General features: G+C 37.3%; 3 protein-coding genes and 1 long non-coding RNA gene across 5 annotated transcripts; 1 reads left to right on the top strand and 3 right to left on the bottom strand.

Annotated features, from left to right (window-relative positions):
• Nucleotides 1-3,266: 3,266 nt before the first annotated feature.
• LOC126597472 (homogentisate phytyltransferase 1, chloroplastic-like) lies at nt 3,267-9,760 on the bottom strand. 2 transcript variants are annotated; one of them, XM_050264265.1, is made up of 13 exons: nt 9,582-9,758; nt 9,056-9,103; nt 8,371-8,657; nt 8,090-8,173; nt 7,924-7,998; nt 7,685-7,768; nt 6,764-6,853; nt 5,857-5,958; nt 5,393-5,488; nt 5,163-5,234; nt 4,955-5,050; nt 4,219-4,323; nt 3,267-3,589 (listed from the first exon to the last, which is right to left on the bottom strand). In XM_050264265.1, the coding sequence occupies exons 1-13, from the start codon at nt 9,622-9,624 to the stop codon at nt 3,548-3,550; spliced, it is 1,224 nt and encodes a 407-aa protein (XP_050120222.1). In that variant the 5' UTR covers nt 9,625-9,758; the 3' UTR covers nt 3,267-3,547. The 2 variants fall into 2 exon arrangements, with proteins under 2 accessions (XP_050120222.1, XP_050120223.1); XM_050264266.1 differs by lacking the exon at nt 3,267-3,589 and having other exon boundaries at nt 4,241-4,388; nt 9,582-9,760.
• A 2,910-nt stretch (nt 9,761-12,670) lies between these two features.
• LOC126597646 (uncharacterized) lies at nt 12,671-15,218 on the bottom strand. The gene is made up of 4 exons (XM_050264457.1): nt 15,128-15,218; nt 14,790-14,926; nt 13,519-13,578; nt 12,671-13,068 (listed from the first exon to the last, which is right to left on the bottom strand). The coding sequence occupies exons 1-4, from the start codon at nt 15,156-15,158 to the stop codon at nt 12,865-12,867; spliced, it is 432 nt and encodes a 143-aa protein (XP_050120414.1). The 5' UTR covers nt 15,159-15,218; the 3' UTR covers nt 12,671-12,864.
• A 15,920-nt stretch (nt 15,219-31,138) lies between these two features.
• Nucleotides 31,139-38,739, top strand: LOC126595778 (uncharacterized). Its single transcript, XR_007613679.1, has 6 exons — nt 31,139-31,421; nt 31,737-31,876; nt 32,022-32,581; nt 32,679-32,763; nt 33,041-33,158; nt 38,320-38,739. It is a non-coding gene; the product is annotated as an uncharacterized LOC126595778 (long non-coding RNA).
• On the bottom strand, nt 36,613-38,030 carry LOC126595777 (60S ribosomal protein L28-1-like). Its single transcript, XM_050262085.1, has one exon. It carries the CDS (start codon nt 37,357-37,359, stop codon nt 36,958-36,960), a length of 402 nt encoding a protein of 133 aa, XP_050118042.1. The 5' UTR covers nt 37,360-38,030; the 3' UTR covers nt 36,613-36,957.
• Nucleotides 38,740-60,948: the final 22,209 nt, after the last annotated feature.

Below are 60,948 nucleotides of genomic sequence, written 5' to 3' on the forward strand. Positions count from 1 at the left end.
ACCTCTTGTAAGGCCATCTCCAACCGATGGCTGGCCAGATGGCTCGTTTTAGCCCTTTGGCCCTCCAAGATATTAATATTTTAATGAACAGTACAATGCCATATTTGCCTCTGTCTCCAACCGAGGGCTAGAGGGCCAGATGGCTCGTTTTAGCCCTGTCACAAAAAACCGCGAGGGCCAAACATAATTTATTATTTAAAAATGACAACTTAAATTCAAATCCAACGGCTAAGGCCATCTCCAACCGATGGCTGGCCAGAGGGCTCATTTTAGCCCTCTGGCCCTCCAAGATTCTCAAGATATTAATATTTTAATGAACAGTACAAGGCCATATTTGCCTCTGTCTCCAACCGAGGGCCAGAGGGCTCATTTTAGCCTTGTCACAAAAAACCGTCTCCAACCGAGGGCCAAAGGGCCATAGGGCCAAACATAATTTATTGAAAAAATATTGAAGGAAATTATTGAAAAATTGAAAGAAATATTACAGATGAAGGAAATATTGAAAAATATATTGAAGGAAATATTGCAGATGAAGTGAAGAATTGAAAGAGCTTCACCATATTTATAGAACTAAAAAAAGGTTTAAATTAAAAAAAAAATTTTGAATACAACGGCTAGCAATCAGCTAGCCGTTGTATTCAAATTTTTTCAAACTATATGTGTCAGTTATAACCGACACTAATACTAATTAATAAATATCCCAGTTGCTGTCAGCCTTAATCAGTGTTCTAAAAATTGGTCTAGGCGGCGCCTAGGCGCTAGGCGGTGGCCAGCCGCCGAGATTAACTCCTAATCGGGAGAAAAATAGGGGAAGGAATTAGGCGGGCGCCGAGGCGGCTTGGGCAGACCTTGTACTGTTCTTGCGACGAAAGGAGGAAGAAGATGAGTTTCTCTCTCATCCTTTCATTCTCGCGTGACCATCTCAAACTTTCCCATTTAATTTATTTTATAATTTTGTCCAATCACATTTGGATAGCTAGCATTAAGTTGACGTTTTCAAAAAGGAAAAATGGGCTGTCAATACCCAGGTTTAAATTTTTATATTCAAGATGGGGAAAAGCAAAGAATAAAAAAGAATAAAAATTGGTCTCTGTTTGTGAGTCTCTTGCTGATGTGAGTGATGGGAGGTGTTTGCAATGCTTTTCTGACCGTTGCAGGTGTTTGCATTGCTATCATTAAAGCAATGCCAGACATTTCCAAATGTAAGCCACCCATATAACTTGACAGCGCGTTAAGCCACGTGTGTTTGGTTAGGGGATTTCTTTGATGATAGCAATGTACGTAGTTTGCGGATGTCTGACATTGCTTTCTAGTAGTTTTATTATGAAACCATCCAATCCATTACGTAAGATTTTTATTTTTATTTTTGAAAAATTAGATATAATCATTCAAAATATCTTAAGTTATATGGCATATATGCTTAATGTGTTTCTAAATTTTAGACTTGTTAGATATTCTTTTTGTATTTTATTATTCTTTTATTATCTTATCTATGGATTTTGTACAAGTATAATTTTTTATGTGTCTATACGCACTTATTTACAAAATATACAAGAAATTTACCTAAATCCGCCTAGGCCGCCTAGATCCCGCCTAGGCGCTAGGCGCCAGCCCGCCGCCCGACTAGCGCCTAGCGTTTTTTAGAACCTTGGCCTTAATTCATTATATTCTATACTATTCCTGTCGGTTTTAACCGACAGGAAATCCAACACTTCAAAAAAAAAATTGGCCCTCCATGATTCTATGGGGCCCTCCTTGATTCTAGAGCCCTCTGGCCTAGCCTTCGGTTGGAGACGGTTTTTGGGCTATTTTCGGCCCTCTAGACCCTTCAGTTGGAGATGGCCTAAGTGACGTCAGCTAGCCGTTGGATTTGAATTTTTTTTTTTGCTATAAATAGGGTGGATATTGGGATATAATTCACACAACTTTGAATTCAATCTATTTCAATTCAATCTATTTCACTCTTTCAATTCAGTCTCTTTCATATTGTTTAATGTTGTTTCATTTTACTTAATTTAATTTAATGTTGTATAATGGCTTAGGAAGTTATAGGAAAAAAAATAGAATTTAAAAAAAAAATATGAAACTTTTGTGAAATAGAAGTTATAGGAAAAAAATGGAATTTAAAAAAAGTATGAAACAAATTTTGTGAAATAGAAGTTATAGGAAATAAATGGAATTTAAAAAAAATATGAAACAAAAAAATATGAACCAAATTTTGTAAAATATAAGTTATAGGAAGTTATAGAAAAAAAAAAGGTTTAAATTCATAAAAACAAAAAAAAAAATTTTGAATACAACAGCTAGTGACTGGCTAGCCGTTGGAATTCAAATTAGTGTCGGTTTTAACCGACATTGTTCAAACTGCTATTATATTAACATTGCTATTAGTGTCGGCTAGTATATATTATTTCTGTCGGCTATAACCGACAGAAATAACAAAACATTAAAAAAAAAAAATAGCCAGACCCTGGCTAGCTGGCTGGACCAGCCCTTCAGCCCTCTCCGATTCCGTGAGGTCCTCCCAGATTCCAGAGTCCTCTGGCCTAGCCCTCGGTTGGAGACGGTTTTCGGACTATTTTTGGCCCTCTAACCCTCTGGACCATTCGGTTGGAGATGGCCTAAGGTGATCAGACGACTAAAAAGATAGAGAATTCACGTATTTAGTCTTAAATCAAATATAATCCAAGCAACACAATGAGTGTAGCCCACTTTTGAGGGGTGAACAACTTAAATCTTTGAGTCCATTTCCACCAAAGGTTTAGTGTTTTAATTTGTCAACTTGCAAATTTTGAGCGTTAACACAACTCACAAAAGTTTTTAATCGAAAGGTTCACACAAACACATTCATACGTTTGTCTGCAGCCTGGAGTGTCTAAACCTACCCACACCCCAAGTTTTTTACATGAACCACAAATGAAAAAATGGTGTACTTTCCGACATGATGCTGATTTCCATTGGTGTATGTAACTACTAATATGATGGTTATGACTATGAGACCCATGGACAACATTTGTGAATCGGTGCAACGAAACGTGTCTTCGAAAGTAGCTGCTTCAGCTTCAACCACTCAAATTTTTTATATTCCTTATTATTTCTCAACAAACGAATGACATCTTCTGGAAATCCTAGCTATTCTTAGCATGATATTGGGGAATCTCATTGCTATTACTCAACAAGCATGAAACGTGTGTCGCGTACAATCCCAGGAAAGATCAAGTGTGTTGATGCATGTGAAGCAAATCATTCCGACATTTCAATCGATATGCAAAAAAGGTTCCAGACGAGTCGAGTGCATTATCTTGTGTATGCAATATGCTAGATCAATGTTCTCTCTTGTTCCTAAAAAATTTCCCGGAATCCAGTCCAGGAGGGTGAAATAATGTAACAAGGAAATAACAGAGTACGAAATGCCGATAACGAATGCAGTCACTGGATGCACTCATAAGTTTCCTAAATGTATTCTCAAATTCCACCTACAATGGCAGTTGATTTTTACCCTTTAAGTTTATGAAGGCAACCTTTACTCCGAAAAAAGTTGCAATCGTCATCTAACAAGCGGTATAAGTAGATACTCTGCATAGAACAGCTGCAAGAAGAACAAACAAATGAATTACAAGTAATACCATATTGGAATTTAGACAAAATGAAAGAAATCACCTACAAATTACGTACAATCCGTACAATCCATGAAATCGACAACTACAATAGCAACGGTATTTAGAAACAATTAAAGCCGGAAATCGGTCTAAGTTTGGGAGCCTCCAGACGGAGTCCAATTTCAAGACCACACAAACCAATGGTTTTACTATTTTTTGAGGAATTTCTCATCTCCAGGAATATAGGCATTTGTTATGCTTGAACAAATGTTAGCCCACGAGAAAGATAAAGCAACCAATGACAATATTATGAACAGTAATCTGCGGACTTGAATTAGCGTGTGGAACATATGTAAGATGTTGACAGCAAAACTGATGAGCAAATTGTCTTCCAAATCATGTGATACATTCTTTAGCTATTGGAATGCAAACTGTTCGATGCATTCAAAAGCTGCGTATTCTAAAGAATTTTGGATGGTGACATGAAAGGCTCTTCCTCCCATAAATGCAGGATACATTCTCAACAATACATGCATTTTTTTTTGGATGGTTCAACTTTTGGTTTTTGATATACTTTTTTCTACTGCAATTGCATTCAATAGCGGTGGTAAGCATTTACCTTCCATATAAACATGTAAAAGCTTGTGATTGCAGCTTTGCTGTTGAGATCGACAGATTTGGCTCTGTTCCACAGTACCGAAGCCAAAATTGCATGTCCCAAAACCTAAACCAACGCAAATATAGAAGAAATCAATCTCCCTTCTTGGCACATTGTTCGGATGCTAGTATCTGAACAAAAATTCAATAGTAAGAAGGGATTATCAAAACCTACTCAAGGTTCCCCAAACTATTATTAACTTCTCTTCAGAATTTAAGACCAACGCTCGTTCTCATGTAAAACCAAACACATGAAGAACGAATTCACAAGCCATACTGCCCTTATGTACACTACAAACTGAAGTGGCCTCGTTTAAAAGTTCAACTCTTACAATGTTTGCATTTGTGAAGGAAGCCAACAGGTAAGAATCAGAGATTCGAGTTAATGAGCGATCGGTAGAATTTTAAGAATCATTAAAGAGGGACTCCTAAACTTCACAACATAACCAACTATTTCAATGTTAGCAAGCTTATCACTGCTTTTGTATTTCCTTCAGAATTAGACATGTCGTAGGTCGTACCCAGTGCACAAGGCTCCCGCTTTACGCAGGGTCTGGGAGAGGTGAATGTCGGCTAGAATTAGACATGTATAATTCAAAAATTATAGAGAAAGGAGAAACTGAACCATTCAATAACCTGGAAGTAGTGAAGATTGGGTAACAATTGCTACTGTTTAGATTTAGAAACTGGAACATTACCGTGATGCATTTGCTCAACATGAAGCCAGATGATGCTCCCACTAAAACGGCAACACCATAAGCCATTTCAAGTAGCGAAATACAAATCCAAAAGACCTGCCCAAAGATAATTAGAATCAAACAATATATGTTTGCTAATCAACTTAAAAGTCTGACATAGATTACATATCTATGAATATATGTATATATGCGTGTGTTAAAAGGTTACCCGCTTTTGCCCCATGCGTACTGTAAAAGATCGGATGCCGAATATTTTATCTCCATCAATATCAGGTATGTCCTACATGATTTCACGGTATGAATAAAATTGATCATCATCCATTATTATCATAAGAACTTCATGAATTAAAATAATAGCAAACGCATATCGACAAAACAAAGTTTTAAAGTAGATCTATTACAGTTCTAATTGAAATGAACAAAAAGAAAAGGTTTTACCTTAAATAATGCTATAACAACTGAGAAGAAGCTCATAAATGCAGTTGCGAAGATTAGGGGCCTAGAGAAGGCAGCTGGTCTTTTGTACACATGCACCTGGGAATCGTTAGATAAATTAGAACCCAACCACTGAGAGCGCGCCCAACTACATGACAAAGATGATCAATCAATTACAATACTAAGTAGTTTATCCAAGTATTTCCCGTTCATAACAATTGCCCTCACAGCCGTCTGATGTGTGTGAACATGCAGACATGTTTGTGCTACAGGCACTGAATTGGACACTGACAACTATTGCTCCATCAGACATGAGACAGTGATATCTTTCATTGATGTTAAAGAATCAATTTATGATGGCAAAATACCCATCAATGTGGAAAACATATTGCGTAACTCAAGTATTTTCTGAGAGAATGAAATAATTGGAAGCTATAAATTGATTTCTTCATAGAAAACTAACAAACCTGCATGTGCAGGAAAAAAGCAAGTTGGACTATCACCGCCCGAACAGCTAGGATGCACATTGCAGCAACTAAAGCAGATTTCTTCCATCTCAAAAGTGGTAACTGAGCGTATAAAAGATTGAAAAACCATATTAGAGACAATTGTATTTAATATATTCATATATTAAATAAGCATCTATAAGCTCTGAAAGGAAATTCTCAACAACAGAATAACCAAGATCCATGTTGTTGCGCCGGGTTTGCTTCAAACCCATGCAGTATTACGATGTGGTGGTAAGTGCATTTTATATGAAAATGAATAGGATGAATGTTTGGTCAACATGTCACTAGGAAAAATCATCCATACCATTGTCAAGGAAACCCTATTTGCCAACTATCTTATCAGAAATCTCAAACCCTTAGTACTTAAACAATTGTAATTAATATATTTCACAATTAACAATAGTCTGGTCATTCACCCAATTTACTCTTGTCCAACATACCCTACTTTCTTCTAATCACATCTGCACACTCATCATGTGTGTAATGCATATAGTTCCAGATAAATACATCCTGACAAAGGACTATGCACATGCTTCTTGTGCAAGGATGATCATGGATATGTTAAAAACTCAATTTTCTCTGCCGTTTTTTTTTTTTTTTTCCTTTTTTTGTTCGGGAGAGAGGAGCACTTGTCCTCTAAAAGACCACCTGCATCCACTCACTTGACAGTTCTGGCTTACAATTTAGTACAATTGCTAGATTTACATGGAAAAATTTTAAATACTTAAGTTCAGCCTTCCGTATTCCATGAACTGATAACTCTTAAACTTTCATCAGTTTGGCTGTCATGAGTGACATATGCTTTCCCAATACAGCTATTTAAGGAACGTCAAGAAGATGATTATACACGAGCAAGCCAACTCACATTGATTGAATAAGCAGTTCCAAGTACAAAGCTGATGAAAAGGGCCCAAAACAATGGCCATGAACCAACAACCCATCCTAGCCAAAAGCTCTGTAGAAAATAACGGTTATAATCAGAATGTGTTGAAATGAGACATGTATCTTCTTCAATTTAAATTATAACAAAAGCACATAATATGTTTGAGATATGATTACACTTGATGAGAAATCCAGAAACCAAGTAAATATTGAACTTCTAATCCCATTTTGCTTAGTTTTATTTACCTTTAAATTTTACCCTTTCAATTGAAATAACAAGGCCAGGTTTATTAGTACCGAAGTTTCAAGTCGTGAAGACGTGAAGATAGTTGGCAGCACAAGAAGAAAATTGAACAAAAAAAAAGGTATCAAATAAAAGAAACAACATATCTAGTACATGAAGAATGTACATGGTGGAAATGAATTCATAGTAAATTTTAATTCCATACAGATGGTTGTAATAGAAGTGTACAGGAAGACTGAGAATAGCAGCTCTTCTTAGTTCTGATTTTCCACATAAATTAAGGTACTCCCGTACTAGTAATTTGGTAGCATTCAGATGTAGAGACAGTTTGCATGCAAAAGTTAGGGATTCGCATTATGGGTTCATTTGGTAACCTTGTTTTCGTAGTGATTAAAGAGCGAGTGAAGAAGAAGATGAAAGATAAGAGATGCAAAGCAGAAAGGAAGAAGAAGATAAAATCTACTAACAGTTTTAAATGGTCTTTAGCTTTTAGGTTTGATTTATTTTATATTCTCAATCTTTTCTTTCTCACCTCCTTATGTTGCTCACATCTCTCTTCTATAATTGAAAAGGAATGAAAAACAAAAGGCAAGGAATTATCAAAGGCATAAAATAAATGCGAAAGTTACGTATATATGTATTCCACACTGCTTTTGATACCATAATTAGGAAAGATGTCACAATCATGATGCCAATTCCAATTGAATATTCCCCCGATGCCAATGGAAGATAAGGCTTGTTAACCTGCAACATAACATGCAATACAACTATACAATTAGACAATTCACAAATCTTCCATGTAAATAAAAGAGCCTATCCTGGAATTCTACCAGTCGAATCATCGTAATGGAATTCTTATTCCCCATCATTCAATGCTACCAGAAAATTGACAAACCTACCTTGTCTATATCAATGTCAGACAACTGATTCAAACCAACAATATAAATATTCATAAACAGAGCAGCAACTACAGCCTGAAAAACAAAAGACGAAGTGTGTGAGAATAGCAATGACGACTGTACCCATGTAATCTTTAAGGTTATCAAGAGTTTTCAGAGGCATCACCTCCAGCACCCCTGTGAAAAACAATGGAGAGAAATCAGACAGATTCTCGACTGCAAGGAGAGAAACTGACATTATGCTCAATGCCTGCTTAGAGAAAAACTTTGGTGAGCTCTCTAAATCAATTTTGAACATCAAAGTAAAGGACAAAAATATAACAGTAACGATCCTAAGTGATTTCCACTCACTACTAATCACAAGCATATATTAGTGGGAGTTCTATATCAAAAAGCTAAATGGGACAATGTCAAGATTGGTGATGATGATTCTGTTAAAAACTTAACTGTGCCTATGACTGTGTGCGGCCTTGAAAACCTGTAAAAAGCATCTACACCATTTTTGATAGAGTTCCATATGCTTTTTGGATTATAAGCATCAGGTTCGGATTCAAGAGGGTGGCCAGCAGTAGCATTCACCAAGAACTTTTTATCATGCCTCCTGTAGAATGTAGTCTTTTCTTTAGTGCCTATGGTATGACGCTTCAAAAGATGTTGCTGAGATCCAGCACCACAGTATCTTTCTAGGAGGTCCCATGCTTTGCATCTTGAAACCCTGACTGCTACATATGAACCTATAAGCACAAAGATCGAGGTGACAAAAAGTTGTCAACATGGAGGAGTGAGAAAGGCAAATCATACATCACTTTTTATATCAAATTAGAGTTTGAAGCTTACTGTCTTACTGTTTCTTACATTTGGATAAGCTAAGTATAAGAAGAGTAGATTGCACAATACATTGCTAAGTGATGCACCATATCAATCGAAATGGGCATCTATAAGTGAATACGACAGTGAAAGCTCTCTCAATTGAATATTACAGATCTCAACACAGCAATGCTGCACGGTTACCTACAAACATTGATGACTAAGATGTCTTCAAACAGTACTACAAGTATTTAAACTAAGACCACATTTCAATCACACGAACCATGCTAGCGAGCATTTAGATGTTACGTGGGACCAGTAATACCTGAAAAGCAGTTCTTGTTGAGATTGTCCCTTCTCCAAACGCAACTACCTATGAATTTGGATAATGCATCAGAAAACACACTAAGCAGTTCAATTAGCAGAAACTCACAACCAAACAGTCAGGGCCCGTTTCATAACCATTTCGTTTTCAATTTTTGTGCCACAGATGGTATGTGGGAGAAACTCACAACCACATACTGAGGGCCTTAGTGTAGATAATATCGTTTGTTCAAAAAATAAAAATAAAAGACACAGATGAGTAATATAAATCATTTCAGTCTGCTGACTCCATACACTAAAAAAGAAAGAACCTTTCAACAAGATGATTTTCCCAGATGGTAAATACCTCCAACAGCACAAAATTAAATACATAAATTAACAAATAACCCAGCATTTGAAGCATCTGAAACCATTACTAATTACAAAGAAAATAAGAAAATAAATTAATAATCAGAGCCCTTAACGCAAGAACCAGAGAAAGCAGAGAACTAATTCTAATTATTTTCTGTAAACTGAAATCGCAATACCTAAAGATGCTTTGGGGAAGGACCCAACAAGCGCATAATCCATTTGCTTGCTTCGGCCAACGAAGAAAAAATGATGCTTCAGTTCAACTATCAACTGAGAGACCACGGTGAAAATGCAAAACAAAAACTCAACAAGACAAGCAGTGGAGAGAGAGAGAGAGAATCTAATCAAATATTAATTAGTAATTAGCTAAGACCATAAAAAGAAAATGAATTTTAACGAAAATCTTTTGGTAATATTTATTTTAAAGAAAAATCATATTTTTATACCAAAAATCAATCGTGATACTATTAACTTTACCCTTTATTTTATTATTATCGTTAAACTCAAAGTTTTCAAAGCATTTTGATTAGTTTTCTAAAAAGGAAAGAATGCGACTTGCAAGTCAACTGTTCACACGAGCACAATGCCCTTCTAATTGACAATGTGGCAGAAGAGTCAGTGACACGCTTGGGAACCTTTGTCTCGTTACCTTACAAAAATATCTAGACCAACAAAACGAACCAGTATCCGTGTTCTTTCTACCTACTTTCCATTTATTTTCCCTCTCTATTTTTACATAGCATCAGAGCTCGAGAAAATGAAAAATTTGTTGTCTTCGTTGTTCTTGAACATGATACCAATTTTAGTATGGGTGGACCTTGGAAACAGATCTTAGGCCATCTCCAACCGAACCAAAGGGTCCAGAAGATCAGAGGGTCAAAAATAGCCTGAAAATCGTCTCTAACCGAGGGCTAGGCCAGAGGGTTGTGGAATCTGAGAGGGTCCCACGGAATCGGAGAGGGCTGGAGGGCTGGCCAGAAAACCGCTTAATCTTGTCGGTTTTAACCGACAAGAATTCTTAAAAAGAATTTTGAATCCAATGGCTAGTTGGCGTCAGTTACCGTTGGATTCAATTTTTTTTTTTTTTTTTTAGGTTTTTGAGGCCTTTTTTTTTTAATTCTCAAAAATTCTATTTTTTTCCCTATAAATACCTAAACCATTCATTCACCATTCCTCACAAAATTTTCACCATTTCAATTCTCATATTTTCCTTCCTCTTTCAAAAATCTATCCTTCAATTTTTTCAATAATTTTGAAATGGCCTCGTCTGCAATGAAAGGTAGGGCTTGAACTCGAAAAGAAGATGAAGCTCTTTGCAAGGCTTATAGATGGGTGTCAGAAGATAGTGTGAGGGGGAATTGTCAAACAAATGATGGTGTTTGGACTTGTGTGTCCAAAAAATACTTAGAGTTCTAGGAAGACACCACTCCAATGAATATTCAAAACCACGAGAGTTGTTCTTCAAGATGGAAGAAACATCTTCAGCCAAGTTTGAACAAATGGCATCAAGCATTGTTAGCAGCCGCAAGTAGACATGAAAGCGGCGCTAATTACTACAACGAAGTAAGTGTTTTCACAATTTATTTTAAATATTTAATTATATTACATTTAATTTCATAAATTAATTTCCTTTAATTTTTTTCTAGGTACGCCAAGCGGAGGAATTGTATATGGAGAGCAGCTCGAAACCCTTTCAGTTTCACAATTGTTAGGAAATTTGTAAAGGGTGGGTGTTATTTGAAGATCCACCACAGAGAGTTCATACGCTGGTGTTCGGAACTACATCCTCAACTGCAGATATGAATGAAGATGGATCTCCAACCATTCAACAAACAAGGGTAGAAAATCTGTCTTCGGGTGAAGGTTCCATACTTAGGGCTACGGGACGAAACAAGGCGCAAAGGTTGAAGGAAAGGGGGAAGGCAAATGATGATTACGCCACTCAACATGAATTGGTGGCCTCATTGCGATTATTGGCGGAGCAAAATGCCTTTGAGGCGGAAGAAAGGAAATGTAGGCATGAAGAACGAGCCAAACAAATACAAGAAGAGATGGATGATAAGAATATAGAAATGAACACTTCGAATTACACTCAAATGACTAAGACCTATTTTGATAGGAAAAAGAAAAAGAAATTATGAGCCAACGACAGTTGTTTACCTCTGACTATACTCCTACGATGGTGGATGATGAAGATGATGTTGATTATAGATATTAAATTTCAGTTATTGTAGTTTTTAAATTTAAGTTAATGTTGTTTTCAAATTTAATTTGTAGTTTTTAAATTTAATTTGTTGTTTTTAAATTGTAGTTGTAGTTTTGTAAATTTAAGTTGTTGTAGTTTTTAAATTTTAATAATAAATTATGTTTGGCCCTATGGCCCTTAGTTGGAGACGGTTTTTTATGACAGGGCTAAAACGAGCCCTTTGGCCCTTGGTTGGAGACGGAGGCAAATATAGTCATGTACTGTTCATTAAAATATTAATATCTTTGAGGATCTTGGAGGGCCAGAGGGCTACGAGCCCTCTGACCAGCCACCGATTGGAGATGGCCTTACGTGCTCATTACCTTACAAAAATATCTGAACCAAAAAATCTGTCCTTTCTACCTACCTCCATATATTTTCCATCTATTTACATGGGGATGTGATATTCACATACCCTATTTTACTTCTCACACACCTTTTTAATTTCCGCCCGTCAGATTGGATGAATTGAAGAAGATAAATGGACAGAAATTATCAAAGGGTGTGTGAGAAGTAAAATGAGGTGTGTGGATAACACACCCCATTTACATGGTATCAGACCTCATGTGAAGTGAAACTGAAAAATATGTTGTCTTCCTTCTTGAACATGATGCCAATCCTAGTATGGGTGTTTTTAAGGTGCGGACCTCAAAAACAGACCTTGTGGATGGAAATCGGACTGGTGTGATTTGCTGAGCTCACTGTAGAACCGGGTTGTTGTTGTGGCCTGATGCAATTAAAAAAAAATTATTCACTGGATATTTTTGGTCGGATAGAAAGGAGGAAGCGGGTAGCTGAGGGATTTTAGCGCGTTGAAGAGGGAAAAAGAGGTGGAGAGTGGAAGCTGTGGTGAGGAATCAATTGCAGCTATATTGAAGGTGCGTTGCGACCGTGACCCGGTAATCTTATGCCTTTTTTTTTTTGTTCATTGGGTGTGTTTTTGTCACCAAGAGAGAGGTTAAGGTTGTCTTTGCCGAGAAAAAAGAAGCAGAGAAAGGGACCTGGTCAAGAGTAGGAGGGTTTGATTTCAAGTAGATTGATTGGGACCCTATAAATCTTATACCTTTAGGTGCGTTTGTCACACCGGACTATCTCAAACTGGACTAGCTTGAGGGACTAAGCTGGACTGGCTTAGAGTAGACTAAGTTAGACTAACTTAGTGAAGAGTTTGGTGTAGTGTCGGACTAAGAAGTAGGATAATGAAAATAGTACTGTCACCAATTTGAATTGCATGGGAATGCCCAAAGTACAGAGGAGAGCTCTAGCAATGTAAATAATTCTTCCAATTTGGGGGTTATAAACATTCCAGATTTGCATTTGCAAAAGGAGGATGATTTAAAACTCCAATGATCCAACTTCTCTTGCTTTTGTTGAAGCTCTTCTTTGGTTCTATCTGCTCCATGTGGTTTCATCATCAACTACAGGGAGTAATATTAGAAGGTCAGGCATGGTTCCAACATTCTTGCCTCTTTTGAAATCAACTTTGTAAATTGTAATAGTGATGTATTTAGGATGACACTAAGCCAGCTAAGGTAAAATGGGTGAGATTGTAATCACCATTAACAATATACAAAAGAAAGAGAGGAGCAATTACTTCATCATTTCATTTCATTGCACAAGTCAGTCTTTGCCATCAACTGACTTTGTAAAACATCATTCACTAACTTTTCTCCAAGATATTTTACAAAATACTAGTTAACTATAATATAGCATTCCAAAGTAGATCCCCATAATTTACAAAATGCTAGTTAAAATTAGCCAAAATATTTCACAGTGCAAGGCTAAGTTAGAAGCCATAACCTAAGGTTGTAGGATTAACAAAATACATCCATGTCAAAAGGCACCACATAATATAATCCTCCGCTTACTTTGTCGCTTAAAAGCTTTTTGACGAACACTTTCTTGAGTTCTATTTTCTGAATATGTAACTGCAACAACAATAGAGAACCAATCAGAATACAAGAGGCATTGGCTAAAACCTCCATGTAAAGTAGACAATCAGTATAATAACAATATGCACACTTCAGTTGCATTTCTTTTGTAATCAAAATAAAACACCGTAAAATAAACATCAATTGCATATGTTTAGCTCAACTTTGAGGGAGACAATAGAGATTGCAGTCTACTGTAGTGACTTGAGGCCCCATTCAACATGTGCTACTTGAAGCTAACATTTGGACACCTAAGCCTTACTTAAGCAGCGAAGATCTTCCCATAAAAAATCAACACTCTTAGTCATCGAGAATTAAAAACTACCTAGTGAAGGGGGAATTCAACATCTGAACAAGGTACGAGGGTCTTTGTATAAACTCTATTAACCTACTGATTTTCAAAGAAACTTAAAACCATAATTGAAACAAATACCCCTATTTTCAAACGCTAGAGAGCTTGATAATAATGAGCAATCTGGATGATAACGAGAAAGATGAAAAATGTGATTTGAGAACAGATCGTAGCAGAAAATGACCCATAGAAGGAAATGTTACTGACTATGGTGATCATGAGACTGAAAAGTACGCTATAACTGGGGATGAGTACATTGAAGTATCTATGGAGAAAATTGTTGCTGAGAACCCTATTACTAGTTTGGAAAATGCTAGTTGTCTCTCCGAACTCCAAGTTAATCCAACAGATATACATAATTTCGATGACTCTGGTGATCACGATAAGGGTGAAACTGAAAAGAGCGATATATCTGGAAATGAAAGCAGGGGAGGATCTATTGAGGAAAATCTTTTGGCGAAGCCAAAACTGAACTTGGACAGCAGTTCAAATTCTAGCAGAGCTGCTATCAACTTAATACAATACACATAGGACTGTAAGAGATATCGAATTGACTAGAAATTCGACATACATGGTGAAAATAACTACATAATTACAGCCAATGTGTATAAAAATATCAATTGAGCATTATAATTTGACACCAAAATCAAAGGCACGAACTGCAATTTAATGAAGGGTCAAATTGAACACAACCTGCAAAAACTCAACTTAAATTTTGAAATTCAACACCCTTCAATAAACCCAAATTCCATAAATAAATAATAAACAGATGGAAAAAATTTAGAAACATAAAAAAGGCATCTTAAAAACATTAGTCGCAAATTTAAAAGAACCAGAGAGAGAGAGGGAGGGTTACCTTGACTAGGATGGAATGGGGAAGGAGGAGGGGTGGTTTGGGTGGAGGGTTCCTGAGAGGTCGCCTGAGAAGAAGGTGGAGGAGCTTCTTCTCCTTGTCGCTGCTGCAGTTGTTGCTGCTTTTCATGTTTATATTTTCTATTAAGATGATCAAATGCAAAAAAAGTTGAAATGTGAAAACCCCAAATTCTAATCTCAATTTGACCCTAAAAATCAAAACCCTAATTTGTTCAAGTGCAGAGATCTATTATTGAAAATTTCTCAAACCCAAGACAACTAAATTAAATAAAGCTTAGTAATATCACGATCTGCAAAACAAATCGAAGATTCGAAGTTTACCAAACAACTCGAAACAGATGAGAGTGAGCATGATGCAGATGAGGGCGAGCAAGACGCAGAGATGAGGGTGAGGAGGACGAGGATATCTTAGCGAAGTGTATAATCTGAGCGAGTCCTATCTTAAGCCCATTAAACCTAATCCTTGTGCAGACCAAACGACTACACTAGCAATTAGTCTAGTCTAGTCCATTTCAGTCTCACCTAAAAAGGTCAAACAAACACAACTTTAATTTCTTTTTTGTTCACTAGGTGTGTTTTTTGTCGAAGAGAGAGGAATAGCTAGGAGAGGGAGTTGGGGTAAGGAATCGATTTCAACTAGAGTGAAGGTGCGTTGTAGTTGTGATCCAGTAATCTTGTACATTTAATTTATTTTATTTTTTGGTTTATTAGGTGTGTTTTTGTTGTCAAGAGAGGGAGAGATTCGGGTAGTCTTTGCAGGGAAAGAGAGGCATAGAGAGGGAGCTGGTGAAGGGTGTGAATGCTCGAATTGGTATGGATTGAAGTTGTGTGTGGGTTGGCGGACAATGGTGGTTCATCCAGAAGCTCTGAAGGAACTGAGATTGTGATGGTCAATCCCTCAAGTAATTTAGAACCTCTGTTATAATCCATTTCCATTCCAATTTGGTATTTATAATTCTAGGATTTGAATCCATAATGGTGGGTGGTTACCACTGGACTTGGTTGAAATCGTGAAATTGGGTTTTAGATATATAGATGCAAAACTTGTGCTAGGTTGCGTTAAACTGTGTTGTAGTTATGTAGATTTGTAGCAAGTAGACATAGGAGTGTAATTTGATGGGGGATGAGTTAGAAATAGACGAAATTGTGGTGGAAAAAAGAGGATGTAGATGCAGGGATCAATCTGGTGCAGGGATGGTTGAATTAATTTTTCCAACGGTAAACGATGATTGAAATCAAAATTGAAAATGGAATTTGAGTCGTTGGATGAAGGCTATACTTTTACAACAATTATGCACTTGCAATGGTTTGGGATTTGGGAGCATAGTAATAAACAGTCCAGTGATGGTGGATGTTGGTTAAGGAAAGAATTTGTTTGTTGCAAATAAGGCAAGAAGATGGTAGATGCTAATCCCAAACCTAATAAGAAAGGTAGGAAGGGAGATGCTAGAACTAACTGCAAGACGAAACTTGCGCTGAATAAGGGAATTGGTTGTGAAAATATTTCTATAACAATTTTCAATGAATGACACAACCACCTAATGTCAAGTGCGTCACACTTATTTAGATCACATCGGTTTCGGGACAAAGAAGGCAATGATTGAACAATATCTACAGGCCAACATTTCCATAAGTAAACAAGTGGATTTAATGGATGTGCAAACTGGAGGAATTGAAAATATTGGTTGCACCCCCTCGGATATGTATAGCACCAAACAACAGTTGCAAGATCATCTAATAAGCATGATGCGTAAATGTTGAAAGAGCATTTTGAGGATGAAAAATAGAAAAACGATTCATTATATTTCAAGATGGAGATTGATGAAGGCGAAACACTTGGCAATTTCTTTTGGGCGGATGCTAAGTCCCTACGTGCTTTCAGCCATTTTGGTGATGTAACTGTGTTTGCAACCACTTTCAACACCAATACATGCAAGATGATGTTTGCTCCTTTATTAGGAGTTAATAACCATTGTTTTGGGTTGTGCATTCTTGACAAATAAAGAAACCAAGAACTTTGAGTGGTTGTTTGAAAAAATGCTTTGTCAGTTGAGCTACCGAAAGTCTTAATTATGGATGAAAATGCAGTTATAGCAAAGGCTATTGGTAGTAAACTACCAACCACCTTTCATCAATCCTATATATGACATATTATTAACAAGTTCAATGACAATGGTTAGGTTGAAGACGTTTTCAAGGATTTACATAAGTGCATATGGGATATCGAAAGCAAAGAAGAATTTGAGGCAAGGTGGAAGGGGGTTGGTAGAAGAACATAAGTTGGTTGGTAAAGAGTGGCTTAAGGACATTTATGAGTTGCGTGCAAATTGGGTTATGGCATTTTGTAAGCATGTTTTCTCCATCAGAATGTCAAGCAGTCAACGTGCGGAGAGTTCTCATTCCTTTTTTTTTTTTTGGTAGCAATATGTGCATAGAAAACACTCTTTGATTGAATTCATTATTCAGTTTAATTAGGTACTTGGACGGCAACGTCAAAAATAGGTGATTGGTAAACATTGTGATGAAAATCGTACCCTTTCATTGCAGCTTCGCACCCCAATTAAGCTCAAATGGCCAAATTGTTCACATGGTTTATGTTCGAAAAGTTCAAGTGGAGGAATTGAAGAGTTTGACTTGTTTATTGAGGGAAAAGTCAGGTGATGGGAATAAGGCACTATACAAAGTACATGAGAGAGCTACGGGGGTGACAAAGATGAAGAGGTTAGTGGTTGATATGATGTCGGGTTATGCTAAATACAACTGTAAATAGATGAATTTTCGAGGAGTCTTTTGTTGGCACATATTGGCCTATTTGAGAATGAAACAAGGGTTAATCTCAGTTTACTACCCTAAAGTTTCTTGGTTTTTAACATTTGGTACATGAAGTTTTTTTTCATCCTAGAGTGGTACATAAAGTTATAATTTTGGGACACTTTCATACATCCGTTAATGTTGTTAAATTTGTCGTTAATTGATGACATGGCATCCACATGAACAATGACTGGGTGCCACATGGATATTAAAAAATAAAATAATAAAATAAATAAAAAGTAAAAAAAAATTATAAAAAAAATTAAAAAAATCTTTTGGGCGTCTTCTCTTTCACCTTTTCCGACCCCCTCCCTTCTCTTCTCTGCACCCACCCTTCCCCCTCCCTCTTTGACTCCACCCATTCCATTTCTTTCTCTCTTTCTCCCTCCCACATCATCCAAGCACAAATTGACGGCAAGTTACTGGATTGAAAGGGTCCCTTATGAAAAAGTACTAGCTTTGGCCGAACAACGATGGCTGCTGCGGTGGTTGAAGTCGAATGTGGATTCCATGAGGAAAGCTCGTCTATGGCGGCCTTGGCCTTCTTGATTAGCCAATCGACGACCTTGCTAGGTCGGTCGTAGTCGAGCTGGTCCTGGACGTCATAGAATTGTATGGCGGTGTGAGCGGCGAGCCAGACGCAGCGGTCCCTTGGGCCTTTCGCCTTGCAAACCTTGCTATGCCTGTCTTTCCAGCCTGTTGCCCAGACAATGTGGCTACCTTGTACCACCTCCACGATGTCGGTGTTGACTACTCCTCCGCTCGACGATGGCGACCTTATCCCTATGCGAGACGACGTCGTTGCTTGGTGGTGGACTGGTGATGGTGAGAATCCCTCATTTTTTTATCTTGCATATTCGATGCTCTTTTCCCCCAAAGTTGAAGAAGAAGAAGAAGTGAAACTGCGTTTCTTTGGAGCTTGCTGCTGGGTTTGCTGATGTTCTTGCAGCTGCAACTGTTGGGTTTCTCCAAAGAAATGATGGTGCTGGGTTTGTGGGTCTTGCTGGAAACACGGAAAGTTAAAAGCTTGATGGTGATTCTGTTAGGTTTGTTGCTGGGTTTCTTCTTCTTCTTCTTGGACAAGATGGGTAAAATTGAGAATTGGGTTTTGGTGGAGATAATGGTGGTGGTGATTCCTTTGAGGATCCAAAGTCAGAAAGATATGTGGGAGGGAGAGAGAGAGAGAAATGGAGTGGGTGGAGTCGAAGAGGGAGGGGGAAGGGTGGGTGCAGAGGAGAAAAGGGAGGGGGTCGAAAGGGGTGAGGGAGAAGATGTCCAAAAGATTTTTTTTTTTTTTAGTTTTTATTATTTTATTATTTTATTAATTTATTATTTAATTTTTTAATATCCACGTGGTGCCCAGTCATTGTCTACGTGGATGCCACGTCATCAGTTAACGGTAAATTTAATAGCAACCTTAACGGATGTATGAAAGTGTCCCAAAATTATAACTTTATGTACCACTCTGGGATGAAAAAAACTTCATGTACCAAATGTTGAAAACCAAGAAACTTTAGGGTAGTAAACTGAGATTAACCCATGAAACAAATAGGGTTACTGCTAAAACGTTACATTCTCAAAAGGTGACCTCAAACCACCAAATCCAGCATTGTGTTGGACACGAAAAGGAAAGAAGTGGGCAAAGACAGCGACAACTCTACCGTGTAAAAAAAGCTCAGTTTTTAAGAAAAACTTCGGAGTTGATTGACAAGATGGTGATGTTGAAGGAAAATAGTGAACTTTTGTCCCAGACTTTGAAATCCTTGGATACGAAGCTCAACTCTTTGGTTGGTGGTAACCGTGGTTGGAAAAGAAAAGAAAATGAAGAGAGAGGCATGAGTTCTTAAATCGAAGTGCTTCAAGATCCCTTCAAGTTAAAAGCAAAGGGGCGTCGAAAACAAGTACTAAAGCGAAGCGAAGTCAATATTAGAGACACAGCGTTGGCAAAAAAAATTGTCCACATCCAAACACAAAGTACGCAACGAAATTAATTATTGCTTACTGTTTGCCTCACTATATATTTTTTGTTGTAATATTTAAAGTATGATTTGATTGAGTTGTAATTGTCCAGTTATTGCCTGACTGAACTCGAAGAACACACACAAGCCATACCAAGCACTCTTCCCAGTGATTGTGTTACCAAGGCAAATGAAACTATTAACCTTGAGCCTAATTCAATGTCAACCCAACACAATAAAAATCATGTGACCACTGAAAATTCAGGAGTGCCAAACAATTTTTACGAATATATATTGAATACCCATTATTCGTTCAATATTGTGGGACCATGAATTTTGCTTAGTAACACAGTGCTTGAGTTCTATACTTCATTACGTACTTGATCGTTAGAGAATCTTTAGTCAATACCACACTGATGCCAAGCCTTCATGATTGTTTGCACTTTGTCGCACATTTTTTTACAACTGTTACTTCAAAAGTCATTGTGCACTCCAAATTTTCCATATTTAAAAAAGGGAATTGTTATTAGTACTCCAAAAATCTCATTCTACACTCCAAACTTTCTATATTAGGAAAGAAAAATACACTTGTGAGGAGTGTAGAATGAGATTTTTGGAGTGCCAATAACACTTCCCTTAAAAAAATGCAATTACTTTTTTAGTTCCAATAATATCTCTATTTTTTAGTTATAAAAAATTGTTTTATTTTTTATTAAATTTTATTTACAAAGATAAAAGGATTGGACTAGGTCACACAATGGATCAACGATTAACAAGACATTGAACTCAACATAAATATAATACTTCTTGTCTTCTATATAAGTTGAACCTAATATCTCTCAATTATAAGTAAAATAAAATATCAATAGATCATAATACCCGCTAATATTTTTTTTTTAATTTTACTTGTTGGGCAACTGAAACAAACTATATTTTGAAACTCAATCTTTCCCAATATCATCTTCAATTGAGACCAATCATCTCTCACCATCCCATTCCTCTCCATCTATTTTACAAGATCAATCTTCCAATCCAATCACCCTCTCCCACAAAAACCAATGAGAAATTTTATTTGAACCCATATAATCACTTTGTACACCAACTTCCAACATACTCTATACACACATATTTTTTTTTAATTAAACTATCAATATCTCGTTAAACTCAAATTTACTACCTAACTACTCTTACAAACCCAATTCAATATGTAAATTTATCATTACACTCGTTTAAAAATAAAAATTCAAAATAAATGTTTTGCAATTCATTCAAGGCGTCTCTTGTATGGGGACTCTAATGACATTACACCCATGAATGTTCTGTAACTCATTCAATCTTAAATTTGTTGGTTGGAACAAGAGAGCAATCAAATGAATGATGTTAATTCTTTTACGCAGAAGTTCAATATTCATTAAGTTATTATACTTTATGGCAAAACCATCTTCAAAATAATCAAGTGCTGCTTATGAAACCTTAAGGATTACTAGTGCTACGAACCCTTGAAATCAAAGTTATTATCTTTTTTTGCAGGCAACACACTACTAAACCCTAAACAAAAATAATTGAAATCAAACAAAAAAAAAAACTTGCATAAATCTATTCATACCTTAGTTGGAGGATTAAAAACTTCAAAATCACCACTCATCTCTAAAAAAAAGAGCTAACTTTCCTTTGTGAGAGCTTTGTTTTAGCCAAATAAAACGTTAGAGAAAGATTGCGTGTAAGGGTTTCATTATTGGGTGTGAATTTATTAATAAAGTTTAGTTTCATGAGAAATGTTGGCTACCTTCCCCATTTGTCTTCCCTCACTAGCCTTTGCCACTCAATGCAAGCCATGTGGACTAATCTTACACCTAAGTCTATGTCTTAATTGTGTTTAAAACTTCTTTCTTCTCTTTCCACTAATGCCCTTAATTAAATGTCATATGTCAACCAAATCATTAAATTATTCACCAAATTTTGATAAATCTATTTATTTTAATTATTAATCTCATTTTTTTGGACTCTCTTTTGTATTTTTTTTTCCCTTGTGACATATGAAATGGGTACTAGGCAGAATATCCTGCAAATACAAATTAACTTTGAATAGTAAACTAGTTTAATGAACTAGTTGACTAGTTACAAGTTAGTCAGTGATATAAAATGTAGTTGTATGAATAAAACCTAACTGATCAATACGTTTAACTAATCAAAGTCTGCCCAGATAAGCTTGAACACATTTACATATCGGTTCATATGCATACATCAATAACAAAGCAATTATAAATTAAAGTATGCTGGATTGACTTGTCAAGCTCACTAGTCAACTAAGTACAAATTCATTAATTAATCAAACACAAATATATGAATCAAACTTAGTTCACTACAAGCTATCTTAGTCAACAACAAATCAGTTCATTACTCATAATATGCAGTGTAAACTTAGTCTCTAACACATATCAAATAACAATTCATGGAATTCATGAAACATATGCAAGTAAATAAGATACGTGGACAAGCTTAAGAGACAAAGAACGCAATAAGTTTTTGGCCAGAAAAACCCACATCTGGGCTTAAAAACCAGAGACTCCACTGAGTCTAATCCACTAGTGAAATCAAGATTCTTACAAAGTAACAACACAAACTCAGTTCCTCCTAATCTACAAAACATCTTGTACCTTTGTGCAACCTTGCCTTTCACGAGATGGATTCCTTCGATCTTCACCAAGTGGCAGCTTTTCTGAGCTCTTCACTTTCTGGCACTGAAATCAAATCAACTTTTGCAAATGATGTTATAATGAAGTTGATGCAAATCTGGATTCGATGTCTAGTCAGTTTCACCAACCAAACACTTGGAAGATGAAATTGACGTGAAACAAAAAAGATTTTAAACTTGAAAAACTTGACCACAAACTTAAAACAAAATCACAATGACAATGCTACCATAATATGCAACTATTTAGGTGTTTAATGCATGAGTGTGATTTTGTGGCAAGAGTTTTTGATGAGGAACTCAAAGCTAAAACAATTCTTTTTTAAAAATTTCAAACTCCTAGCAAAACAAATAAGCATATAAAACGAATTTAAGCAAGCAATTTCAAAGATAGCTTTAGAAATGTTCAATGAAGAAAACTACCCATAAAATATGCTTGATGCTCCTAGGAGACCTGAGATGAAGATGAAAAATGAAGCTTTAAAAAAAAATTCCAATCCTAACCCCAAAAGCACAAATGAACCCTAGGTTTAGCTTTTAAAGAAGGCTTGATGTTCAGATAGAAATGGGACCATAAAAGCCACATATCATGTGCAAAATCAATATGGAAAGATCTAGGGCTGAAAAACACTCTCGGGGAAAAAGCTGCCAAAACGCCCATATGGGTTATCTTAAAGTGTGTGCCCAACTCGTGTGAAAGTAGCGAGAAGTTTTGACTAGACAAAACCTTTAGACAGAATAAACTGGAAATAATGGCATGAAATGAATATGTATGAACAAGCCTTTGATGACAGAAGTTAAGCTCTTAAAATGATATTTCCAGCAACATGATCCCAAAAGTAGCATTTTAAGTGTGGTACAATTTACAACATTTGCCAAGGGAAGCCAAACAATAAATCTAGACTTCACAACATATATTTAACATAAAACATTGTATTCAAACTGGCAACATAACAGGAAACATTTTTATTCTTCCATCAAACTCTACCACCATATCTACTTTCTTTTTCAAAATCTTAAACTTTGTAAATCATGACCGTTCATTCCTCCTTTTCTTTTTTTACAATGACACTAGAAAATATGCCCGCGCTTTGCTGCGCGAATTGAATGTATTAGCCTCAACTGCATCAATAAGACATATTTAACATGAATAAATTCAACACAATTATGAAGGAAAATGATTATCTTCCCTCATAATCTCTCTCCCCTTTCCTCCCCTCCTACTTGAATGGTTACGGATTAACCCCATCAACATCTTATATTGATTTTTTTTTTATAAAGATAGTATGACAAAAAGCAATGTGTGAGATGAGGGGAGGGAAGAGAATGAGAATAGGAGGAGAGAGAATCCTACTCCAATTATGAATGAACAAAGGGGTAAATGAGTGAATAGGGTTGGTAAGGTAAGCAGATTGGCTTTTATATACATTCAATTCAGTTGATATGAAAAGACATTGTACAATTAACAGGATGAAATTAAACGTTCCTGATTACAAAAGATGTGGTCGCAAAAAATACTCTTTCCATAAGAAACAGAAGCAAAATGCATTTCACTTATATTTTATCCATGCAGTTAAGATGGCAAAATATATGTCCTGCAAGCTGGGTATTTGTTTTAGTAATTAATAAAAAATATAAAAACTTGTGTTCTTGTTCCAGCAACTAAGAATTTAAGTACAAATTTTCAAAGCAAAAAACATGCAGAATTTCTTGCATCAGATGATCATGAAGACTTTGGTAGTTTACTTCTTTTGATAGCGGACATCTTCTGCACTACAATAATAAACAAAAATCATAGTTTAATAAATGTCGTCATCATGGATGCTATTTAGGCGTGTGGGCGAAAAACAAATTGTAATTTACCTATCTTTCATTTATTTTTTTTGGTCTAAAATCTATTTCTGAGTGTGGCTATCAGTGTTTTAATCGTGTGTTCAATTTTGGGGATAACCAAATTGGTAAATTCTCTAGCAATTCTGGCAAAATTGGTTATATCTGCTTGTTGGCCACCACGCTTTTTGCTGCGAATCAAGGTACAATTTATAAGGTTAAAGAGAAACGTGATAAACAAGAAAAAGAGTGAAAAAGGGATGTGAAAAGATTGGTCAACTATTTTTCATGAGTAGCTATACCCAAGAGAGGCAAGTATATTTATTAAGATTTACACATGAGAACATTAATTGAGAGGAAAACTTGACCTGTCAGATTTGTCTAGATGATCAGTTAATAACACTCTTTGAAGTCTTGCTAGAGGTAGCTGATCTAGTCGTTGCAAGGGCATCAATGAGGCAGGGGTTGCTTCACTCATAATCTGTTTCCCGGTGGTGGCAGCATGTTTGTGGTTTGATTAAGGCAATTGTTGGGTTCGAGAATGCTTGGTCTTCAAGCAGTCCATGAACAATGAAGTCCGTCTTCCCAAACTTTTCAAAATATAATTGAAACTTTTTTGTTTCGCCAACCAAACTTTTCAGATTTGGCGGCACCACGAAAAGATCGCAATACCCGTCATCTATCACCAAACTATGGCAAGAAACATGAAGTAGCTTTTTGGCGTGCTTTCCAATCATCAAAAAGTTGTGTTGATTCGTGCTATCTTCGACAATAAGATCGATTTTGAACCTATGCAAGAGAATAGGATATTCTTGTGTTAGGCAACCATCACTATCAATATCAATTATGCCAGCAATTTAGAAAATGAAGTATAACTACAATAAGTACCTGGACCATACATCCAGATACCAGAGCCAAAAAGTGCTAAAGTATTGCAATGCAAAAATTATATATAATTAACCAAAAACAAACAAACTCATATCAGAATTTAAATAGCCTTCTGCCATGGCAAAACTCCCTCTCACTGCAATTGTTGTATGCGAAATTCTTTTTAAAACAAACATCACAAACACATATGAAGTTCACTTTCATCCATAAATCGAATAGAAACCTCAAATCAAACACCACACTAAGCAGGATATGATTTCTTCTATTTCAAGCCTCTTTCAAGACCTTTTAAGCTATGAAATGATCGGAAGAGTGGGTGAATTTGTGACCTTTTTTGAGATCTTTTTGAGCTTTCTTCATCATATTTTCATTAATTATGGAAGATTAGAGAATTCGTAAGGAGCATTTTGTCCCTATTTAATAAAGTCATTCCTAATTGCTCTTTTTCCATCCAAATTTTCACATGTTTTCTTTCAAGTCCTAAGCACTTCAAAAAGATATGTGATCCCCAAGCCAGGGAGCAAAACATGCATTGACTTCAAGGCCACATATCTGAAAAGCAACACTGCTACAGGTGCAGTTTCAGTTTCATGAGCAGAAGAAGTACAAAGATATATCAAAAAACATTCTTTGGTATAGTAAAATTAACAATTTGTAAACATAGAAATGACAGTTTCATCACACATGCACATTGATCTTCCTATAAAGTCCAATACATATGAAATGACAGTTTCATCATACATTCAATCTTGTTGCATAAAATATGACAAATATAAAAACTTTTATTAGTCATGAATTTCATAATCATAAGAAATTCAAAAAGAACTTAGTAACTTAGTAAAATAGATGTATAAGAACATTACCATGGTTTAGGTAATTTTTTTTTATGAAACCTTGTTCATGGCACTCAAACTGTCACATCCCAGTCTCGACTCCGCCGTAACACGATATTGTCTGCTTTAGGCCCCGGCCATGCCCTCACGGTTTTGTTTCTGAGAACTCACACGAGAACTTCCCAGTGGGTCACCCATCCTGGGAATGCTCTCGCCTGAACTCGCTTAACTTCGAAGTTCTGTTGGAATCCGAAGCCAGTGAGTTCCCAAAAGGCCTCGTGCTATATGAAGGTGGGCATGTACATATAAGGCACATCACCCCCCCCTCCGTTGGTTGATGTGGGATCCTACAATAACAAAGCATTTGAAAACATATTTAGCTTTATGAACATAATAACCCCTTTTCGTAACCCGTATAGTTTCCAGAAAATACTACTACATAGGTATGAAAAACCAATGCACAAGGCCAGTGAAAACTGAAGTATGCCATGTCATAATATTTCAGCACTAAAAGATGTAAGCCAAGTGTGAAACCAATATAAAGTAGTATGCTAGTCGGAGTCACCTAACGTGACCTGTACGACTGGATCTATAGCTCATCAACATATGTCTTTACACGAGTCGGAGTCACCTAATGTGACTTGTACGATAGGCTAGGTGTAAATAAGTACGCTCTAGTGCTACGATCACGTGAAAGTTGTGCAATAGATCGCGGATCACCTACGAGTAGGAACCACCTATTGTGGTCTGTACGACATGCTAGCACCAAAACTTAGATCCAAGGTGAGCATGCGGTGCGGGAGGTGAACAATCACGTGAAAGCTGTGCCTAGGTCTCGGGTGGGAGCACTAACACCAGGTTGCAGCATAATAAGCTCTAAATGCATAAATGCATAGAAATATGCAATGCAATAAGACCAATCACATGCTAACTCACCTAAAGCTTTACCCGAGCCTCCGCAACATCAAATATTATAATTCACAATTCATACTAATGCAACAATATAATAATAAGCGGTGTAGACATGGCATACTAGGCATAAATTCATTTAAAAACGTTTTCTGGAAATCGTAAAGCATATATATAGAAAACAAATGCCCACTCACCCTTCTGTTTTGCGCCCCTTCAAGTTCTAGGTAGTTGTTCATTTTTGGTGGCTCACGAGGACTACTCGGCGGTTCTGACGTACTACTAAATAATGTAGGGATTATCTCCCTGTTTGTATAATTAGTACCTAGTTAGTTCGACTGCACTTCCGTTTTACCTATGCTCTGATATGTGTGTATTATATACTTGAGCACTTTCACACACTTATATATTATCTTTAGTTAAATAAGTTTAGTTTTGGTTTTTATTTATTCACATTTTATTATTATTATTATTATCACTTATGTTACGCACTTGGCTACATCACCCTCACGTGACGGCCAACATGCCTCGACTCCGGTCGGGATGTGTCACAAACTACCAAGATGGTTTCTTGACAACTTTATGGCAAGTTGGTCACGACTTGTACCACCAACCCCTGGTTAAATTGAATCCAATAGTTGCTTGGGATGCGAAAGTTCCATTCTATTATAAAATCATAGGATTTTCAAATCATTTAGGACATTTAAGCATCATCTCACAAACATGAAGTATAAATGAACAAAGAAACAAACCATCAGACAATTAAGTAAGATGCATCACAAAAATTCAACTTAAAAAAAAAAAGGGACAGGTTGATGATAACAGACTAACCTTGTGCAACGCAAGATCAAGCAAAAGCAACTCATCAATCTTTTTTAACTCAGAATCAGCACTGAAAGCACCTCCTGTATACATCTCAGTTGAGGTGGGTAGGATTTGAACAAGTAATTTTAGATGCTCAAACCTGTTTTGTACATGTTTAGGGCAAGAAAGATTGATAGAAAAAAATATAAGCACAAAAAATATTGAAGAAGGGTGTTGATTTACTTTTGTTTGTATTCGGAGAGCTGTGCAACATCCGGATTGAAAAAAACAAACGGTTGATCGTATGTTTCCGAGAACAGGCTTTCCTATGGATAAAATATAACAATCAACAAATTGAAATTTGAAGCAGCTAATAAAGTATGTCGGAGTATAACCTTGGTATTGTTTTACTTTGAGGGCAACCAAAGCAACGAAGATGGGTGGCAAAAGTGATTACATTCCACTGTCCTCAAAACTTATTGCGGTTTCTCGCTATAAGGTGATCCTTATTGTTTCTCCTTTGTAATTAATAAAAAAAGGCAATAGTTTTCTATATTTCATAAATACGGTGAGGTGAAAATTACAATCATAATTTAACATAAGAACAATTTACCTGATATTTTGGAGGTTAAGATTTCTTTTCTTCGTAATTCTTGTGCTCTAGATAGTGACTTCTTCACTCAATTGTATAGCTGTCAAGCAAACAAATACATCTACAAGTGATGTTTAATAGCAAGAATGAGTATACACTAAAGTCAACAAAAAACTTAAAATAATCATCTCAGATTTTGCAGCGGCACTTAAAACTAAATTTGTTACCTGTAAGCTCGGCATCCCTGTCAATTCTCTTATGAAGCTTAAACAACTCAATTAAATTGAACCACTGCAATGAGATTTCTTGGCTTGTTTTGTCAACATGAATGATTGTAGATTTCTTATTCAATTCAACTATGGCAATATGAGGGACAACCTTTCTTGATATCATGTTGTAGATCCAATCGAACAACCCCAAAAAGTGTTGTGAAACTTTTTCATTCAACGAAACTTATTCATTTGGCGAATTACTATGATTTTCAGGCAAATACAACGTGGACCACCAACTTGTTTCGATTTGCACCTTTACCATAAACAGGTAAATTTCTTCTATTTTTAGTGTTCTCGATGCACGAGGTCCTGGAGCAGTTTCTGAATATGCCAATGCTGTCCCTCGAAGTTGTTCACCTTTTCGAGTCTTAACCAATTTTCTTAAATTTTTTTACCAAAACTCTTATTAGAATTTGTTGTTCTTTTCGATCAATTTCTTTCACCATTTTATTTACCTTGAATCATAAATTAAATATAGCATAAATATTTATGTTTTCAAAAAAATCCTTTTTAGCATGTAGGTTGAAGAGCAACACTGTCAAAAATCTTAAAAACTCAAATTAATAAATAAAAAAATACATAAAAGTTTGCGAAAGTCAGATAATTAATAAAGAAAATGTAACCAAAAACCATTTTGATAGTTTTTTAGATCAAATTTGGAAGTGGTAGTTGACGAAGAAAATACATAGATTAATTTTTTGTGGATTAATAATACCTACAAGTTGAATGTAAATATTCCTGATTTTTTCTGAATATGTTAGTTGAGTTCATGTATTGTTAAAAGGCTATTCATTTTCTTAAACATGTAAGTTGCAATTTTTCCTGAAATATTTCTTGTTCGTTGAGAGAGTGTACTTATCAACAACACTCATTAAAGCACTTCGGGGAGGATGAGAGAGTCTACTCCCAGAAAAACCTAATGAAAACACCAACCAACCAAAGCAACTGACCTTTGAACAATAATTTGAAAAATTGAAAACATAAAAAAGAAAGAAAGCAACTGACAAAAAAAAATGTAAAATGTCTAACAACATTTTATAAAAAAAAATAAATAAATAAATTAAGAATACTTCCCATTTAAGCAGCTAATAAGGACCAAAAAGTCCATATGGAAGTTTTTGGAACCCAGCATGCCTAATTTGGAGTAATCCTATTCTCAAAGCAGCAACTTTAGCACACATGAGGGTGTTCTGCTTGTTTAGCGCAAGCAACAACCATTAGGATCAAATATTCGCAGTTTAGGTACCACTTAGAGTAGATATATAGTTAACTATACAATTGTGACCTTTGCTCAAGGTTAAGCTTAACTTTAGGTGATGTAACCATGTTCACTTACCTTTAATCAAATCCAACAATGTCCTCAACTGCATTTTCACTCATATATATAACATCCCACATCAATCAACGGAGAGGGGGTGATGTGCCTTATATGTGCATGCCCACCTCCATATAGCATGAGGCATTTTGGGAACTCACGCTTCGGATTCCATCGGAACTCCGAAATTAAGCGAGTTCAGGCGAAAGCAATCCTAAGATGGGTGACCCATTGAGAAGTTCTCGTGTGAGTTCCCAGAAACAAAACAGTGAGGGCATGTCCAGGGCCCAATGCGGACAATATCATACTACGGTGAAGCCGGGACTGGGATGTGACAGAATAGTATCATAGCCACTTTGCCGTGTGGTGTAAGTGTGCCGACGAGGATGTTAGGCCCTTAAGGGGGGTGGATTTTAACATCCCACATCGACCAACGGAGAATGGGTGATATGCCCTATATGTACATACCCACCTCCATATAGCACGAGGCCTTTTGGGAACTCACTAGCTTCAGATTCCATTGGAACTCCGAAGTTAAGCGAGTTCGAGCGAGAGCAATCCTAGGATGGGTGACCCATTGGGAAGTTCTCGTGTGAGTTCCTAGAAACAAAATCATGAGGGCGTGGCTGGGGCCCAAAGTGGACAATATCGGGCAACGGAGGAGCCAGGACTAGGACGTGATAGAATATAATATGGTATTAGAGCCACTCTACCGTTCGGTGCGAGTGTGCCGACGAGTACATCGGGCCCCTAAAGGGGGTGGATTGTAACATCCCACATCGACCAACAGAGGTGGGGGGTGATGTGCCTTATATGTACATGCCCACCTCTATATAGCACGAGACATTTTGGGAACTCACTGGTTTCAGATTTCATCGGAACTCCGAAGTTAAGCGAGTTCGGGAGAGAGCATTCCCAGAATGGGTGACCCATTAGGAAGTTCTCGTGTGAGTTCCCAGAAACAAAACTGTAAGGGCGTGGCCAAGGCTCAAAGCAGACAATATCATGTTAGGACGGAGCCGATCTGAGATGTGACATATATGTTCTATTTTTCTCATTTAATTAGACTAAAAATAATTAGGCTAACTAACACATTTTTTACTTATATTTGAGGATATCAAACCTTGTACTTAATCTATACTCTTATCATTTTATACTCATTTTCACCAGTAAGCTAAACCCCCCAAGTAATGTACGCAATAAAGAAATTATATATATACTAAAAGAGAAAATGAACTGAAACACTGTTCATAAGCACAGTGTTGTTCCAGTTTTACCCTCTATTTTTTCCCTCTTTTTCAACTTTGCCTTTTTATCTTACTGTCAAGTGCAGTAGCATTCTTGAACACGTGGGATCCCGTTCCATCGACACGTCCTGCCTACCCCCTTCTCGCTCTTGCTCACCGCTCCATGTCGCTTTATCTCCTTTGTCGCTCACAATCATCGCAAAAAAACCTCAAACCATCAAATCCATTTTCACAATTTCTCTCAGAATCAACGCTTTTCCCTCGCTCACCACTTCATCGTCAACAAATCTCAACCGTAGCCGCACTACAAGCCCATATGGACGGAAAACCCATGAAGAAATCTTGGTCGTCGGCTGACAACTGAACTACAACATCGTCTTGACTCACCCTAGCATCAGTAGATTCTAGCTTCAAACCTTCTCCGACCCTTCTACCCAAAAGCTTTCTCATCGATTTATCATCAGGTAAGATACTAGAGTTTTTATTTGGCATTTGATTGAAGTTTTATGTGCATAAAATAAGAAAACAAACTCAAACCCCCAAACTAATTAACATATAAAATTCTACAAATTCTCTCACACTTAATCGAATCGATCTCAATTGTTAAGGTTTTAGGGTTTCGGTCTTCAAATTTCGGCAAATGATTTCCGTCTGAACACTGACGACAAAATATGTAAAAAAAATGATATTCTTCTCAACATATGTAGATAATTTCATTGGATAAATTCGTCCATGCACCTTAAATTTTATGTTTGCTTAGTATATGTTTTCATAATTAGATCATATCAAGCTCCATTCATGTCCACTTCTATTCCTAAGAGCCCGTCTTTTGTCAACGGCGACAACGGAGGCTAGGCCTGAAGCCAAACCAGAACCAAAAGAAATCGAAGAGAGTTATGAACCTCTTCTCAAATACAAGGTAAACAAAACTAAAATATCCTTTTTATGAACACCAATCAGCTTCTTTGCCCGTTAGGTCCATTGTTCTTCATTTTACATGTCTTTCGAAGGATATTTGAGGATAGAGATTTAATACTCCTCAATTTGGGATTTCTGTGTTGTAGATTTTGCAACAGTAGTTACATGGGAGTCAGGGAAGCCGTTGGTGATGGAGAGGGTGAAGGTTGCTCCACCTAAGGCCATGGAAATGAGGGTAAATGTCAAAGATACCTCAGTTTATCACACTAAACTCTACTTCTGCCGAAGGTCAGCAATAATAGCTACTACATATATATAATATACATAAAATATACATATAAGTGTGTATATATATGTGTGATTTTATATGATTAACCCTTGAGAATTGCAAATTTGTAAACTATGAGTAGAGTTTTCTGGGCACATTTACTTCGAGTGAATACATTGGACTTCATTCTGGTCATCTTTCCAAAATTAAGCCCCTTGCTCAGTTGGACAAAGTTTACATCCTCAGTTGTGCCATACCGACAAGTTTGGTGTCCTACTCGATGCTTTAGAGCCTTGAATTATGCATCCTAAACTGATACTACATATTGATTCGTTTGCATTATACTGGATATTTTGTTTTTTTTAATATTTGGTTTGGGTGCCCCTCTGAATGTAGCTAAAGGAAAAATTATCCTTAGTTGCTGTTTATGGCCTCGCTGTAAGTTTGGAGAAACTTTGTTGATCCCAAATTCTTTGTTCTAATAAATTGCATTTATTTTCTTTTCCATATTTATACTGATACATGCATGATCTAGGCTACTAAAGGTGCAAGAATTTTTGGGGCGCGACTGAGTATAGGGGTGGAGTCGGTGGACTTGAAGCCCAAGAGGTTTGACAAAGGTATTTAATTTTTTATTTTTTACATTTGGATTTGGTTTAACAAGTAGTTTAGTGGAAAAACACATAAACATATTTTTGCTTAAACATTCTTTTCCTGGTCATAACTAAGAAATTTGGAGTAAATGAATTTGTGAATTCGAGTTACAATGACAAACCAGTGCACGAGATGAAAAATGATTTGTTATTGTTATTATGTGTTGGACATGAATTAACATAGATAGTTAAGTTATAACTTTAACTTATATTTTTATTTTCTTTTGCTTCTCATCTACCCAAGTCTACAATGTACGTGCAACTAAAGAGAAGACCGAGACATCAACTAGTGCAGAAGCTCCTGATAAGACTAATTGCATATAGCACTACAAATGAGCACCACAAATTTAAGCTTCATGTTGGTATGTGATTTCCACTCCATCTCATCTTTTTTTTTTATTAATATCAGTTAAATTTTCAAACCTTTTGTATGTATCAAGTAATTCTCCACATAATTGAATAATGGCCCTTTTTTTTGTTTCTCTTTTTCGCCCTCCATCAATTCATTAGTTAAATAGATGCTTTGTATATATATGAAAACTTGGTTTTGATAGGCACCAAAAGTTTGGCCATAATAATTTTTCGTTACAGTAAGATTTATGATTTAATGGGTTGTGTTTAAATTTTTTGGAGTTTAAATTAAAGGGTTGAGCTTGATGGCTTTACTCTTTTCTTTTTTGTCTTTCCATTGCTGCATTATGTGTAAAATTCATATGCGTTCTTCAATTATTTTATTTTTTTAGTTTTTTGGAGGTTTCTTGGGTTGTTGATGCACAAAACCGGAGGGTCTTGGAACAACGTAAATCCGACCGTGAATATGCAAGAAAGTAAAGAACACAAGATATATTGTGGTTCACCCCAATGTTTGGGCTACGTCCACATTGATGTTGATATTGTTTCACTCTGAATGGTGAATATACAAGAAGGCTAGAGGCAGTGTGCTCTCTAGCCTATTTTCTCCCTTCCCATGGCCTAAATCTTGACCTCCCCTAATGAGGAGAGTGAGGAGTCCATTTATAGAATAACGGATCCTCACTTATTACATATTTGCCCCTTCATTTATCACATAATTACATATGAGTCCCCCGAGTATTTATACGAGATATAAATACGGAGGCCCTAAGTATGGTACAAACAGTAGTCCACCAAGTCTTTATTCAAGAGAGTCTTTTGGCTGGAGACTTGAAATTCAGTCCATGTGTGGGCCAAAGTAACTAGATGTCGTCTAGAACTGAATACTCGATATGAGGCGGTGCTCAATGTGAAATGATGCTCAACTAGAAGTAGAACATGTTGCAAGGCTGCTCGGCTTGTGGCTTATATTGCCTTGGTTGGCTCGGCTTGTGGCGTTGAAGGTAAGGGAGTCCCTTTTATATAATAAGGGCTCGCTCTTCAATAAATAAATGATGGGTTAGGAGTGATGCTCGCGGCGAATCGGTTGCTCAACAGGCGGCGATGCTCTCTAATGATGGTGAAGGAGTCCCTTTCATATAATAAGGGCTCGCTCCTCAATACATAAGTGATAGGTTAGGAGTGATGCTCGCGGCAAGGCGGTTGCTCAGTTGGCGGCGATGCTCTCTAATGAAGGTGATGGAGTCCCTTTTATAGAATAGGGTTTGCTCCTTAATATATAAGTGATGGGTTAGGAGTGATGCTCGTAGCGAGGCGGTTGCTCAACGGGCAACGATGCTCTCTAATGAAGGTGAGGAAGTCCCTTTTATAAAATAAGGGTTCGCTCCTCAATACATGAATAATAGGTGCTCTCTAATGAAAGTGAAGAAGTCCCTTTTATAGAATAAAGGTTCGCTCCTCAATACATAAATGATGGGCTAAGTCCCCCAAGTATTTTTCATGAGGCCCAGTTGCGAAAGCCCAATATATGGTACATAGTGTAGTCCCCAAAGTCTTCAGTCAATAGAGTCTGTTGGCTGGAGACTTCAAATTCAATCCATGTATAGGCCAAAGTGGCGGTTGTTCGGAGGTGGTCTTTGAATACCATGCACTGAAGCTTTGTAGGTGAAGCTTTGAAAGTGAAGCTTTGAAGCTGGAGCTTTTGTAGATGAAGCTTTTGAAGTCGGAGCTTTGTAAATGAAGCTTTCCAAGCTGGAGCCCTTGTAAATGAAGCTTTTGAAGCTGGATCTCTGTAAATGAAGCTTTCGAAGTTGGAGCTCTCGAAGCTAGAGCTCTGTAAATGAAGCTTTCGAAGCTGATTGACATGAGTGATGCTCATGAATGTTTATGTTGATTGACATGCGTGATGCTCATGGATGTTGACATGAGTGATGCTCATGAATGTTTATGTATGATTGACATGAGTGATGCTCACATATAATTTTGGAGTATTGGACATACTTTTGATCACCTAGTTAGTGATAATAGCAGCAGGTTGCCGAATAATTTTGGAGTACTAGACGTACTTTTGATCACCTAGTTAGTGATAATAGCGACATGGTGCCAAATAATTTTGGAGTACTGGACGTACTTTTGATCACCTGGTTAGTGATAATAGCTTTGATCACCTGGTTGGTGATAATATCTTTGATCACCTGGTTGGTGATAATATCTTTGATCACCTGGTTGGTGATAATAGCGGCAGGGTGCCGAATAAATTTGGAGTACTGGATGTACTTTTGATCACCTGGTTGGTGATAATAGCCGCAGGCTGCCAAATAATTTTGGAGTACTGGACGTACTTTTGAGTAGTGGACGTACTTTTGATCACCTAGTGGGTGATAATAGCGGCAGGCTGCTGAATAATTTTGGAGTACTAGACGTACTTTTGATCACCTGGTTGGTGATAAGCAAGTGGGTGTCCGGTCAGACAAGAGATCACCATGAGCATGTGGCTTATCAGTCTATAAGTTGGTAGACTTCTTTAATCAATAACAATGTTGATCGGTGGATCTAGTTGCTCAATAATTCCTGACAATAAATGATAGTATAAGTACGACCGTATAATGAATAAATCAAATTGACAAAGTTTGTCAAGGCAAAATATTGTATTATGTGCCTTTTATGAATAAATGATTTATTTTGCTGTGTGATAAATGACATGTTGCATAAATCAACAATATATTAGGTATTGCCTAAATGTGTGTGTATATATATATATATAATCATGAATAAATGATTTATTCAGTTGTTTGATAAATGACATGCTGCATAAATCAATAATATATTAGATATTGCCTAAATGTGTGTGTGTATATATATATATAATCATGAATAAATGATTTATTCAGTTGTTTGATAAATCACATGTTGTATAAATCAATAACATGGTAGTAATCATATGATATCAGAAATTATATTATTTAATCATAAGTCATCATGGTATAAAAATAATAGAATTATAATTTTATAATTAGTCATCATGACACAAATAAAATAATAAGATATTAAATAAACAATGATATTGTGAAAACATAATGATGTTTGCTAAAAATGAAAAGTAAAGCTTTCTTTATTTTTTTCCTTTTGTTAGATGGCAGACAGAATAATGATAGAATTAATAATAGGATGATTATAAGAAAACTTATCGTTTTAGAGTGGGCATCTTTTGGTCCAACAGAAAGTGGGATGGGGGACCTTGGTGCAGTGTAGTGGTGCACTGTAAAGTATTAAGTTTTGGGTCATTTGCTAGCTCCAACAAGACTTGGTGTCGGCACCTCTTGCTGTGCAGGCTCAAGTGGTCCCTTTAAAGTTTTTCCAATCAAGTATTTGACAGTTGCCCCTTTGTTCTGTTCCGTGGCTTTTTCAGAAAAATAGGCATGGGGTCATGCACAAAGCCCTAGCATGCCATCGTGTGGCCACAGAGCTCCATAGTTGTTGCCAAAGAGTTCGTTCTTTTCCAACTTCTCATAAGCATCAGCTTTGAGGGGGATCCACCCGTATATAACCTCACCGGCGGCGGTGTTAAGCCAAGAGGACCAGCCGGCAGAGACTTGCTCAGCCTCCAAAGAAGAACGACTTGAAAAACCCAATCTGAAGCTAAAAGCACCACCTTTCCCACGATTGTGACTATTATGGCTATGATAAGACCAGCTTTATGATGATCATCTGTAAATGAAGCTGGGGGACTACTTTTTGATGATCTGTTATAACTACCATATTGCAAGTGCTATACCACTTGCCCCTGTTACTATGCATGTTATTGATCGTCTACAAATCCAAATCCCCAGTGCTACACACCCTACGGACCGGGACGGTCTCTGACTCCCTCATGATGAAAGTTATCACAGCAGCATAAAACTGATTCGCAACCGCCTTGGCCATCCTGCGAAACTCCTGCTTCATCACAGACTTATGCAACAGAACAACGGGCTTGTTCTGCTTCTTTGTCTTACTTGTCACCAGCAGCACAGATTGATCTTTGCCCACACCCTGAATGGTCACGGTTTTCTTGTTTGCCAACCCAGAGTACTTGTAGGAGTGGAGATTGAGGAGGTTGTTGGGCTCCTTGGTGAACCGCACGCCGACGTGACTCCTCTCGTACTCTTTCACCAGAAAAGAGTTGTTCTTCTTCACTATCTCCCATATTAGTTGCCCTAGAACTGTCGCCATCTCCGAGATTTTGATTCAACCGCTCAGATTGGGGATTTAGGGTTTACAGAAGAGAGAGGAGAAGCTGGGGTTTATCATTCGATGAGCCTGCGAGCGTCTTCGGGGGAGAGCTTAGGAGCGGAGGCAGGATCCGTGTCCAGATTGACGCCATTCTTGTCCAGCTTTCGCTTCTTGGTTGGGTCCATTGGCAGAAGAGCAAGGTTAAACCCTAACCTTTGGGAAAAGAAACAAAGAGTCTAGAGAGAGAGCGAGTTGGGATTTTTCTATTTACTAGCATAGAGAGGCTAGGCTCTTCCTGTCTGTGGTCCTGTGGAATGTAGAGGTAGAAGGGTCGGAGTTTGGGGTTTGGTTTGCTTAGGTTTTTGCAGATTCACGGTGGTGTGTGGTGAGGTTTCACGGTGGTGAGATGAAAAAATGAAAGAGAACCGACATAACTTTTCGTGTTGTTTCTCACAGACGGCGCCAAATGTTGATGCACAAAACCGGAGGGTCTTGGAACAACGTAAATCCAACCGTGAATCTACAAGAAAGTAAAGAACATAAGATGTATCGTGGTTCACCCCAATGTTTGGGCTACGTCCACACTGATGTTGATATTGTTTCACTCTGAATGGTGAATATACAAGAAGGCTAGAGGCAGTGTGCTCTCTAGCGTATTTTCTCCCTTCCCATGGCCTAAATCTTGACCTCCCGTAATGAGGAGAGTAAGGAGTGCTTTTATAGAATAAGGGCTCCTCACTTATTACATATTTGCCCCTTCATTTATCACATAATTACATTTGAGTCCCCCGAGTATTTATACGAGATCTAAATACGAAGGCCCTAAGTATGGTACAAACAATTGGTTTTTTATGGTGAGTTCACGACTTGGTTTAGCTTATTTTTCTATCTCCAAATATAAGTTATTAGATGCTTTTCTTTGTTTTCCTCTAATTTTTAAACTTATTTTTTGTTATTTAGTGTGAGAAAATGGCTTCAAAATTGGAATTTCCATTATATGGGCAAGGGAAAACAGGAAGAGAACACCAATAGTGGTGACGATGGAGAATCCCTTCTTTGCGGTGGAAATCGACGGTCTATGTGCAACATTTAGCCCAGTTCATAAGAGCAGTGGTCAAAATGAAGAACCAATGACATGGGGATTTGTTTAATTTTATCAAGTTTTGTACTGAGGTAAAACTCCCCCCATTTAACATAGTTTTAAATGCTGATTAGTATGTGTGTGAATTGGATTGTGAGTATGGTTGTATATATGTAATAGTAGAATTAGAAACATTGTTGTAATTATGTGTAACTAGAGTTGTAAACCCGCGCATAATGCGGGCTTTTTTGCTTGTTATTACTAATTGACTATTAATAAGAAATCATCATGTGCTTTCATCTGGAATATGATCAACAATTTATCAAAACTATTTTTTTATACAATTTATCATCTTCTCTTTGGCAGCCCTACATGTGACCTCTGATTTCTACCAGTGCAGCCAACTTACCCCATCCCCACCCCTAAATCTGATCCAAAGCAACCAAACCAGGGCCTACCAAGACAACAACAAAACCCTAAACGGAGCAAAACCCACAAAGCCCATTCTTTAAAGAAATGGCATGGCCGTAAATAAACTGAAATCCACCCCAAAACACTGTTCATTAGTATAGTGCAATTTCATCCCTTACTTTAGACTAAATTAATGTTGATACTCCTAATACCTCTACTTAAAAAAAATAAACAAAAAATAAAAAGAAGAGTCCAAAAATGAAACTTGTGTTGTGATCTATTTTATCTAACAATATTTAGGGTGGCCGGCGACAAGGAGAAGAGAGAAAAGGGAGATGTGTTTATGGAATTGTAGAGGAATGTGTGTTGTTATCTCTTCTACATTATGCCTTTATTTATAGTAGTAGAAGGAGAGAAGATATTCCTTTTTCCCCAAGTAATACAAGTTGTAATAGGAAATGATAAATGGAATCAAATCTAATCTAGGATTTACACAATCACACTTAAACTAGGAATGTTTACAACACTCCCCTTTGAGTATGTAAATACTCAAGGTAGATTTAGTATCACGCAGAAGTTGAGGAAGTCGACTCATCGATACTAATTCCAAGGAACAACACTTATTCTCAATAAGGTAGGAACTTGCATAAGTAGTAAGTCTCACTAAAAAAACCCTAAGGCTATGGCAAAAACCCAAGGAGGGATAAAATCCATAGTCTAAGGAAAAATGCGTGAGAAATGCAAAGTCAAAGAAACATCCACAGGATGTCATCAGGGATATGACCAGCCCAAGGTGGGTGCCTCGTTAAAACTTAGTTAGGTAGTAAAAACCCAGTGGGAAAAATACTCCTAATCATAGGGGAAAAGAGTACATTAAGATCAAGCATCTACAGGATACTCCCTCTGAGTTTGACATAATTCCAAAGAGAAATAGCAAAGTTACAACTCTGAAAGTTTACGCATACCAATTCCATGAACAAGCTTCTAAAACGTCGTCTTCGATAGTGATTTGCTGAAGAGATCGGCCAGATTGTCTTGTGAACGGATTTGCGTGACTTTAATCTTCTGATGCTCTTATTGTTGATGTGTAAAGAAGAACTTCGACGCAATGTGCATGGTGTTGTCTCCTTTGGTGAAGAGATCGGCCAGATTGTCTTGTGAATGACCATTCATAAGAGTCCTCGAAGACTTCGCTTTATCCTCATTAAAGCGACGCAACACCTTCTGTGTGTAGTTTGATTGCTGTACTAAAATTTCATCCGAACAATGCTCTATCTCTATACCGAGACAATATCGAGTCTTACCTAGATCTTTCATCTCAAATTCTGACTTCAGGTGCGCGGCAGTTTTCGCGAGTTCTTCAGGAGTTCTGATAAGATTCATGTCATCGACATATACTACAACAATCACAAATCCGGAATGTGACTTCTTAATGAACACACAAGGTCATAATTCGTTGTTCACATATCCCTAACTAGTCAAATACTCACTCAAACGGTTATACCACATTCTTCCGGATTGTTTCAAATCATAGAGTGAAAGCCTCAGCCGAATTGAAAGTGTGTTCCGGGGTTTAGAAATATTTGAACCAGTCAATGTAAGTCCTTCGAGAACTTTCATATAGATTTCCATATCAAGATCCCCATAGAGATACGCGGTTACTACATCCATCAGCTGCAGATCCAGTTTTTTGGAATCTACCAAACTGATAAGGTAGCGAAAAGTAATCATATCCATAACGAATGAATAAGTTTTGTCATAGTTAATCCTGGAGCGTTGTGAGAAGCCTTGTGCAACAGGATGAGCTTTTTAACGCATAATTTCATTCTTCTTATTACGCTTTCGAACGAAAACCCACTTGTAGGCAACGGGCTTCACATGTGGAGGAGTAGAAGCTATGGGTCCAAACACTTTACATTTCACAAGCGAATCGAGTTTGATTTGGATTGCTTGTTTCTAGTTTGACTAATCAGTTCTACGGCAACATTCATCAACAAAACACAATTCAATGTCAACACTCAACATGATCGCAGTAACTACTACAAATGTTAATGCATCGTCGATAATCATCTCATTTCTACGCCACACATCATCTAAGCTTGCATAATATACCGAAATCTCATGATTATTGGGAAGAGGATTCGTCTTTTCAAGGATGCTTCCATAATCTAGAATTTCCTTATGAGTAGGGTAGAATGAGTAAGCAATAGTCTGATTCACGGTAAGTTCTTCAGGACCTTGTGCGTAAGGGCAGAGAGATCGACACATATACCGCACAACCAAAAATACGTAGATGCGATATGTCGGATTCTTATCTGGTAACCAACTGAAGGGTACTAAATGGTTGTGTCGTAACAGGCCTCAGGCGGACCAACTTTGTTACGTGCGATATTGCATGGCCCCAAGCAGCGATTGGGAACTTGGTACGTATGATCAACGATCGAGAAATCATTTGTAAGCGCTTAATGAAAGCCTCTGCCAGGTCGTTCTTGGTATGAACATAGGGTACAAGATGTTCAACTTCAACCTCAACCGACATGCAATAGTCATCAAAAGTTTTAGATGTGAATTCTCTAGCATTATCCAATCGAATAGATTTGATCGGATAATTAGGGTGGTGAGCCTTAAGCTTGATAACCTAAGCCAACAGTTTGGAGAATGCAGTGTTCCTTATGGACAACAAACACACTTGTGACCAACGCGTGGAAGCGTCAACCAAAACCATAAAGTATCTAAATGGTCTGCAGGGAGGGTGAATCGGTCCACAAATGTCCCCTGAATCCGTTGTAGAAAAATGGGAAGATTCGAATGAATCTTGTCATAAGAAGGCTTAGTAATAAGTTTTCCCATCGAACATGTTTGACATGCGATTCCTTGGATCAAACCTAAACTTCGGGTTAGTGGATGCCCGTGTGAAAATTTAAGGATACGGCGAATCTCTATTCGTCCATGATGTCCCAAACGATCATGCCAAAGTGTAATTTCGTGCGCGATCCTAGTAGTAGGGCTAGCCACATAGTGGCATTCAATGGGGAGTATGGTCGTAGTATACAGACCACTCGGGATACGCTCCATCTTATCTAGAATACGCTTCTGGCCATATTCGTAGGAAGTTATGCATAGAAATTCAACTCCGTTTTCTTCGTGGGTTTCAGCGTGGTAATTGTTGTCTTTAATGTCCTTGAAACTTAACAACATTCTTCTGGAACGTGGAGAATAGAGTGCCTCATAAATGGTCAACATTGTACCATTAGACAACATTATACGTGTCTTACCGTATCCTTCTATCAGGTTGGATGGGCCTGAGAGGGTTGTCAAAGATGCATTCTTAGGTGTGAAGTTAGTGAAATATATGTGTTCACGCAAAACTGTATGCATGGTTGCACTATCTGCCAGACAACTAACTTTCCCACTAGTCATACCTAGAATGAAAAATTAATTTGAATCAGTCACTTGCATAAAAGTTTATAAAAACAATTATCAATTCAAAATAATTTCATTTATTCAAGGATTAAAAACTTAATATCCATAACAAATCATCAACTAATAATCCAAACATAAAGGAAAATTGTTCAAAAATCAACCAAAAACAAATGAGGGGTTCGGCCACTAGGTGGAATTCGGCCCCAATTGTCTTATTTCAACTCCCAATTGTCTTATTTCAACTAAAAATAAGTCTATGTCTAAAATTCTAATCTTCCATAGGGGTGGTATCCACCTGAAAATCAGAAACCTTTATCTTTGTAGTCTCCGGTTCGTCCACTTGCATGAAGTTTGATTCAAACTTCTTACGACGAGAATGGTATTCATCTACAACCTTCTTGGGAGCTCGGCAAACACGGGACCAATGGTCCTTTGAACCATAACGATAACACATGTTCGCATCCATGGTTTCAGGTGCTTTGCCCTTATTCTTGAAGTTCGGGGCCTTGGGAGCGAGGTTTGGGCGCTTCTGGGCTTTGTTTCCTCCCTTGGATGGGCCTTGACTTTGTTAACCTTGGTAGGATGGCTTATGGCCGCCCCTATCACGCCCCATTTGGCGTTTTGGGCGTTGGTGATTGCTATAATGTGCTTCAGGCACAGCAGTCACCCTAGTAGGCCGAACCTGATGATTCTTCATCACCGGCTGGTTCTGCTTTTCAGCGAGAAGTAAAACAGAGATCAAATCAAAAAACTTGGTGAACTTCTGAGCTCTATATTGTTGCTGCAGAACAATATTATAAGCAAAAAAGGTCGAATAGGTCTTCTCCAGGAGATCATCTTCAGTCAAAGTTTCATTGCAAAACTTAAGAAGTGATCGAATTCGACAAACTTCATAATTATATCCATTCGTAGACTTAAAGTCTTGGAAACGCAAATGCTGCCAATCATGTCTTGCTTCAGGCAAGAATATGTCCTTTTGGTGATCAAAACGATCAGCCAATGCAACCCATAATGCACGTGGATCCTCCTCAGCAAGATATTCAGTTTGCAGAGCATCATGAATGTCTTCGGATGAAGATCATAGCAGTGGCTTTTTTCAACTTCGCCAACAGGCTCGTCCGTTAATTCTTCAATGGCAGGACATAAGTTCTTTGCAGTGAGGTGGAGCTTCACATTTCCAGAGACCTCTAAAGCGACGAAGTTGAGTTTGTTCAAATTTGACATGTTCCTCTCACAAAATAGATGGACAAGATGTGGTTAGTGTGATGGAGAAAAATCAATCCATTCGCGTAGGAGTAGAACATACAGGTTCTAATAGACATGATTTGGTTTAATTTTGCATGAAAAACTTCGAGTTTTCATGGGTGATGTGTTTAAATGAAAAACTTCAAGTTTTCAAACAAGGCATGGTTATAAGAAACTTCAGATTTCAAAATAATTATGAACTTCAGGTTCATATATTCCTGCAGGCAAATACAAATATATACAAACAAATATGCAACAAGAATATGCAAAGAAATCATTTTAAGTTTATAATTATAATTGAATTTTAATTATTTGGACTTCGGGCCAAATTAAAGTGTGGGCGAAAAAATATAAAACCCATTTGGCCTAAAATAATTAGGCGAATAAAACACGGGACCCAAAAGAAGATATAAGCCCACGGGGTGTCTTAATAACATGGTGTCGTGTGACCTAGGCCCAAAATTGGGTTGGGGGGGTCACAGGTGAGCTTCAGGCTCATAGGTAGATATGGGCAAGGGAATAGGTTGCTGATGGCAGACCCAAAAAAATTCAACATGGGCTGCATCATGCAAGCCGAAAAACCAATTTTTTTTTTTTTTACGCAGCCCGCTTCAGACAAGCCCAGAACAATAAAAAATTGTTTTTTTTCCATACAGGTTAGGCCATGACATCGCATAGCAGTAGCAAGCCCAACGAGCACTGATGCAGGCCGAGTGGTCGAGACCCAATTTGGGCTTGGGTCGAGGAGGTTCGAGACACCCCAGCGACACTGGGTGTCGGAACGTAGCTGGAAGGATGCCAGTGTCGCTTCAGGCGACTATCCTCGGGGGTTTATTGAACGGGGAAGCATGGGAAACCAACTGGGGACCCAAATAAGAACGGAGATTGGAGAAATCTCGACGTGATATCAAAACCCTAGAATTTTCGATTGTAATTTCAAAGAAAAAATCGAATTTCAGACAAGAACTCGTCAGGGGGTAGCCGGAGGTGGCTGGGCATGGCTCCAGGCCATGCTATTCGATGGTTTCATGGGGGGCGATGCCTTCTGGGCGTCAGGTCTAGGTGTTGGGCCTGGAGCTGTAGCTTTAGGATAGGTTCTTAGCTCGAGAAAGCATGGGGGTGGCTCATCGCCATGGATGAAGGTCACGGGTTCGAAAGAACCCTAGGTTTCCCGTTTTAATAATTTTTCTTTTATTTTTATTTCAATTCAATTATATACATATATAATTCAATTTAATAGTATGCATATGCAAAAATATTTGATGCAATTCATGCCAATATCAAATTCACATAATTTCAACAATTATGATTATGAGGCATACACAATTTATGTAGAATCTAAAATTCATAAAACGTAAAGTTGGGTCCTGCATCATGGTGAATGTTCATGCTATCAGGGCTGCAAAAATATTGAGTTAAAAGCCGTTGTTTTGAAAGAACCTGATTGCGTAATGATATGGATGAACTGGTTTGATGCAGAAAAATTCTTCAATGTTAGATTCCTTAGCGCAGCGGTAGAAGCGTGCTGATAACGTGTTGTGGTCTATTTTATCTGATAATATTTAGGGTGGTCGGAGGCAAGGAGAAGAGAGAAAAGAGAGATGTGTTTGTGGAATTGTAGGGGAATGTGTGTTGTTATCCCTCCTACATTGTGCCTTTATTTATAGTAGTAGAAGGAGAGAAGATATTCCTTCTTCCCCAAGTACTACAAGTTGTAATAAGAAAGGATAACTAGAATCAAATCTAATCTAGAATTTACACAATCACACTTAAACTAGAAATGTTTACAACAACTTGTATAAAAATAATACTAATAATTAAAATAAAGGGCTTTTAGATCTAGGTCCAAGAATATAGGTTGTTTTTTGGTGTGAGTCGAGTTATCTAATTACATATTTTTATACCAATTTTGTCTTTTTAGACAAATATTTAAATTCATTAACTTTTGTGCAAAGGTAGATTATAAAAAAGAAAAAAAAACGTAATTCAATTAATCTGTGTTATAGGTAGAATATGAAAAAAAAAAAAAAAAAAAAAACCCTATGATATAGGTAGATAAATAATTAAACATACATTATACCTATAAGAGAGATATTAAACCTAACTAAAAGGTACCAAAACATAATATACCTACAAGCAAGACACATTAATCAGTGATACATGTTGATTATAAAAAAGAATCATTCGTATAGGTAGATAAATACAATTAACAATGTGATATACTTTGATTATCTTTAGAGCAAAAAGAAGAATAACAAGAAATAACAACAAAAAAAAAAAAAAAAGATAAATACAATTAATTTTTATAGTAAATATTATCAATAAATAAATAATTATTGATAATAAAATAATCCTAAATGACACATCCCGACCCGAATTGTCCACTAGGACTTCGAATCGAGTTGTGCTAGCCGACACCTGGAAGGTGACGAAGCCATAACGTGTAGTGATGTGGAAAATGTGAATGAATTTAAACTTAAAAGTACCTAAATACAAGAGTGCACTGGGAGCGGGAATGAACCCATTTCACACGTAACGTCAGAACATAAGTAAAGTACAGAATAGTGGATTGAGAATCATACCATCGAAGGTAATCTCCAATACCACAATTTGCCACGAATCCTCGTCGATAAGAAAGCCTAGCTATTAAAACCTGGAGGGGCGAAAAAACAAGGGTGAGTGGGCCTGAAAATAAAGTTTTAATAAAAACATTTTGAAAACGTTAACCCCTCGCTGTAAAACCTACATAGTTTCCAGAAAATCATACTACGTATAAGTATGAAATCAAATGTAAATCAACAGTAAATCCAGAAATATTCCAAATCACTACATATCAGCAATAGTATATTAAAATCAGGTGCTCATCAATCTATTCTGACACACGAATTAGAGTTGCCTAATGCAACATGTACGACAGTGTCGGAGTTGCCTATTGTTGCAACCTATACGACAGTGTCAGAGTTGCCTATTATTGCAAACTGTACGACAATGTCAGAGTCGCCTATTATTGCAATATGTACGATTGTGATGAATGTTCGAGTGTAGTGAATAATGAACTACGAATGGCTTGATCTCTATTTAGGGTACGTAGGCAGTCTAACGAGGATGTTAGATGCAGCCATAAAGTCTATGAAGAATTATTGCGCAGTTGGATCTTAAGTTGTGTTTTTCCATTTCCCGGAGGCGAGGTATGTTAGAGATACGGGTAGCATTGGTCCCCGGACCTTTGAATTTTCAGCGAACGTTGATGCTTGCCTTGTAGTATAGGTGGTGTCAAATTTAGAGTTTCCTTAGATTTGTGAACCTTGGAGTGAGAGACTAGTACGTCTTGCCTATGGGGTATGAATTGGGTAGTTAAGTTGACCGTTCTTTCGAATCATTTACATTGGTCGTGGTGATTCAATTCGTATTAGTTTCGTTTTCTTCTTATTCCAAGTGTCCTGTCCGAGAACGTTGTGTTCTTTTGAATCTGGTGGCTAGAGTTTCCTTAGTGAGTTAGTCGTTGAGGTAGAAGTTTAGTTTCGTGGCGAAGTGGTTGTCTTGAAATCCCCGTGTTGGATTTGATTGACAAAAGCGTTAGTGGGGGGATACCTCTTGGATTCGTATTTTTTTTTTGGATTCTTGAAGTATCGAAAGTGAAGTTGGCTAAGTTCTTAGTGTCGAAGAGAAGGGCGAGATCCTTATCCGATGTTGATGACGTGGTTGTCAATATCGAGTTCGAATAGTGCTGTGATTGTTCCTTGTAGTTTGGCTTATGGAAATTTCCGAAATTTCTATAAGGTGGGGAGGATGTGATATCCCATCCCAAAATTAGTATTTTATTTTATTCTTGACGTATTTCAATGATTTAATTGAAACTAGTTCGTTAATTCTCCAATTTTGAGAAAAATGACGTGAGGGGTACTTTAGTCATTTCCAATTTTCTCGACCTTTGCAGTCAACTCTTGAGTTGGTTAGGCAGAGTTTGATTCCATGAGGGCATATGTGTAAACGGATCTTAATTCCAAGTCACAACGAAGAAGTTAGAGTCGTTTGAAGTTGGTGGCATTTTGGTAATTTTACCAAAATGCTATAATTGGAGAGAAACCTCCAGAAAATTGGGAATGTTTCTAAAAAAATGAGGAAGGGCTGCTGCTAACCCGTTTTGAGGGCGAATTGGACCCGTTAACCCACAAACCTGACCCCGCTTATATCTCCTTCATCCGAGCTCCGTTTTGGGTGATCCTGGTGTCCATGGAAAGCTCTTGACGAACCCTACATCTATGTAGTGTTAAATTTCCCGTTTTCTTTTGCATCTTTGTAGTTCGAAGCCACAAAGCCCACGACCTTTCCGGCGGTTTTATCATTTTTTCGGTGATTCCGGCAACCATTTCCTTCAAGTGAGGTATGAAACTTCATCTACTCTTCATAATCTTTAACTTGGTATGCTTAGACAACACTCGTGGACGGTCCCACGCACCGCCACACGCGGTGGTAGTCAAGGTGGAGGGTTTAGAAACCCCGAATTTTCAACATTAACTAAATGAGTTCAATTTTACATGGTAGCTAGAGCTCAACAAGTGAAACACTTTTCACAACTAGGCCAACGATAAATTCTAACCGGAAACCATCCAAATTCAACGGAGAAAACCAAATTACTAGGGTTCTAAACACTCAACTCTAAAATGAATGCGAAAGCACAAACTAAGCATACCAACTTGAAGATTATGAAAAGTAGATGAAGTTTCATACCTCACTCGAAGGAAATGGTTGCCGAAATCATCGGAAAAATTATAAAACCGCCAAAAAGGTTGTGGGCTTTGTGGCTTCGAACTGCAAAGATGGAAAAGAAAACGGGAAATCTAACACTACAGAGATGTAGGGTTCGTCAAGAGCTTTCCATGGACACCAAGATCACCCAAAACTGAGCTCGGATGAAAGAGATATAAGCGGGTCAAGTTTGTGGGTTAACAGGTCCAATTCGCCCCCCAAAACGGGTTAGCAGCAGCCCCTCCTCCTTTTTTTCAGAAACATTCCTGATTTTCTGGATGTTTCTCTCCAATTATAGCATTTTGGTAAAATTACCAAAATGCCACCAACTTCAAACTACTCTAACTTCTTCGTTGTGACTCAGAATTAAGATCCATTTACACCTATGCCTTCATGGAATCGAACTCTACCTAACCAACTCAAGAGTTGACCGAAAAGGTCGAGAGAATTGGAAATGACTAAAGTACCCCTCACTTCGTTTTTCTCAAAATTGGAGAATTAACGAACTAGTTTTAATTAAATCTCCGAAATACTTCAAGAATAAAATAAGGAAAAATTACGTTTACATCCTTCTTTTTGTTACTTCATTTATTAAAATCCTATTCATTTTTTATTTTTGATCAAGGTCTTTGGGTATTAATAACATCATTAATTATTTGAATAATAAAATATTTTTATTTTTAAATATATTCCTTTAGTGTTAAAAATGTTACAATTAGTATATTTATATTTATGGCTAAATTTTTTAACATATATTTTTATTTTTAATTTGTACCTATTTTTAATTTGCAAATATTTTTTAATTTGTACCAATTTTCTTTTCATTTTTAATTTGTACCCATATATTAGTTTCTTTTTGTGCCCATATTTTTTTAAGTTTTATTTGTGTTTGTACCCATGTCATGTGTATACCGTCACGTGATATTGTATATTTTAATCAATGATAGAAAAATTACATATGGTATATTTATGTTTTATGCCTAAACTTTGTATCATATATTTATATTTTTAGTCTGTACCCACTTTTAATTTGCAACATTTTTTTAAAATTTGTAGTATTTTCTTTTTAGTTTTATTTTATACCCATGTATTAATTTCTTTTAGGGCCTATATTTTTTAAAAATTCATTTGTACTCATAATTTTTTAATCTTTTATATGTACCTTAATTTATTTTTAATGTACCCATTCTTCTTTATTAATGTACATATGTGAAATGTACCAATTTCTTTGTAAAATGTACGAATTTTTTAACACTATGGATACATTCTTTTGCCATTTATTATTTCTTATATTTACATAGTTTTTATCCATTTATTCAATCAAATTGTTTGAATTCTTTTATTGTAACCGTTTCTAATAGTATTATAATGAGGGATTTTAAATTTATAGGATTATAAATCTCATAAAATATTAAACAATTAATGTCAAAACTATAAAACTATAAATATTAATAGTAATATAATGAGGTGTACAAATTCAAGGGACTTTGATCAAACTTTGAATACCATCAAGGTTTTAATCAAAGAATGTTAAGAATTAGGGACCGTATCCAAAATATCTTATAAAATAAAATACTAATTTTGGGGACGGGATATCACATCCTCCCCACCTTATAGAAATTTCATCCCCGAAATTTCCATAAGCCAAACTACAAGGAACAACCACATCACTATTCGAACTCGATATTGACAACCACGTCATCAACATCGGATAAGGATCTCGCCCTTCTCTTCGACACTAAGAACTTAACCAACTTCACTTTCGATACTTCAAGAATCCAAAAAAATACGAATCCAAGAGGTATCCCCCCACTAACGCTTTTGTCAATCAAATCCAACACGGGGATTTCAAGACAACCACTTCGCCATGAAACTAAACTTCTACCTCAACGACTGACTCACTAAGGAAACTCTAGCCACCAGATTCAAAAGAATAAAACGCTCTTGGACAGGACACTTGGAATAAGAAGACAGTGAAATTGATACGAATTGAATCACCACGACCAATGTCAATGATTCGAACGAACGATCAACTTAACTACCCAATTCATACCCCATAGGCAAGATGTACTAGTCTCTCACTCCAAGGTTAACAAATCTAAGGAAACTCTAAATTTGACACCACTGATACTACAAGGCAAGCATCAGCGTCCGCTGAAAATTCAAAGGTCAGGGGACTAATGCTCTGATACCACAAAAGTTGTCACGTCCCGATCCCTAAGTACGTCTAGGATCGACACGTGACATCACCAAATACCTGTATCTTTAACATACCCCGCCTCCGGGAAATGGCAAAACACAACTTAAGATCCAACTGCGCAATAATTCTTCGTAGAATTTATGGTTGCATCTAACATCCTCGTTAGACTGCCTACGTACCATAAATAGGGATCAAGCCATTAGTAGTTCATTATTCACTACACTCGAACATTCATCACATAACTCGTTATGTCCCAACAATATACCACAATGCATATCATGCAATATTTCAAAGAACAAATGACGAAGCACAATCATACTCTCTAGCCATATTTATCGACAAGTCTAATCATAACAATAACAATGATATCCAACAAAAGCCATAATTCAGTTCTCATCCAAGTGATCCAATGATGTACGCGTTCTACAAGAGTAATCAACCATGAGATAAATAATATAACATTCCATGATGTTAAATATAATCAATCTCCGTAACAGTATGTCATATTTCCCCTACCTGGATTCCTAAGCATTGTTCTTAGTTACTAACACCCATCGTGGCCAAATTCTGTTTCACAAATGTAAGATATTACTAGATGCATAACATGAATTTTAGTCCTAGTTAAAGTACTTCGAATTACTATTGTAACAGTATCCAAATTCAATGCCCTTTTGGTTGATCTAAAATAAATCATTGTAAATACACATGAATAGGAATAATTCTGGACAATTAGTAATGATGTGTTTCAGTAGGTATAAAAATGCACCAACAACAATAAAATGCACCAAAACAATAAAATAATTGAGCTTATAATTATATCACAGCTTTACTTAAATTTATCTTATCAACCAAGGGATGGAATCATATAGTGCACACCTATATAATATACATTGTTTCTGACTTTAAAGAAATGCTTTGATCGATAAAGTTGGAACTACACAACAACTGCAGAAAAAAAAAACAGTCTTAGTCAACCAAGATTAAGCCCGATTTTGAACACCCATAACTATACCAAATGATGCAAACTTACATGAGATTCGAAGCTTGTTTTGAGTACATTAAAAGCATATAAGATTTGTAGGAAACGGGGTTCTAAGTTGAAAGTTATGCAAGATACAGAATAGATCCCCGAAACTAGAAATCCAGTATTTGCTGCTGTCTGGCAGCTTCGGGACTCAAATTTGTACATGGTTTTGACATATCAAAACTTAACAGAATTATATGAAATCAGATGGGCTTTGATCATTGACATGTCTAGTTTCAAAACACATAATAATGGATCAAAAGGAATCCATTAGGACATAGAATTCAAGAGCCAAAGTAAGCTACTTGAAACATAGTTTTTCTCTGCAGAAATATAAGTTCCCTGCAACTTAGAACCCAAACTCTTCTAATCCAAAATATAACTTCAGAATACTTCTACACAATTCAATCATGTTTATAATTTTGATTTCAATTATGCTTGTTTGTACCATATTTAGGGCCTCCGTATTTAGACCTCGTATAAATACTCGGGGGACTCAAATGTAATTATATAATAAATGAAGGGGCAAATATGTAATAAGTGAGGAGCCCTTATTCTATAAAAGGACTCATCACTCTCCTCATTGGGAAAAGTCAAGTTTTAGGCCTCTAGCCTTCTTGTATATCCACCATTCAGAGTGAAACAATATCAACATCAGTGTGGACGTAGCCCAAACATTGGGGTGAACCATGATACATCTTGTGTTCTTTACTTTCCAGCAAATTCACAGTCGGATTTACGTTGTTCCAAGACCTCCGATTTTATGCATCAACATTTGGCGCCGTCTGTGGGAATCGACACGAAAAGCTATGTCGGTTCTCTTTCATTTTTTTCATCAAACCTCCACCGTGAATCTGTAAAAACCGAAGAACCAAACACCTGCACAGCCACTGCAACCCATGCCTTCCGCTCTAGCTCCCCGTCACGGCAACAACTACGAACAAGCTTCACAAGTCTCAGATCTCTCTCTCTCTCTTTCTCTCTGTAGAAAGCTCTCATCTTTCTCTCTCTACATTTCTGAAAACACAAAGACTATATAGTCTACACAGAGAGAGAGAGAGAGAGAGTTATGGAGAAATCTAAGCTTAAGTGAGTGAGAGAGAGAGCCACAGCAACTTAGCAAAAACCTACCCAACTCTCGAACGAAAATTCAATTCGTCGATGGTGTCGATAGCCACCTACTTCACCCTTCCGCTGAAGCATGACTGTCATCGCCGTCGCATCTTCAAATCCTCGCCATCCCAGAACTCCCTCAGATTCCTTCCAAATCAAAAGTAAAAGACAAACCCAAGAGCAAAAATTCGCTCCCTTTTTTTGCAGTATTTGAATTTTGGAGAGGAGATGGGGGCGTACAGAGCCGACGACAATTACGATTACTTGTTCAAGGTGGTGTTGATCGGCGACTCGGGCATTGAAAAATCGAACCTTTTGGCGGTTCACGAAGAATGAGTTTAGCTTCGAATCCAAGTCCACCATTGGCGTCGAGTTCGCCACCAGAAGCATTCGGGTCGATGATAAGTCGTCAAGGCCCAGATTTGGGACACCGCCGGCCAGGAAAGCCATGGGAGAAAGGTAACTTTTTAGTTAGCTGAGCTGAATCTTACTGGGTTTGTATTTTTTTTCGAAATCCATTTCGAACAATCTTCATTAAGTATGAACACTAGCAGATTATCTTCTTGTTGGTTGACCCCGAATATACTGGAGTAAGATTTGGCTAATGTGGACAGATCCATAACTTCATGGCTAGTAGCTACTTGGCATCCACCCTGGTATAGTACCTCCTTCTTGTACTTCTCTCTGAATTCCTCCATGAAGACGAAGAAAGAGCATCCAAACAACAAGTCGGTAGCTGCTGTCGGTGCCGGTATCGCAGATACAAGTGGATATTATCGTGTCAAAAAAGGGCAATGGGGCGTACAAGACGATCGCCGAGGCAATCAAAAAGACGCCTGAGTATAGTTCTCGTCGGACAATTATTTACGTCAGGGCAGGAAGGTACGAAGAGAAGAATTTGAAGGTGGGGAGGAAGAATACCAACTTGATGTTCATCGGAGACGGGAAGGGCAAAACCGTAATCACCAGTGAGAAAAACGTCTCTCAGAACCTGACCACATTCCACACTGCATCCTTCAGGACTGTGTGTAAAGAGGAAATGAGAGGAAGGACGATGGCGGGTTATCAGCTCTACAGGCGGATGTGCAACACATTCAACTGATGAAATGGAAGCTTGCGTCATAGATGACAAAAAGAGATATGGAGCTGTTTCTGGACTCACCACTATTTTCTACCACCAACTTTCGAAAAAGGGTGAAATTTTCATCATGAAGTTTCCCACCATGCCCATTTTCTGAAAAAAAAAAAAAAAAAAAAAAAAAGCTACAGGAAAATGAGCAAGTTGGTGTATTTAAAGAGACTAATTTGCTGTTAATTTGAAGGTGGACGGTATGGAAAAGCTAAGGATGTGTTTGCTATAAGCAGGCATGCAAATCTGCAAAAATAAGACATTGAGCATCATTCCCACCATGCCCATGTCTCTCTTCTGCCACACTCAATCATCCACTATCCCACTAAAAAAAACAAAACAAAAAAAAAAAAAAAACCACAGGATAACATGCAAAAGTATCCCACTGAACAAACACTCATGAGGAAGAGTCACAGCTTATTATATGTGCTCAGAAAATGGAGCAGGGCCAAAGAAGGATGAGTCAGAGAGGGGTGAGTTCTATTGAAGCAGGGAGATCAAGAAAAGCAAATGGGTGGTGTCAGAAAGGTTGTCCAAGCAACTGTCACTTTAGAGAAAGGAATATTGCCCTTTTACAGCTGGAGTATATTGACCTTTACAACCAACAAGTGAAAGAGGAAAAGCAACGAAGAAGAAGATAAGCTTTCTCAATAATAAGTCTATTATTATTCCTTTTGTCTGCCATCCGCCAAAAACAAAAGGGCAAAATGTCGGCAAGCCTAAAATAGTGGCCTACAATGTTATGTGGAAGGTGAAGGCCCATATGCCCAAAAGAGCAAGGCCCTATGGCTTTAAACTCCAACCTTCATCCCTCCACTTAAGGTTCACCCACTTGCTTATCACCAACCAGGTGATCAAAAGTAGGTCCAGTACTCCAAAATTATCCGGCAACCTGCTGCTATTATCATCAACCAGGTGATCAAAAGTACGTCCAATACTCCAAAATTATTCGCCAGCCTGCCGCTATTATCACCAACTAGGTGATCAAAAGTACGTCCAGTACTCCAAAATTATACAGGAGGATCACTCATGTCAATCATACATAAACATTCATAAGCATCACTCATGTCAATCATACATAAACATTCAAGAGCATTACTCATGTCAACATTCATGAGCATCACTCATGTCAACATCCATGAGCATCAATCATGTCAATCAACATAAACATTCATGAGCATCACTCATGTCAATCAGCTTCAAAAGCTTCATTTACAGAGCTCTAGCTTCGAGAGCTCCATCTTTGAAAGCTTCATTTACAGAGATCTAGCTTCGAAAGCTTCATTTACAAGAGCTCCAAATTCGAAAGCTTCATTTACAAAGCTCCGACTTCAAAAGCTTCATTTACAAAAGCTCCAGCTTCAAAGCTTCACTTTCAAAGCTTCACCTACAAAGCTTCAGTGCATGGTATACAAAGACCGCCTCCGAACAACCGCCACTTCGGCCCATACATGGATTCAATTTGAAGTCTCCAGCCAACAGACTCTATTGACTGAAGACTTGGGGAACTACACTATGTACCATATATTGGGCTTCACAATTGGGCCTCATGAAAAATACTTGGGGTACTTAGCCCATTATTTATGTACTGAGGAGCGAACCCTTATTCTATAAAAGGGACTCCCTCACTTTCATTAGAGAGCACCCATTATTCATGTATTGAGAAACGAGCCCTTATTTTATAAAAGGGACTCTTTCACCTTCATTAGAGAGATACTTAGCCCATCATTTGAGCGAGCCCTTATTCTATAAAAGGGACTTCCTCACCTTCAACGCCACAAGCCAAGCCAACTAAGGCAACATAAGCCACAAGCCGAGTAGCCTCGCAACATGTGCTGCTTCTAGTTTAGCATCATTTCACATCGAGCACCGAATTATATCGAGTATCAGTTCTAGATGACATCTAGTTATTTCGGCCCACACATGGACTGAATTTCAAGTCTCCAACCAAAAGATTCTCTTGACTGAAGACTTGGGGAACTACTATTTGTACCATATTTAGGGCCTCCGTATTTAGACCTCGTATAAATACTCGGGGGACTCAAATGTAATTATGTAATAAATGAAGGGGCAAATATGTAATAAGTGAGGAGCCCTTATTCTATAAAAGGACTCCTCACTCTCCTCATTGGGAGAGGTCAAGTTTTAGGCCTCTAGCCTTCTTGTATATTCACCATTCAGAGTGAAACAATATCAACATCAGTGTGGACGTAGCCCAAACATTGGGGTGAACCATGATACATCTTGTGTTCTTTACTTTCCAACAGATTCATGGTCGGATTTACGTTGTTCCAAGACCTCCGGTTTTGTGCATCAACAATGCTTAACAATTAACAAGAATTGACTTTCGTTTTCTTTTCTTTTTTCCCAAACCCTAAAACATGATAATTTGATCAACACACCCAATGTATAAAATTGAAAGTAATAAGAAGATTGATACAAAGCAATTATGGAAAGAACAAAGAGAGATGGGAGTTTGTTACCAATGTTGCAGGTCAACAAAAGGAATCATACTTTCGTTATAATGCTCTTTGCTTCTTCAGACATCGTCTTCAACACTTCCTTCGACCTCTCTCAAAAATTGGGGTACAGTTTCTCTCCTCGTTCCCCCCTTCTTCCTCTCTTTTTTTTTCTTTTTCCCGTTCTCCTTTCCTCCTTATTCCCGTTCATAGTTTCGGGGCAACGCCATCTCCCCACTTTTTCTTTTTCTCTTCCTCTCCTTCCAGAAGCCTCATCTTTCCCCCTTTTCTTGGGTTTTTTTTTATTTTTTATTTTTTATTTTTTATTTTTATACTTTAGTTAACACTTTATATTATTATTAGTTTTACTCTTTAAATTTAGAATTACAAGAATACCCTTAATATTTGTGTTTTGTAAAATCTTCATTATGGCTCTAATTTCCTCTCCACTTGCGCTCGTACGCTCGTATCACGAGTACTACGAACATGTGCTAAGACATATGTGTCACGAGTTCAATGGTCAACAAAAGTCAACACTTTCTCCTCTAAGAGTATTTTGGACATTTCACAATTTTTCAGAAAATAAAATATAGTAACTTAGAGACAGGTTGTAACATTCTATCCTCCTTAAAAAAAAATTTCGTCCTCGAAATTTCTACAATATAATTATAGAAAAGATGGAGATAATGATTTGTCTCATATAACCTTCGGTACCCAATTAACTTCCTTGATTTCATGATTACTCCATGAATTTCTATAGATATATATATATAAAGATAGACATAAGTACAAAGATTAGAACTTAACAATTTGCATGCAAACTACATGCAACGTAGATAAAAGAAGAGAAAAGGTCAAGGAAATGTAAATGAAATGGAGAAGTGGCAGAAGGTATATATAAGACAGGAGTCGGCAAGTATAGCAGGAGGTGTCCAATATTATTGGATAACAAGGTATGAGAGATTGACACTTGTTAGGGTAGTAGTGTTGGCTACCAAGTGGATAAATAGGTGTCACTTACAGAGGATGAATGGTACACACGAAGCAACCTCAAGCGCCGGATCCTTTTCCTGGGGATCCTAGGGATCCCGTGATCGTGACCATTCATATTATATAGTGTGGTCAAAAATCATTTCAAAATTTAAAATTTAAAATGAAATATAAATAGTATTTAACGAAAACTGACAGCACGATATACATTAAACGGTCACGATCACGAAATTCTTAGATCCCTAGAAAAAGGATCCGTCCAAGATCATTTTCCACCTCAAGCTCCAATGTAATGTATGCAAATAAGATTGGAATGAATGATTGGATGGTCAATACGGTGGTGCACGTAAGAAGTGAACATCTGGGTATATGGATGACTCAGTTAATAGCAGGGTCCGACACTTGCTATACAAGTGTCATCATGAACAACCACAAACAACATTGATCTCGATCACCAGGTCTTGCATGTAGGAGGTGTACTAACCTAATGCATGAAACGAAAGATATCTAGACTACTATAGTTTGTTATATATACATATACATGCATACATACGTATACAATACATAGAACATAAATATGAAACAAAAGATATTTAATATGATATATATATATATATATGTTTTTTTAAATACAGGGTCTTTGGGAACAACATATTGCCCAATAAGACGCTGAATTTCTAAGCTACTCCTGGTATCAGTTTTCTATGTTTTTGTGTCTTTTATTTTATATTTTTTTTTACAAATGATATTATTTACACTAAGGGAGAGGGGGTAGGTTAAGCTTAGCAATAATATGGTTCAAATTCACCTTTAGCGAGAATCGAATCTAAGACCTCTCACTTGCAAATGAAGAGAAATACCGATAGACAATAGTACTAAGTGGCTTGTATCTTTTTTGAACAAACGATATTTCTACACTAAGAGCAACTCCACATTTGCAAAGGCCCCCACAGGGCTATTTACTATTTAATCCACCAAGTGAACAATAACTGTGACACACCGCGACCGAGATCAAGGCATGCTGGCCGTCACGTGATGGTGACGTAGCCATGTGCACAGTGCAAAAGCATTAAGGATAAGAAATATACGAATAATTAAAAACCGAAACTACTAGAGTGCATTAGAAAACGATGAGTGTTAGGAGTAAGATACAAAAGTAAGTACTCCTAATCAAAACATAGAAAGTCTAGGTGCAGTCCAGTAGGACAAGTACTAGTTATACAGTACCATAAGATGTCCTACAATTATTTTGATATGTCAGAACCGTCGAAATCCTCAAGGCCACCAACAGCAAGCTTACCTAAAACCTGGAGGGGCGCAAAACAGAAAACGTGAGTGGGCAAAAACAAATGTTTTACAAAACCAATTCATTTATCAACATTTATAACCCCTCGCTATAAAACATGTACAATTTTTCCCAAAATCAGAATATAAGCATATACATAAATATATATGTAAATATCTCAATTCAAATCATGTTTCACATAATCATATTCATATGTTGCCATGCCAAGATATAACAAAGTAAGTAATTCAGGTGAGAATAATTTCATATAAATGTAATATATTAGCCGGAACCCCTGTGGTAGTCTGTACGGCTGAATTCATAGCTCAAAAGTCAATCTAGCCGGAGTCACTACAATGACCTATACGGCACTATACTGCACAAGAGTCGGAACCAAATGAAAAGGTATGTACGACAATACTGGGTGTAACATAATTATGCTCAATACTACTCTCACATAATAGCTGGGCGATAAAACGCCGGTCACCTACGAGTCGGAACCATAGTAAAGGTCTATATGACAAGACTGTGCACCTAAATTGGATCCAATATGAGCATATGGTGCGGGAGGTGACATTATAAACAGGTATGTGCCATATCTCTGGCTAAATCACTATCACCTTAGGTGCAGTTTTATGAGCTCAACGTTATTCAATCACATATCACATCATCGATAATTCACATAACCAAACATAACTCACCTGAGCTTACCTGAGCATCCACAGCACCACAATTATATATATATAATGCATCATATATCAATTCATATACGGATTATAAATTTATATGCATGGCATTCAAGGCATACTCTTATTTAAACATATTTTCTGGGAAAATATCAAGTATATTAATATATACTAAAAACCAAAAGCCCACTCACTGGTATGTCGAAGGGTCGTAGCCCCCGAGTCGCCCTTGAACGCGCTTTTCCTTGGGATAAGTCTCACCTATATGCGAATTAACTATAAAAACGTTATTTAAAGCACATGGGCAAAACTAGCTAATAACTTCTCATACAATGCTCAAATGGGGTGTCGAATATACCAATGTGATCTACACAACTCCACGAATATCCTCATATTTTTTGAATAATTTTCTGACCACCCACGCGCCGCCACGCGCCGGCCAAGGCACGGCCAGACGCGCCACCCACGCGCCGGCACGTGCTTGGCACACCAACGGCAACAGTGACGCCGTTAGCAATATTCCGTTAAATAGTAACAGAAACCATTAAAGTTAACTGACACCGTGGAATATTCCATCAAAGTTGACGGAATATTCCGTCATCCCTAACCTCAAACCTCCGGCAACCGTCGCCGGTGCCGGAAACTAGGCAAAACTTGCAACCTTGATATCTCACTCGATATTCAACCAAATTTCACGAATTTTATGTCAAAATGAAGCTTAGAACAATTAGAACAAACCCATACCAGTTTTAGGACCTAAATCCCACAAGATTCGCTGGAAAACTCCTCGATATTCTAGCCAAAACCTGCAACTCGCCGTTCTCGCTATTCCGACGTTCAATTTCTTCCAACGAACCACTTCTAGTCGTGAGGACCTCCTGAAGCTACCTAAATTGGTACCATTCAACTCGTATGGACCTCAGGATCACAATGGTGTCCTTTAAACCTTCGATCTACAAGTTTTCTTCTGAATTTGATGTTGTCGATACATGAGGGAAGGAGAGAGAGAGTGAGTACGAGAGAGGAGAGAGCACGGGAGAGAAAAGAGAGGAAGGGTGTGTGTGTGTGAGTGGTCCACGTGGTTCACCAACCAAAACCACATAAACTTAGTTCAATTTTTGTCCAAAGATTAAGGAGAAATGCAAGTTTGAACCACCCCTATCATGCATAATACACACCACAACACTCATGTTTAAGGGTATCATAGTCAATTCACGTTGTTGAAATTAAATATTAGTATTTTTTTATTCATAAAATAATACAAAATAATTTAATTTGTAATTTTGGATAAGATTTTTAATCATTTTCGTTGCGCCACGTGTCATTATCCAAAAAGGCAATTATTGGTGATGGATTTCGATAAGATTTTTATCCAAAGTCGTCGTGCCACGTGTCGTTACCTTTTCAAAATCGTTGAGGATAGATTTCCGATAAGATTTTTAACCAATCACGCCTCCATATAATCCACCATCCATCCTCAGAAATCTCACACCAATTTTCTCAAGATCTCTATCATTATTCATAGTTTATGCTTCCTTCTTCACCAAAATCAAAATTTGTATTATTATTCATAGTTTCTGCTTCCTTCTTATAATGTCTTCTTCTTCAAGGATGATGTGGGAAATCGATCAGCAAGAGGAATAATTGTTTAACCAATAAGAAGGAATGTTCAATCTCCAGGTGGCCCAAAATGAGATAGAAGATGATGAGGAATGTAGAATAAGAGATGACGAAGCAAGAATGGCCAGAGCCTCACATTCCCATCAAGTTATCCATTCCCATCAAGTTATCCAA

This window comes from Malus sylvestris, chromosome 13 (assembly GCF_916048215.2).
Source record: "Malus sylvestris chromosome 13, drMalSylv7.2, whole genome shotgun sequence".
Classification (NCBI taxonomy): domain Eukaryota; kingdom Viridiplantae; phylum Streptophyta; class Magnoliopsida; order Rosales; family Rosaceae; genus Malus; species Malus sylvestris.

Coding starts and splice junctions, on each gene's coding strand:
- LOC126597472 (XM_050264265.1), bottom strand. CDS start 9,624: ATGGATTATGCGCTTGTTGGGTCCTTCCCCAAAGCATCTTTAG. Junction 7,999..8,089: donor TTTTCACAGGGGTGCTGGAG/GTGATGCCTCTG, acceptor TTTGTTTTTCAG/GCTGTAGTTGCTGCTCTGTT. Junction 4,324..4,954: donor TGTTGAGCAAATGCATCACG/GTAATGTTCCAG, acceptor GCGTTGGTTTAG/GTTTTGGGACATGCAATTTT.
- LOC126597646 (XM_050264457.1), bottom strand. CDS start 15,158: ATGCTCACTCTCATCTGTTTCGAGTTGTTTG. Junction 14,927..15,127: donor CATCTGTTTCGAGTTGTTTG/GTAAACTTCGAA, acceptor TCATCTTAATAG/AAAATATAAACATGAAAAGC. Junction 13,579..14,789: donor CCCATTCCATCCTAGTCAAG/GTAACCCTCCCT, acceptor TTGTTGTTGCAG/TTACATATTCAGAAAATAGA.
- LOC126595777 (XM_050262085.1), bottom strand. CDS start 37,359: ATGGCGACAGTTCTAGGGCAACTAATATGGGAGATAGTGAAGAAGAAC.